This window comes from Tauraco erythrolophus, chromosome Z, assembly GCF_009769465.1.
Source record: "Tauraco erythrolophus isolate bTauEry1 chromosome Z, bTauEry1.pri, whole genome shotgun sequence".
NCBI lineage: Eukaryota > Metazoa > Chordata > Aves > Musophagiformes > Musophagidae > Tauraco > Tauraco erythrolophus.
This window is the reverse complement of record NC_141496.1, coordinates 57,560,593-57,621,540: the sequence shown is the minus strand read 5'-3', so window position 1 is coordinate 57,621,540 and position 60,948 is coordinate 57,560,593. Positions and strand designations below refer to the sequence as shown.

The 60,948-nt window shown below is 40.7% G+C and overlaps 1 protein-coding gene across 1 annotated transcript; it reads left to right on the top strand.

Annotated features, from left to right (window-relative positions):
* Positions 1-603: 603 nt before the first annotated feature.
* YTHDC2 (YTH N6-methyladenosine RNA binding protein C2) lies at positions 604-34,830 on the top strand. Its single transcript, XM_086628762.1, has 30 exons — positions 604-799; positions 1,182-1,272; positions 4,829-5,025; positions 7,672-7,871; positions 8,492-8,658; positions 9,623-9,725; positions 10,928-11,084; positions 15,868-15,975; positions 17,071-17,219; positions 17,624-17,759; positions 18,113-18,239; positions 19,324-19,389; positions 20,337-20,515; positions 20,690-20,786; positions 20,872-20,959; positions 21,051-21,131; positions 22,083-22,165; positions 23,199-23,304; positions 23,437-23,556; positions 23,907-24,179; positions 24,711-24,837; positions 25,352-25,557; positions 26,108-26,303; positions 27,481-27,590; positions 29,092-29,384; positions 29,804-29,978; positions 31,066-31,269; positions 33,121-33,303; positions 34,371-34,474; positions 34,635-34,830. Exons 1-29 carry the CDS (start codon positions 604-606, stop codon positions 34,449-34,451), a joined length of 4,299 nt encoding a protein of 1,432 aa, XP_086484888.1. The 3' UTR covers positions 34,452-34,474; positions 34,635-34,830.
* Positions 34,831-60,948: the final 26,118 nt, after the last annotated feature.

The window sequence follows — 60,948 nt, the reverse complement described above, 5'->3', positions numbered from 1 at the left end:
CCCCACCATTAATTTCACCTCCGACATCAGCAGGGAGCACTTTCGCCATCTCTCCCAGCTGAGGAAGGCAGGTTTCCCTGCTCAGCTTTCACGTTCACCGAAGTACGTCATACAACACGTCACGCCTCCCGCACCATTTTCTTGTGCCAATCGCCCCGGAGGAGTACGTGACTGAAAACAACCCTCCGCCTCCCTGGGCGCGCAAGTCGACGCCTCCCCGGTCCGAAGAAGAAGCACCTCGCGGCCATGTCTGGCCCTTGAGCACGCCGCGGCCATCCGTGGGCCGTGAGCGCCCCGAGGCGGGACCAGGGGAACCGGCTCTCGCCACGCCCCACCGCTGTGGCAGCGGCGCCTCCGCCGGGCGGGAGCCGGGACGGGGCGGGGCGGGGCGGGGCGGCTCTTCCCGCCCGCCCCGCGCGCTGACGGCGGGACGCTGCGCCGGCCCGGCCCTGCTCGTCGGCCGGGGACGCTGCCGCTGCCACCGCCGCTGGCGCCGGCGCGTTTGGCTTCCCCCGGGTTCCCCGCGCTACCAGGGCTCGCCGCGTCGCGGTTTCCCCCGCGGTCTCCGCGACACCGTGGTCTGTCGCCGCCGGTCGCGGAGCTATGTCGCAGCCCAGTAGCGTCTCCCCGCGGCAGCCCGCTGGCGGCTCGGGGGGTTCGGGTGCCCCCGCCGCCGCCTCCGCCGGCCCCGCGGCGGGCCGCGGCCGAGGCAAGGGGCTGAAGGCTGTCCGCGTCGATGAGGAGGTGGAGATCGCGGTGAACCTTGCCCTGGAGCGGTTCCGGTACGGAGAGGAGAAAGGTGCGTAGCAGCGGCTGGGCCGCGGCGGCGAAAGGTGCGGGGGGAGCCCTGCCTGGCAGGTGCGCCCGGGGCGGCCGTGGGCACCTGGCCTGGGCCGGCGCGGGAAGGCGACCCGGAGAGGCGGTGACAGACCTCTGAGCCCGGAGGCTCTCCATCAGCTCTCCGTTAGAAGCCTCTCCGCAGCTCCTTTCCGCCCCGGTACGGTGGCTTGCCTGTGGACCCTGCTTACGCGTACGAAGATGCAGCAGTGCCCGTAGTGCCGTTGTTCACGGGAGGACGGGGTGGCTTTGGGGATTGGAAAACTCGTGTAACATCGAGATAACGCATACAGAATACTGCGTGTTGCGTTGTTACGGTTTTGCTTTTTTAATTATCTTTCTAGAAATGGAGTTTCCTTCTTCTTTCACTAGTACTGAAAGAGCGTTTGTTCACCGGCTCTGTCAGTCTCTTGGGCTGATATCTAAAAGTAAAGGGTAAGTTGGAGTCTTATTTTTATTTATTATTTTCCTTTTTTTTTGGTGCAAATGTATGGAATTTCATGACTAGCATTTAAATTATCTGTGTTTCTAGCATATCCTGCGCTGTTGCAATGGAAAAAGAGGAAAAAGTTTAAAAAGTAGGATAAAAATAAGTATTCGTTGTGATTTGCTTTATGTCTACTTAAAAAAAAAAGGCGAACGTGTGACACGCTTCGTTTGAGATAGCTTGCCCTTATGTTTTATGGACTTAGTGGGTCCGTGAAAAGAGTTCTCACCAAGATCTATTCTGTTTTTCAAGTACTGTTGTGTACCCAAGCGTTTTGCATAGAATCTCATACCTTGACAGATAAAGTGTAATCTAGAGTAGCACATCTGAAAGTGTGCCTCTGTTGAGAAGTGCAGGAGAAGAAGGTTCGTATCCAGCTATGATGATGTTGCCTTCTCTTACCCTGCACTGATCTTTTGAAGAGAAAACCCATGATCTTTGACCTGATGAGCTTGTGTGAAAGCTGAGAATCTGGTTCCCTTGGGAGTTCAGGTGGCAAAGCAACAGGAAAGGGAAAGTCACAGGAAAAACTCAAATAGATGGAGTGTCACATATAACTTGTGTGCGGACTGTTGTAAAACTGTAGCAGCATTTGCTGTTAGTAATTTTTGGTGATACGTCATGATTCTTGAAAAAGTGGTGTAGAATGTTAGTTCTCTGATCTGTACTTAATTAGGCAGTAAGTGCTATTCAGCACTGGTTGTGTTGAACGTACAGCTTGGTTTCAGAAGATCTTACTCAAGCATACTACTATTGAAGTGAAGTTATGCTTCCAGTGTTATTTCGGTCTCAGGAGTGATGTAGCTGATTTTTGCCGCAGATGCCTGGGACAATAAGTTTGGCTGAACTTGCATGTCTTTACACCATACGTTGGGAACATGGAGTGTTAGAAAGCCTTGTCAGATGCACACAGCTGCTTGGCAGGAAGATGTTTGGGTTGTACAATGCCTGTGCTTAACTGTAACTGGTAAACCCTGCTGGAATACTTGTTGGTTCTTTGTAGAGCTTTCTCGGTGTCTAAGAGTGGCTCCCTAGTGGATTCGGTGATGGTTTAGGTGGTTGTTTTCATAGACTATCTCAAGTTGGAAGGGACCCACAAAGATCGAGTCCAACTCCATGCTCCTCGCTGTGCTACATAAAACTAAACCATATGACTAAGAGCATCATTCGGATGCTCCTTGAACTCTCACAGTGACCACTTCCCTGGAAAGCCTGTTCCAGTGACAGAAGACCCTCTCAGTGAAGAACCTTTTCTTAATGTGCAGTCTGAACTTCCCCTGATGCAGCTTCATTCCATTTCCTTGTGTCCTATTACTGGTCACCAGAGAGAAGAGATCAGCACCCCCTCCTCTGCTGCCCCCTCCCTTCCCTGCCCCCCCCCCCCCCAGCCTTGAGGAAGCTGTAGACTGATGGGATCACCCCTCAGCCTTCTCTTGTCCAGGCTGAAGAAGCCAGGTGACCTCAGCTGCTCCACAAAAGTCTTGCCCTACAGGCCTTTCACCATCTTGGTTGCCTCCTCTGCACACACTCTAATAATTAGTTTGATTGTCCTCCTTATAATGAGGTGCCCAAAACTGCACACAGTACTGGAGGTGAGGCCGCACCAGTGCAGCGTAGAGTGGGACGATCACCTCCCTTTTTTCTTTTGGGGTTGTTTTTAATTTTTTTTTTTAAATGTGCAGTGTTCAGAATGGCAGGAAGCTTGGAGAATAGTTGAACTGCAATTTAAACAGCTGAGAAAAAAGGAATATTCACCTGGGAAGACATAAGCTGTATCTTTTTTTTTACTATAATAATGCATTGCACATTTAAGAAACATAAATGTCCTTTTAAAATAAATTCAAATGTTCTACTTGTGTTTAGTGTCCCCAGATTTCTTCAGTATTTGTGCTTGTAATAACTTTTGAAATGATCAGTCTTTAAAATCTTGATCATGATTGGCTTTCATCATTGAATTTCTAGATAGAGTATAATTTTAATGTTAATATTGGTTACTATATCCATACTTGTTGCACAGATTGATTAAATAAGGGAAGCTGTTGCTTGGGAACCATAGGACACTCTTTTGTGTCCTTAGTTTTTTTCCTTTGAGTTAAGCAAGCAAGCGTACTTACAGGAAACTTTATAAACTCTTCATAGCTAGTATGTTTTCCTTTAGACGTTGTTAGCAGTGTGCTATGTTGAGTCTGTCTGGGATGGAGTTAACATTCCCCAAAGCAGCCTCCCTAGTGCTGTGCCGTGTATTGGTAGCTAGAAAGGTGTTGATGACACACCCGTGTTTTGGCTACTGCTGAACGGTGCTCGCACAGCATCAGAGCTCTGTCTCCAGCTTCTCCGTCCCCTCAGTTAGGAGGAGTGTTGCCAGCGGGTCAAGGGAGGCGATCCTTCCCCATTACTCGGCACTGATGAGGCTACAGCTGGAGTGCTGGGTCCAGTGCTGGGATCACCAGTAGGAGAGAGACATGGACATACTGGAGAGAGGTCAGTGAAGGGCCAACAAGATGATAAAGGGCCTGAAAAAGCTTTTCTATGAAGAAGATCTGGGACTTTCTATGAAGAAGATCTCTCAGCCCGGAGAAGAGAAGGCTCAGGGGAATCTCATCAAAGTACATAAATAAATACCTGCAGGGAGGGTGCAAGGAGCCAGGCTTTTTCCAGTGGTGCCCGGTGACAGGACCAGAGGCAGTGGGCACAGACTGAAACACAGGAGGTTCCCTCTGAACATCAGGAAACACTTTTTCGCTGTGAGTGTGACTGGTCTCCCAGAGAGGTGGTAGAGTCTCCCTCCTTAGAGATACTCAACAGCTGTCTGGACGTGGTCCTGGGCAACTTGCTTTGGGTGACCCCGCTTGAGCAGGTGTTTGAACTAGATGACCTCCAAAGGTCCCTTCAAGTCTCAATGGTTCTGTGGTTCTAAGTTGCTGAGACACAAACTACTGAAGACTGGCAGCATAGTCATGGGAAACATTGCAGGGTTTTTTCCCAGTTCTGCCAACCTTTCCCTATACGTGCACCTTCACGTACTGTTCCAGTTTCGGTATTTTTGCTGTTCTGGAATGTTATATGGATTGACCAGGAGCTGAACTCCAGCCTTAGAAGGCAGTGTTGTGGTCGGGCGACCTTGACTGACTGCCAGGAGCCCAGCCAGCTTGGTCTGTTGCTCTCCCCTGCTCAACAGGACGTGGGGAGAAAATAGCATGGGGTTTCTCCTGCAAGCTGAAGTTCCTTCAGGATGAACCTGCTCCACTGAGGTCTCTTCCATGGGCTTTAGGGGAATCTCTCCTCCATAATAGAGGGTGGTTTTGATGGTGGGTATTGTGAATGTGTCTGTTATTTTGATGTGTGTTATGCTACATAGGACATTATTTGGAAGTTTCTAGTTATTACATTATATTTGAAAATAATCTGACAGCCATCTTGAACGACTTATGATCATAGATCATTACATAGAGGTAAATAGGTTACTTCTTCCTAAAATACGTTTGTTTTTTTTTTTCCTCCCAGAAAAGGAGCAAATCGATACCTGACTGTAAGGAAGAAGGATGGATCAGAACTAACACGTGCAATAATGACTTGTTGCTTGGCTCCCAGTACGAAACGTGCTATTCGGAGCTTAATTCAGAGATTTCCTGTCACAAATAAAGAACAAACAGATCTTCTGCCAAAGACAGAGCGAGGAAATGCATATGCTGTTGAATCTGGTATGCTCAGTGTGTCTTCTGATACAGACTTGTGAATCAACACTGCTTAAAAAAAACCCCAACCAACCCACAACCCAACTGCAAAACAAAAACCTTTCTTTCCTCTCTCCCCTCCCATCCCAACTGATACCCCCCACCCCAAACAAACCCATTAATTTTCTTGACTTTCAGTTGTTGATATAGTGTCTTTTAAAACTGGTGTCATGAGGAACTTAGTCATGTCACCCAGTGACATTCCAGTGTCTCCTTTGCGCTAAGTTACTTTTGAATCTTTGAGCCAGTTCCAGCCAAATTTATTTGGAAGTACATTTCTGAAATGTGAGTTCCTACAAGTTCTGCGAGATGAGACTGAGTAGAAAATCGTTACCATGACTGCCATATAAAAACACCCTTGTGTGAAAATGGGGCTGGCTGTTCTGCTTATAGGAATTCGTGATCTTGATAAAATAAGAAGTTTATTTTTTTGTTTTGTCATCTTCTAAAGTAGATTTGGTCCGTAAGAGACTACTGTCCAGACTTCTTGATTTCTGGAATATGAAACAGTTCACTGAAAGACAAACTTCTGATATATTGTGGGTTTTTTAAAACGATGCTTTCCACAAGATTATTGCTTTAACTGTTATAAAGAGTTATGTTCTGTTTCTGTGCACAAAGCTGGGTGTACTGCACAGAAAACGCTGGTACCAGTATGCCTTATTTCATTGGATATTTCCGATTTATGATGTTTCATACTTTAAATGCTTCCTTTACTAGTATTCAGTTGTTTCAGTTGTTTATTAGGGCTGTTTAATGAACAGAGATGAAGCTATAATAAAAGTACGGAAAAGCAATTCCTTAGGAATGTAAGGCCTAAACTAGTGAATAACATGAAATTTATCTTTCTTTACTTCTCCAGAATGTTTTTTGGCTCTTCTAGGCTCTTAGCCTATGTCTATCTTCATAAGACAGTGCTTATAATTTAATATATTAATCTGTTAATCACATGAAATGTGTATAATTGAATTTACAGGAGGCTTTCCATTCTTCTGGAAAATAAGGAATTACAGAATAGTAGTTACCATTAAAGGAGAGGGCACTGCCTGAACCTTCACACACCATTCAAGGAGTGGCACGCATGCTACCTGAGACTTTAACTGCTAGGACCCGAGTCCCTTTGCAGCAGGAAGCTCCAGTGAGCCCGATTGATGGGTGCCCCTTTGGACCTCTCTCTTACACACACACTCACTCTTGGGTGCTTTATCTTCCTTCAGGTTTGACCTTAGGTTTCCTACTGTAGACTCTCAGGCATCAAATTTTATAAAAATAAATAATTTAATAGAGTGGTACAGCAGCAGGGCCAGCTTGAGCCAAGTGCCTCCAGTGGGGGACCCCAAACAAAGGAATCCCTGGACAGTTATACCCTCACGCCTGTGCATCTACCCCTCACGTGTTCTTCACGTGCCTTTTTGGTCCAATGGTGATTTCTGGTCTGGGGTCTTCTAACGCTTTGTTGGATTCTTTCTCTGTCTCTCAGGCAAGTAGGCCGTTAACTGTTCTTATCTTGCTGAATGGCAGCTGCTGCTGATGGCTACCTTCCTCATCTTCTGGTATGTGCTTCTTACGCACCTGGTGCCAGCAGTGTACGGGAAACACTGGAAAAAGTCCTAGACTTAGGATAAACGCTGTTTAGCAACCGCCAAAACATCCATGTGCATCAACATTACTGTCATACAAAATCCAAAACACAGCGCTGTAGCAGCTACAAAGAAGAAAATTAAAGGTAGCCCAGCTACAAGCACATCTAAGTAAAATTTCACAGCTTGCGGCCTAAGGCTCTAACAGTTCTGGCCACTCATGCCAAGTTAGTAATGCCAAACACACAGTGTATACTATAACCCCTGTGTCCTAATGCTAAATGATTGACTCTGAGTGAATCATTATATTGAAAACTTGATAATTTAGGCTAAACGACTAGTATTTTGTAATGATTACAATACTGCATTTGAAGTAGTCACTCTCGAAGACGTGCAGGTTCTTTGGCTACTAATGCGTTGCTTTCTAACACATCGCACTCTGCTGTGTGCATCCAGGGGTCTAGATACAGCATGGTTCAATTGGTGTGGTTTAAGACAAATCTTACAGACTAGAGCATTAGTTTGTGTAAGACTGACTGAAAGGAGGTCGTAAAAGACCAGGGAGGATGTGAAAGAAGGCATACGAAGCACAGTGAAGTTATCTTTTTCTCAGGAGACATGCTTGTCAGTTTTGAGTAACTTAAAGGTTTAACTATGCAGCGAATATTGCTAGGCAAACTGTGGAGGTGTGAATGTAGGCCAAGAAAATATGCCAGGCTGCTTTTCTTGGGTTTAGTTTCTGTTTCTTTTTTTTGTGCTTTATGACCTTTTTTGGCTTTGAGAAATGCATGGGGATAGTCTGGTTTTGTGCGAAATATCTGTGAAACTGCTGTCTCCTTTGAACAGTATTTATTTCAAGCACCATAACAGGATGTGTTACTGTGGATATGGCGTTTAAATGTGGGATGAGTGTGTTACTTTATCTATAGGGATGCATGTAAATTCAGGAATGTTAACTTTTATGTGCGATTTTTAAGTAGTGTTTTAGTGACTTTTTTCTGTGTCTAAGTAAATTGTTTGCTTCTCTTCACAGAAAACAGAGAAGTGAACAAGACAAGTGGACGACTTAACAGCGGTATCCCTCAGGTTCCAATGAAAAGAGGGGAATCAGAGTTTGATTCCTTCAGGCAGTCACTACCAGTTTTTGAAAAACAGGAAGAAATTGTCAGAATAATAAAGGACAATCAGGTTGTTTTGATTGTAGGAGATACTGGATCAGGAAAAACTACTCAAGTATGTTTCCTTAATGAAATAAAAATATAGCAGTATTTATACAAAACTAATGCAAATTTTGTAATATTTATGTAATAAGGGATTTCTTTATGCTACTTTGAAGGCTTTTGGTTTCCTATATAATCAAAAGTCTTTTGTTCTAATTCACTTTATTGCTTTTGAAATACTAAGGAAGCAGATGCTTACTAAAAGCGTAAATGGTTCTGAATGGTTTTCTGATGGATACTGTTTTTTCATTAAAATAATATAAAATACTGAAGGGAAAGTAGCTGTGATTTTGTATAGCCCTTCTCTCTCTAAAGCTGGTTCTGTTCTTAGTATTTAGACTAGAATATTACTGTGTTAGAATTAAAGGGTTACCTACAGGTATGTTTTTTTTACAGTTTTCTCTGAAGCAGGAGAGAGAAGCTTCAACTTTTTTTTTTTAAATAGATTAAAGTTCAAATCAGAAATTTATTTTTGCTGCCTTTCTGCTTCTTTAAGTACATTTGCAGTGATAATTCTATTCTGAATCCGTTTTCAACCTGTGTAGTACTGAGACACAGTTAAGTTGTTTCACGATGGTAAAAAAGCCGTGGCTTTATCAAATTAAAAAGTAAATTTAAACCACTTCTTTACAGATCCCTCAGTTCCTTCTTGATGACTGTTACAAAAATGGAACTCCCTGTCGTATATTTTGCACTCAGCCAAGACGTTTGGCAGCTGTTGCTGTGGCTGAAAGAGTGGCAGCAGAAAGAAAAGAAAAGATTGGCCAGACAGTTGGTTATCAGATCCGATTAGAAAGCAGGTACTAATGATATTTCCTAAAGTCAGTTGATGTTGTTTTGGTATCTTTAGTCTTGTGTGCATTTAAACTACAGTATATTTGGGATACAGCTTAGTAAAAGCTCAGTATATAGAGTATAGGTAGGATATTTAAGAGTGAAAATAACAGTTTTCCTCCTGTATTTTGCAGTTCCATGTAGTGAGTTGTGTTACGTAAGTGAATTGCAAGTGCTTTCTCTTGATTTCATCTTGGGGGTGTGTGTGGAATTCCTTGTGTTATTTCAAGTCAAGTCTATGCAGATTTTGAAAGTGAATGATGAGTCTAGTTTGGGTTAAATTTAATTTCAGCTTTTATGTTTAAAGCATGAAGTGATAGAAAAGTAGAGTTTTCTAGGTCACCTGAGGAATTTGTTCCTAAAGCAGAGCAGGAATGGGTGAAAGTCTGAAGGCTGTGTGCGATTTCTAGATTATTTTATTATTATTATTATTTTTTGTATTTTCTCTCCCCTGTCCAGCTGAGGAGGGGAGTGATAGAGCGGCTTTGGTGGGCACCAGGTGTCCAGCCCAGGTCAGCCATCACATGTAGGCAAATACAAAGACTATATCCAAGCATATGCTGAAGAATTGAAATCTGGTTTTCCAAAGCAGTATACACGGAATTTTCCAGTAAATTAAACAACATGGAGAGGTTCTCAAGGTTCTGTTTCACTAGCTTTTTTATTTATATAAATTTGAATCTCGCTCTGTTAATTAATCCATTGTCTGAAGCTTTGGAGCATAAACGCTAAGATTCCTTCAGAACTCTCTGGCAACAGGCATAGTTTAAAAACTAGTAGTATGCATGAATTCTGTGGTGAGAGAACGATAATCTAATTCCACTTCTGGTGAGCAGCTGTTCAAGCCTTTAATTTTCAGTAATTAGTGGAAAACTAGCAGCATTTAAGTGGTGCAAAAAACCTGAAGTATCTTTATGAACTTTTCAATAGGGTTTCTCCAAAGACACTTCTAACATTTTGCACTAATGGCATACTACTTCGCACGCTAATGGCGGGAGACAGCGCTCTATCAACTGTGACACATGTTATCGTGGTAAGAATCCTGTTATGTTTCGTGTGAGGTGGAGCAGTATGTATTACTTGTTAATTAGAAGATGAGATCCTAATTTTCTTTATTAATTTGCTTTTAAGGTGGTTTTGGTTAGAATCTAAATTAATGTTGAAGACTTGCTGAGTCTTTACTGTAGCATGTACATTTTTTAGTGTTTTTTTTTGTGAAAGTATCTTATTTTAGGTACATGTCAATAATTAATTTTGGAATCATGATGCAGTTGTGGAGGACAGAGCTCTAAATTTTTCAGATCTTCCTCTGTCAGAAAGCAAAAAAGCTTTAGAGAGGCTTATGTAGATATGATTCTATGTGAGTGTGTCAGAATTTCTTGTATCATGTACTTGTTTTAGCAGTACTACATTTGCAGTCCATTTGTTTGCCCAAATGTTTTCAAGTTAATGAGTAGTCTAATTTTCAGCAAATTAAGTGTATTCATTTATGATTATGTGAATATTCCTATTGTGGAGTTTGGTAAATTAGTGGAACCAGAATGTTTACCGTAACATTAAGTTATGGTAACACTGCTGAAGAGAGAAAAATTAATTTTAGATGCCTGCCTGTTTATCAAAATGGAAAAGTGTGAGAGAATTATTGATATGTTCTTGACTTCAGCTTAAAAATGTTATATTTGGGTCCCTGCTTCATAACTTCATAATACAGAACAAAACAGAAGAACACACCAACAAAGACGATTAACCAATCATGCGCCTTAATTGATGATAAGCTTTGTGCATGACTTAATGGAGCTAAACAATCTAACTTTTTTCCGATTGTGTGGTATCATACATTTCTTTAAAAGTTCATCAATTGTGAAGTGAGAATTTGTTAAAATAAAATTTGTAGGATTTGTGGTTTGTGCCATTATCTTGAAAATGAGATTCAAACATAGAAATTAGAAAAGTTTCAGAAGTTCACTTTAACTTCTGAAATCAAGGTGTATGTGGCTTGTGCATTACCAGGGCAGTCTGTTCTGGTATCTTTGTATACTTTCTTGAAATATTTTTTGACTTTTGGGTAGTTTTTAAAAAAACCCTTACTTAAACTAGACTTACACATTGTAATGCATCTGTAATGTACCACAAATTATATGTTTTAGTTTCTAAAAAAGTTCATATTTGTGAAAAGTTATAATCTTGGATCTATAATGTTTATATGTTGATTTTTTTTTTTCCTTTTTGTTATAGGATGAAGTACATGAGAGGGATAGGTTCAGTGACTTCTTGTTAATAAAGCTGAGAGACGTGATGCAAAAACAGACTAATTTAAAACTAATTATTTCCAGTGCTGTTGTAGATGCAGATCTCTTTATTAGGTATTTTGGAAGTTGCCCTGTAATACACAGTAAGTATTTATGTAAGCTCTTAAATCTGAGTATACCTGCCCTAGGTACTTACAGATCTTATGAAACTGTAGCAAACGATTCTGAGTAAGGGAACATGATAAATACAGAGAGTTACAGTAATGCTTGTTCTTTCTTTGTTCATTTTTGTCTTTTTTTAACTATTTGCACCTACTTAAGAATGAAGTGTTTGTATGTCAGGGAGTTCTGAGTTCACCTGACCAGGAGGACTGGGTGGATGAGGCCCTCTACAGACAGATAGGAGCTGCCTCACGTTCACGAGCCCTGGTCCTCATGGGGGACTTCAGCCACCCTGATATCTATTGGAAGGACAACACAGCAGGGCATAAGCAGTTCAGGAGGTTCCTGGAATGCATGGATGATAACTTCCTTCTCCAAGTGGTAGAGGAGCCAACGAGGAGAGGTGCTTTGCTGGACCTTGTTCTCACCAGCGAAGAAGGGCTGGTGGGGAACGTGACGCTCAAGGAGAGCCTTGGCTGCCGTGATCATGAAATGGTAGAATTCAAGATAATTAGGGAAGCAAGGAGAGTGCACAGCAGGCTCACTACCCTGGATTTCAGGAGAGCAGACTTTGGCCTCTTCAGGGATCTCCTTGGTAGAGTACAATGGATGAAGCCCTGAAGGGAAGAGGGGCACAAGAAAGCTGGTTAATATTTAAGGATCACCTCCTCCAAGCTCAGGAGCAGTGCATCCCAACAAAGAGAAAGTCTGGTAGGAACACCAGGAGGCCTGCATGGATGAACAAGGAGCTCCTGGACAAACTCGGGTACAAAAAGAAGGCCTACAGAGGATGGAAGCAAGGACAGGTAGCCTGGGAAAAATAAAAAGAAATTGTCTGAGCAACCAGAGATCAGGTTAGGAAAGCTAAAGCCCTGATAGAGTTAAATCTGGCCAGGGACATCAAGGGCAACAAGAAAAACTTCTATAGATATGTCAGTGATAAAAAGAGATCTAGGGAAAATGTAGGCCCTCTCCAGAAGGAAACGGGGGACCTGGCTACCCGGGATATGGAGAAGACTGAGGTTCTCAATGACTTCTTTTCCTCAATCTTCACTGGCAAGGGCTCCAGCTCAAGCCACAGAAGGCAAAGGCAGGGACTGGGAGAATGTAGAACTGCCCACCGTAGGAGAAGATCAGGTTCGAGACCATCTAAAGAACCTGAAGGAGGACAAGTCCATGGGACCTGATGAGGTGCATCCATGGGTCCTGAGGGAACTGGCAGATGAAGTTGCTAAGCCACTGTCCATCACATTTGAGAAGTCGTGGCAATCTGGTGAAGTTCCCAATGACTGGAAGAGGGGAAACATAGCCCCCATTTTTAAAAAGGGAAAAAAAGAAGACCCAGGGAACTACAGGCGAGTCAGTCTCACCTCTGTGCCTGGCAAGATCATGGAGCAGATCCTCCTGGTGACTATGCTAAGGCACATAGAAAATAAAGAGGTGATTGGTGCCAGCCAACATGGCTTCTCTAAGGGCAAATCCTGCCTAACTAATTTGGTGGCCTTCTATGATGAGGTTACAGCATTGATGGATAGGGGAAGAGCAACTGACATCATCTACCTGGATTTATCCAAAGCACTTGATACTGTCCCACACGACATCCTTGTCTCTAAACTGGAGAGACATGGTTTTGATGGATGGACCACTCAATGGATAAGGAATTGACTGGATGGTCACACTCAAAGAGTTGTGGTCAACAGTTCAATGTCCATGTGGAGGCCATTGACGAGTGACATGGACAATGGGATCGAGTGCACCCTCAGCAAGTTTGCAGATGACACCAAGTTGTGTGGTGTTGTGGACACGCTGCAGGGAAGGGATGCCAGTCAGAGGGACCTTGATAGGCTGGAGAGGTGGGCCTGTGAGAACCTCATGAAGTTCAACAAGGCCAAGTCCAAGGTCCTGCACGTGGGTCAGGGTAATCTCAAGCACAAGTACAGGCTGGGCGGAGAATGGATGGAGAGCAGCCCTGAGGAAAAGCACTTGGGAGTGCTGGTGGATGAGAAGCTCAACATGAGCCAGCAATGTACACTGGCAGCCCAGAAAGCCAATCGTATCCTGGACTGCATCAAAAGAAGCATGGCCAGCAGGTCAAGGGACGTGATTCTGCCCCTCTACTCTGCTCTCGTGAGACCCCACCTGGAATACTGTGTTCAGCTCTGGAGTCCCCAACACAAGGACATGAAGCTGCTGGAGTGGGTCCAGAGGAGGGCCACGAAGATGATCCGAGGGCTGGAACACCTCTGCTATGAAGACAGGCTGAGAGAGTTGGGGCTGTTCAGCCTGGAGAAGAGAAGGCTCCAGGGTGATCTTATAGCAGCCTTCCAGTACTTAAAGGGGGCCTACAGGAAAGCTGGCGAGGGACTTTTTACAAGGGCGTGTAGTGATAGGACAAGGGACAATGGCTTTAAATTGAAAGAGGGGAGATTTCGATTAGATATAAGGAAGAAATTTTTCTCTGTGAGGGTGGTGAGGTACTGGAACAGGTTGCCCAGAGAAGTTGTGGCTGCCCCATCCCTGGAAGTGTTCAAGGCCAGGTTGGATGAGGCTTTGGGCAACCTGGTGTAGTGGAGGATTTCCCTGCCCGTGGCAGGAGGGTTGGAACTAGATGATGTTTAAGGTCCCTTCCAACTCTAACCATTCTATGATTCTATGATTCTGTAAGTGCAGGGATGTCCTGGCCCCTTCCATGTTCAGTTCAGGAAGCAGGAAAAGGTTCTTTAAAGTGCTGATCTCCATGGTGATACAGACCCTACAGTCTGCAAGAATGTGATATATATTAATTCATAGATTCATAGATTCATAGATTTCTAGGTTGGAAAAGACCTTTCTACCTTCCAGTAGATTCTATTTTTTCAGAGATTGCTACTGGTTACTGGATGAAACACCGATAACTGCACCTAGTCACTTCAGAAATACAGTCCTAGGCAAATTGGATTTTCTTATTTTAATCACATGATTCCTTATTTTAAAGGAAACTATTAGCTGTTAATCTAGGTAAACATTGAGAAAAGACATGGCAGTTAATTTATGTTCAGACTCAGTAATCTGCAGTTAGAGTTCACGTGCAAAGGAAAGTTATAATTATTGCGGTTTTAATTTAATCTGACTCATCTTTAGCAGAGATAAAACGGATGTGTGGGAGATGCTTTTTTTTTTTTAATTTTTTTATTTTTCTCCCGTCACCACCTGGCTTGCAAATTTTCTGTGTGGGTGACCTCTGGCACTTTGCAGTCCTCTTCCTTTTTCAACAATGATGTTCAAGTATAATGTGTTTTGATAAGAGGTGTTTATGAGAAATGCTTTCTTTTCAGACCAATCAAGTAAACTGACGGCATGTCAGCCTGTTTTTAAGAAGTGCAGCAGTCCCATGACATCTTTTCTACAAATTATTGGTTTATTTCGGTGAATGTTCCTGAAAAAGAAATCTTTTTTCTTTTTAACAGATAGAAGTATTTAGTTCCCAGTTTTTAACTTCTACCTAAAAAAATAAGTCTTGCAGCTTGTTGGAGGTAGGAATCTAGAAATTATACGTGGTTTCAATGTTCTCCAAATTTGTTTTTTTTGAGAGGGGAAACCTCAGTTACAATTGTTGCAGGTCTTTCCAGTTTACTCTTCTTGTAGCTTCCTATTCATTTAGTTCAGGATGTTTCTTCAGAAATTCTGATGACAGTCTCTTTCTCCACTTTGCCTCAGTGGTTATACCGTTGCCTGCTTGTCTTCACAGGCTAATCGCAATTGAAAAGACACTTTGCTTTTGCCATTTGAGAATTTAAGAATTAAAAGAAGAGGGTTTAGATACTTTGTTAATGTTATGAAAAATACTTGATCCTTCTTCAACAATATAGCTGGCACAGTCAGCTAAGTCCTGAACACAGAAACTAATATTTTGTAGTTGTGTGTTTCTGTGGCACACAGAGTTTGTGGTAAGTGTTGGAAGACTTCCTCCATGACAGCTTCTAAAAGTATGTGAATTTTAGTTTGTTCTTCCTCAAGTAAAGTCCTAGGTGATAGATATTAAACTCAACTATGGTAAGCATCTGCTAAGGGACCGGAAATTAAAATCTAGATATTTGAAATCTTCCTGTGAAAAAAAATCCTTTAATGTCCAAAAGTAAGGTCTACAAAACAGTGATATGGAAAAAGAAATCAAGGTAAGTTATTAGGAAATAAAGATAATTGGAATGTCTCATTTATCAGAAAGTATTCGGTAAAGAGAGCTAAATTTGTCAGAAGTGGTTAAGGAAATTGAGAGAAGTTTATCTCCTCATGTCCTTCTCATGAAAAAAATAGTTTAATACAAAGGTGGCAATCTACTTGTGGGATCTTGCACTAAAGCTGTATTAATTGCTCTTATATTTTGTAATCCAGGTGGCAGTTTTACACAGTGAATTCTTTTTTTTTTGTAACCCTAAAGAAAAATTACTGTTTTCTTATTTTGATAAAATTGCATTTAATAACTATCAGTCTTATGAACACCTCTTGCTATAACACTTAATAGAATTGAAGAGGTTAATGAGAAACAAGGTACCCAGCTGGCATTTCCATTTTGAAATATTGTTTTAGTTTGTGGCCTAGTAATCTTAGGAAAATAAACCCTGTGAAGATACTCTTACAAGACTTTTCAAGGAAAGTAATAATTCTCTAAGTCGGGCCATCATAATGTTTAAATCACTTTTTGTCTACAAAACTGCGTTTTTAAAATGAAGATTATAAATGAAGCTAGGAAGTATCTAACGTATCGTGATTTATGTATACTTGCAGTACACGGAAGACCTTTTGAAGTTAAAGAGATGTTTTTGGAGGACATTTTACGAAGCACTGGGTATACAAACAAAGAGATGGTAAAGTACAAAAAAGAGAAGCAGCAAGGTTGGTGGAATTCTTAATTATTCGTGTTGGCAATGAGTCTCATTGATTGATTGAACAACTAAACAGGATGATTCTCTGTTAAAATTCCAAAGTCAGAATATTAAATGAGACATGATTAGATGACAACAAGTATCTTTAAGCTCTCAGTGTTTATGTTATTGAAGTTGATTATGTAACTTAAAAAAAAAAAATTCACTTTTTTTCACAGTTTATATTCTTTTTGCTTTCAGTTGATGTATGTTATGTTCTTCCTAATTACTATGGAGTAAAATTGCATATAGCTGGGGACTTTGCCCACATGAAAACTATAGAAGCAGAAGATGCTATGTGCTGACTTGGATGCCAATTAAAGTGCACTCATTAAAGAGGGCAGGATTTGTACATCTTGCACAGAAGTGGTTCCTATTAGTAACTTTTTTCACTGCGTTCTTCAGACATGGATGTATTTAATATATACAGCCCAGAAGCATTAACACACTGGAACTTTATCAATTGATAAAGTCGATATATTATTTGAGAAGTTTTCCTGACAACTGAAAGTAATGATCCTAGTACGTATTTAAAAACAAAACCAACCAACCAAATGAGGCAAAGCTGTAACATACAGTCCTAACTGTGTATTTATCGTGGTGCTCAGCTCTGGTCACCGTGGATAGAAAAGTTCAGTTGAGGCACTGGTGTCTTGTAATGCTTTATCTATTGGTACACAAAAATTAATTGTTGCATGCAGAAGCTGTATCACTTCTCTTTGGTATTTCACTTCTGGGGAAAGACCTGGACTGAGAATTGTGTAGAAAGTACTTACTTAGGAAGCTCGTTTGAATGTGGTAAATTGGAATACTAGAGATTTAGGGGGCTAAGCACCCAAATGGTGTTTTTTACCTTGTTCTTATATCAGATGTTTGCAATGGTGCACTTTGAGTGCCCTTAATCATAGGATTTATATTGGACTTGTAACTGCATTCTAGATTAAATAAAAGAGATGGAATAGGTAGAACTTTGTGGCTTGATATAACTATTTTTTTTGTAACTGAAAACAATGGATAATTTAAGATGACTGTAAAACTGATTTTGGAAATATTTTATGCATTCTAGAAGAAAAACAGCAAAGCAGTCTTACTGAGTGGTGTTCTGCTCAAGAAAATAATAGCAAACTGGAGTCTCAGAGACAAAGATCTGTCCCAAGTGCAACTGAAGAGTATAATCTGTTGGATGATGGTGGTGACACAGTATTTAATCAACTGGTAAGTTTTTCCTTGTGTTGGAAGAGACGTTTAAATCTGCATTATATTATTATTACTCATTTAAAAACAAAGTTCTAAAGATATTACTCCTGTAGAGTTTCTAGAAGAATACTAACGTGTTTTAAAACATGTTTTTTTTTAATGAGCATGAAGTATTCTAGCTAAAGTGTGCTTTTCAATTATAGTGGTGGTAGTTAACTTTTGTTTAGATCAAATGACTAGGCTACCATTGTTTAAAATACTTGCATATGATACAATGTATGCTTTAACTGATATGAGTGCTGCGTTTATGGTTGCTAGTTTGAAAACTAACTGTTCAAATTCTTCACGTCTAATATATATATATGAGAATAAAGACAACTCTGACAAGATTCATCTTTCAATACTGTTTTTTTTATCTTCAGACTGAAAAAGATACGAATTGCCTTGAACCGTGGCTAATAAAAGAAATGGATTCTTGCCTTTCTGACATCTGGTTGCACAAAGATGTTGATTCCTTCGCTCAGGTTTTCCATCTCATTTTAACTGAAAATGTCAGTGGTAAGGTTCTCATATTATTAATAAGAAAAAAACAATCACAAAATGACTTGAATTTTTGTGTCTACTTTATCTATAATTTCATTCAAATGTTATTACCATTGAATTCTGATGCTTATTGAAAAAATGAATTAGTTAGCAGAATTAATGAGTTTTGCAGTTGTTTGTTGTACTTGTTTTGAAGTATTGACAGATGTTGTAATATGTTTCTAAAATACTATTAAATTCACATGAACTGACTGGTGGGGTGAAGTGATGAAACAAATTCTCTTTGGGCTGGTCATACCACATTCAGACTAAAAAAATGATGTTTGTATTGGTTTTGCTGATTTATTTAGGTTTTTTTTACTTCTCAGTTGATTACAGGCACAGTGAAACCAGTGTAACTGCACTGATGATTGCTTCAGGGAGAGGCTTTCTGAGTCAAGTAGAACAACTTATCAGTTTGGGAGCAAGTATCCACTGCAAATCATCCAATGGCTGGTAAAAACAAACAGATAAACTGAAAGATAGATTTATTTGTCAATATACAAATGAGAGAGAATTTTCTATAACATCTGAACTAATTTGCTAACATGCCAGGCTACTGTAAGCACTAATAGGTTTTGACAGTCTAAACAATTTATAACTTTTGTTTATGATGTTTTCTGTAAATTCTAAATTGAATTCTTACCTAAACAGTCTCAAATACGGGATACACACTCTTGGTTTCAACGAGTCTGTTTAACACACTAGTTAGAAGAAAAATTGAAATCTTTCTCACTGGGTTGATTTAGACCCAAGATTTTTGGCAACTCTTAATTCAAGAGAGTAACACTAAATGTCAAAAAAAAGTATATTACAAAAGGATTTAAAAATAGTGTATTACAGGTGCAAAGATCTTTGCTGTTACATCTGTAAACATGTTGTATCATGAAAAAATATTTGTGAATCTGTAAAAATTTAAATTTCTGTGACCGTGAATTGTGTCTTCATATAAGCGGACGACTATAGTGAATAATTGTAATATGGAAAGATAAGAACTAGAATTCTAGAGGTCTGATATTTGGTACTACCACGTGAAAAACTTGGAAAGGAATGCAGTTTAAAAGGAAAAAAGTGAACTGCATTGTGAGGAGGACAGTTTCTGCAAGACATCAAAAGCCCAGTGTTTTCACACATTTTGGAGAGAAATGTCTGGAGTGCCACTTCTTGGGATGAGTTAAAGGAGCTAGTAAAGGGTACTGCAAAAAAGCATGGCTTATCTCTGCACATTGGTGTGTGGTTTTTGAAGGAATGGTACGTTCTTTCTCTTCATTTTCTTCTGCATGTTTGCATGCGCTTATATGTAAAAACTGGGATTCTTTCTTGGTAAAGAGTGGCCGTTATCTAAAAATCATACAGCTGTTACAGCTGTTTATATACTTCAAAATGGGAAGTTGCAGATGCAGCAGTAACAACACCGATTAAATGATAATGCAGAAATTGACAGAAAAGTGTGGTGTCAGTTGGCTCCTAATGTAATGTGCTATTCATAAGTGTGTTTTAAAGTGGGAAATTAATAAAGATTTTTTTGCAACTCTTTCAGGACGGCTTTGGACTGGGCTAAGCGCTTTGGACAGACGGAAGTTGTTGACCTGTTGGAGTCCTACAGGTAAGCTATAACTACTTTGCAGAAACAGTTGTATAACATGGGGAAGGGAAATTTCTGTTTTGTCTTCCTTCAGTCATAACAGTTTTTAGGTTTTAGTTTTTTATGCTTTAAAGTCTGACTTAAATAATAAGATCTATTTGAGAATAGGAGTGTTTTGAAAACTTATTTTAAAAAAGTTTATGTGTATTCAGTATCATAGTGATCATGTTTGCACAACTCCTAGGATAAACACAGTTCCAGTGGTGTAGGGCTTCTTTTACATTATTAGCGTTTATCATCGTGATATGGACCTTCCCATCATGGTTATGTATCTAGGCAGGATGTGATTATAGTAACTTAAATATGCAGAGGAGGTGATGTACCATTTTGATTTCAGATTATTATTTTGGAAACAAATCTATTGCATGTTTTTATCTGTATGTAGTTGATACACGATAGCCGTGTTAAAGAAAATTTATATGCGTAACATGTACACTAGGCTGTTGAAGAATTGTTTTTTTGATTAACTCACAGTTATCATAGTTTAGTTACAGTTTTGTGGAGACCTGTATTATTATAGTTTCTCTTAATGTAGTTTCTGTTAGTGTAGTACCTGCTTAACTGTTATGGTAGGAAAGGTTTCAGAAAATACATTTCTTTAAAATATTTTTCCTTAACAGATAAACAAATAGTGTCCTTATACTTTGAGTTCTGTCACATTTGCTTATGGTTGTGTTTCAAGGAAGTATGGTAAAGTTAATGCTAAAAATTGAAGTTGCATGCTTTGCTGGGTTAACGCTTAAATCAGTGAACAGCGATAGTATTGTGGAGATGCTGTTCTGCTACACTTCAGAATGAAAGTTCTAGATTAATAGTCTTGTTGGTCTTGATGGAAATTTGAATTGATGGCTGAATGCAAACCCGAAGGAAACAACCTTGACTCTGGCCTGTGTATTTGTATATTTTAGTGCTTCAGTGGAATTTGGAAATCTGGATGAAAGTTCCCTGGTCCAGACAAGTGGTAGTGACCTTAGTGCAGAGGACAGAGAACTGTTGAAAGCTTATCATCACAGTTTTGATGATGAAAAAGTGGATCTGGACCTGATTATGCACTTACTTTATAACATCTGTCATAGTTATGATACCGGTAGGTATATGCACAAGCTTCCAATAAATTGCTGTGGATTCGTCTTCTGATGAATTGTGCCCTTTTTTCAGTAATACCAAATAGGTAAAACCTTCCACGTGCTAGTATACGCAATATTGACATATATTTAAAGTGAATTTTCTAGTTGACACTGCAAACCAACTTCTTTTTCAGGAGCGATTTTAATATTTCTTCCTGGATATGATGAGATAGTTAGCTTGAGGGACCGTATTCTTTTTGATGACAAGAGATTTGCTGAAAATGCGCACAGGTGAACCCTCTAGTTTCTATGGTTGTCTTGAGTTTTTATTGTTTCTTTTAAAGATCTTTAAAATGTACTCTTTGTCTTGCATTAGATACCGGGTTTTCATGCTTCATTCAAATATGCAGACTTTGGATCAGAAGAAGGTGCTTAAAAGTCCGCCTTCTGGCATCCGCAAAATAGCAAGTATCAGAGGACTTTGTCAGATATTGTATTGATCTATTTTGTCTTTGCCTTTACAGTTATAATCATTTTTTTTTAATTTAATTGCAGATTCTTTCTACTAATATTGCAGAAACCAGCATAACAGTCAATGATGTTGTATTTGTTATTGACTCAGGCAAGATGAAAGAGGTATGATTGGCTTAAACTTTCTTTGGAAAGTAAAACTTCCTAGTGTTATTTTGAAATACATAAGACATAAATTTTGGAGAACTGTTGTGGTTTTTTTTTTGTAGTAGCCTGAAAGCTAGTGCATGTCAATCAACAAAACTCACTGGAAAGCTTTGACATCCATTTGTTCTTTGACAAATACTGTCAATAGCTTGCTGTTTAAAAACCCTGTAAAAGCTATCACAGGTTAATATATTGATATGACTGTATCTTTTTTTTTTAAATTTACTGGTTTTGTTTGATTTTTGGACAAGTTCATCAATTTAGATCGTCATCTTCCTGAGACTTAGAGAACACTGGGAGTTCCCCCTTTGCCCTACTATTGTATCTATCCCAATTCTAATCCATTAAGTTTTTAAGCCTTGTTTTTGATATGTTGAATGCCCATTTCCTAATTACCTGTTCAAGAAAAGTGAGATAGCATAATGAGGCAGTTTAAGATCTAGTGTATGGCTGAGGAAAAAAAATTAGATTTCGTAGGAGATATGCACACCAAATTTCTGAAGTTCTCGTGGTAATACATTTTTTTTCTCTAATTTTGCATCAAATGTAGGAAAATAAGGACATAATTTCCAAGTGAGACGAAGAGGAAAACTTTATTTAATATAGTAACATATTTTTACTTGATTTGTGATACCACAAAACACAATCCATGTCTCTTATTGGCTTACCTATTGATTAGAAAACTTCAATTTAGAGAACTGCATAGTGCAAAGATACTGTGAAGGCGGTGGCGTAAATTCGTTTGAAACTAAGTGCTTTAGAACATACCTTTGTGCTAGAAGCTGCTGATGCTGGTTTTTATTAATTTTTTTTTTAGAGAACTTCTATTGATGATATAAATTATTAGTAACTTTTATTTCATGTACTCAATTCAATCTTGTTTTTATATTCCTTGCTTTGCTTTTATAGAAGTCTTTTGATGCACTGAGTTGTGTTACAATGCTAAAAATGGTGTGGATTTCAAAAGCCAGTGCTATCCAGAGAAAAGGCAGGTAATAAGTGCTTCATACTGAGTTTCATTTTGCAGATATCCGCCATCCTGTATGTTAAGGATAAAGTAAACAGTGTAATAGCAGCCACGCTGGGTAATGTTACTAGCATAGTCCAGTATTGTGTTGAAGAATGGCCACTGCTAATTCTCTGCAGAAGAGTAAGGATCAGCATGTATTTCCTTGGAGTAGTTTCCCAAGTCGTAGAAAAGTGACACGCAGGACTTTCCCAAAGCTTACGTTAAGTCTAGGTTGTGTTCATAAACTTGTTCTCCTTCCTCTTTCTCCCATGTAGCAACAGCAGCCACAGTGTCCGATAAGGTGTTTCGCAAATTACCTGTGGGCAAAAGGCTGCCTATTGCTAGTTTTTAATTGATGCCCCTTCATCCCTGTATTAGAAGAGACATTGAGCAGTGATTCCTTATTCACCTTCTCCAAACTATTCATGGCTTAATAGACCTTTATCATACTCAACACTGGATGACAGCTAAGAGGATATATAGCAACAAATGCCTGTGTTTGGTGATATGATGTTGGCATTAACCTGCATGAATTTGAGTGTGAATGTGAGCGTTTGCTGTCTCTTGTCTCCTCACTCACAAGTTGTTTGGTCTTCATTCTACCTTTTACTCCCAGAGTAACATCCAACTGTTTGGGGGATGTGAAGAGGAAGAAGTGAAGTTTAAGACTTACATTCCTTACAGCAAGGGACAGTTGAGATTTGGATTGATCTTTGGTTAGCAAAAAACTCAAATCACTTTATTTTTAAATGGGCCTTACTTTTGTTTCTCCAAATGTTTCAGTGTTGGGGTAAAATTATAACAACCAATTTCCATACTATCAAAAATAATCCATTTACTGGAAAACTCTCACCTCGTGTGTGGGACTTACACTTAAAGACAAAATTATCTTTTTCTTAGGCCTGCTTCTATATTTCCATTCTAAGTGTGTGTGTGTTTGATTTTATTTTTATTTTTATTTTTATTTTTTTTAAGAAATTCTAATTTTCACTAACTTCCCATATTTTATTTTCAAGGGCTGGGCGCTGTCAGCCTGGAGTCTGTTTTCGTCTCTTCAGCAGGCTCCGATTTCAGAATATGTTGGAATTTCAGACTCCAGAACTTCTACGAATGCCACTTCAGGTGCATGTTCAATTAGAAATCATAACTTTTAAAACATGTATTATCATCAAAGCATATTAGTAACTCTAAAAAAGTGTTTGGGTTCCCCTACCCCCCAATCTTAACAATCTTTTTTTGCTTTTTAACTTGCAGGAGCTTTGTTTACACACAAAACTTCTGGCTCCAATCAATTGTTCAATTGTCGACTTTCTTACAAAAGCTCCTGATCCTCCACCAGCTTTAATTGTGAGAAATGCTGTGCAAATGCTTAAGGTCAGCAGAGGAATAGATATAGATGGGAATTGTATTTGTGGTGTGACAACATATCTTGCTGAGTTTTGTTTGTATTGAGGCTTTTGTTTAGTTACTTAATGATGCTTTAAGGTTTTGTGTGTTGTCTGTTTTCATTTTCTGTGTGTGGATGTCTTTTTCCATGTTAAGGGAATAGAGCGCTTAAAAATCCCGTCTCAAAATATTAAAAGTTTGACTTACTTTCTTAGTGTTCAGGAACAAGTCTAGTTAATGTCCAGTATTCACATCCTTTCTGCTTTTCTTGTAAAATAATTTTGTCCACTTTCCCTCTCCCTTCACCTTTTTCTTTTTTTTTTTTCTTTTTTAAATAGACAATAGATGCCATGGACCGTTGGGAAGATCTCACTGAACTTGGTTATCATCTCACTGAGTTACCTCTAGAGCCACACCTTGGTAAAATGGTGGTGTGTGCTGTTGTTTTGAAGTGCCTGGATCCTATTCTTACTATTGCTTGCAGTCTTGCGTATCGAGACCCTTTTGTGCTACCAACAGTGGCCTCTCAAAAGCGTGCAGCCATGCTGTGTAGAAAACGTTTTACTGCAGGAACATTTAGTGACCATATGGCGCTTCTCAGGGCTTTCCAGGTATTGTTTCATCTTCAGAAAGAGTACTGATCACAATAGATCATGTATCAAAGTAAATGATGTACCAGGCAAGTTGGATGTAGAATGATAGGCTATGATTAAATCTGTAGGAAAGAAACTGTATTTTTGCCTAGTGGCTTTGCTATGTGTTGGACTCATGAATTTGTCAGATTTTTTATCTTTTCAAACCTGGTTAAATTCTGAATGTTCCAACAAGGTGCCGTTTTATATCCTGCTGCACTGATAACTTAAAATAACAATCTTAACATAAGGATCTTTATAATAACTTAATATAATGATCTTATACTAACTTAAATTAACATAATGATAATTATGTCAATTTAGAGAACGGGTAAAGAGAATCTAGTACTTAACCAGAAAAAGAATCCTGGTTTGATACATTTCGTTTCTTTCAGAATGGTCTTTGCCATTTTATTGACATAAATGTAATTTTTTTAGGAAAGTGCATTTTTTAATTTTAATTAATCAGATTAATAGGCAAATGTAAAAAAAAAAAAATATTCTTTACAGGCATGGCAGAAGGCACGCAGTGATGGCTGGGAGAGAGCCTTCTGTGAAAAGAACTTCCTGTCTCAAGCCACAATGGAAATCATCGTAGGAATGAGAACACAGTTGCTTGGCCAACTTAGAGCCTCAGGTAAATAGCTTGGCAAAAATTTTTACATAGTTTTGGAGTCAACTGTATACCTAGTACAAGTGTTAAAAATTGTAGGAAAAATAGTGTTCGCTGGTGCCATTTTCTTTCTGTAATTTGAAACAGACCAATACACATTCATGCTGGGCATGGTGCAGATGCTAGATGAGGAAGTGTGGCTGGTAAACAGCTGATCTAACTGATAGCGCCTCGATTGTTCCACATGCCACGGGCTTTTGGTGTGAAATATGTTTCCTTGGATTTTTACGTTCTAATAAATTACTTCCATAGGAAATGTCTTTCTTTGTGTTGTAGAAAGTAATTCTATTCTATGTTAGTATAAAACCCCTTATCAGGAAGGATTTCAGTATAATGTTTTATTTCTGGTGCTGTTAAGGCTGGCAGTGGTGAAAAATGCAACAAGTTTTTAGGTGTGGTGTTTTTTTTGTCCTTTTGAGAAGCAAAAGGTAGATCTTAAATACGAGCAAATAACATTTTTGTCCTCTTCTTTCTTCAGGTTTTGTTAGAGCCAGAGGAGGAACTGATATTAGAGATGTTAATACTAACTCTGAAAACTGGGCTGTAGTTAAAGCTGCCTTAGTGGCTGGAATGTATCCCAATCTAGTGCACGTAGACAGAGAAAGCCTGGTTTTAACTGGATCAAAGGAGAAGAAAGTGCGATTTCATCCTACATCTGTTCTTAGTCAACCTCAGTATAAAAAGGTAAAATCATTTTGAATTTATAGTTCACAAAAAAGAGAACTATATAAAATGTTTTAGAAATGTCTCTTCATAGTTGTCAGTACTTTAAAAATAGCATGTGATTTAAACACTACGTTTTTAGAAAATGTTTTTCCTGGCAGTTGATAAAATAGAGAAGTGAAGTTCGTTTGTTTTTCCAATATTGTTTCATCAACGCTTATTTCAGTTAGTCCTCCTTCTAGATGGAACAAAACAAAATGCTAAAAAAAAACTAGTTATGAAGCTGTTTTAAAGATGTAACAATCTTGTCTCATAATGGCAGGCAGAAGTTCTACTCTGAAATGGATTTTTTTTTTTTTGATCCTTTTGTGAAGCAAAATGTTTTGTTTCAAGGTAGTAGGATAATTTGTGAGTCTGGTTGAATTCTCACTTTTTTATTTGTGTGTATAAATTTATGTGTATATAAATATTTATGTATTTATTTCTACATATATGAAAAAAGAAATATGTTAAAATTGATTTTAATTACAAATGGAAGGTAAGCAGTTTAGTCTTATTTTCTCTTGCACAGATTCCCCCAGCAAATGGGCAAGCTGCAGCCATTCAGGCACTCCCTACAGACTGGCTTATATATGATGAAATGACGAGAGCTCACAGGATAGCAAATATCAGATGCTGTTCTGTTGTAACACCTGTGACTGTGTCACTCTTCTGTGGACCAGCTAGGTTACCAAGTAATGCTTTGCAGGAACCTTCATCCTTTCGAGGTATATTGGGGCTTGGATTTGGAATGTTTCCATTGGTATATACTAGTATGTGATATTGGAAGGCTTATTTTTCCATAATATTTAGTAAGTATGTGGGCTAATTCTTCAAACTACAAGAGCTATGGTTCCTGTAGCTGTTCAAGAGTAGTTTATAGGCTCTGTAATAAATGTCTCAGTTTTGTGAATCCCTACAGATTCATATCTATACATTACACTTACATAGTTGTGAAGTCTCAGAAATTACAGTATAGTTTGTAATGAAATAAAAAATGCAAACAAAATGTTAAATGACAACACTAATGCTGGAAAGTGTAGTGTGTATGTTTTTTCAGCAGACTAGTTTATTTGATACTTTGAACCAGATTGTTCAAACTGAATAATAATTTAGAAACTATCAATATGGTAAATATTTATACAGCTTCCAGCTGAAACATGCGTTTTAAAGATAATTTTCTACAGGTAAGTTTTAATGACAATTAGCTATACTAGTAACTAGAAGTAATAAAGAATATATAGAAATACCCTTTTAAAAAAAAATAAATAAATGGAATGCTGTAGGAATAGAAGGAAAATATTCTATGCCGCTGCCAGTTCTCTAGAAATACTAGTTTGAATCGAAGTAAGAGTCCCAGTTATTTTTGAAGCTTTCCTGTCTTGCTCTTAAACTGTTACCCTTAAAACAGTGTTTGTCCTGGAATTGCACTTCAAAAAAAAAAAACAAAAAAAAAAGAAAAAAAAGAAAAAAAGAATCCTACTTAATAGCCATATGTATATATGTAATTTATTTTTTTCTTAATGAGTCTTCAAATCTGCTGTCTTACTAGGAAATAAAGCATAGAGCAATGTGTGGTTTTACAAACTGCTTCAGGCAAAAGTTTGATAATGACTTGCTGATATTCATGAAGATACATGCATGAGTCAGATCACATTGATACAGGTGCTTACATAGCAGGGCCCTTAGCAGGTCTGGATACTTCAGTTCTGCTAGCTGAAGCAAAGACTTGCCACTGAAGTGTATTTGCAGAAAATAAAAAGCAGGTTTACAAATGTTTACGCTTTAAAATAAAATTTAGAAGGAAAAATGGGTTTATTGCTGGTAATACAGTAGTGTTCATTTTTTTTGTGCCTAAGTGGAAATAATGTAGAAATGTTAATGCACCTTTTATGTTTAATTCAGGAGATGGAGTATCTAATGATAATAGTGATAGTGAGATGGAGGACGAAACAACTTCTAATTTGGCACTACTGAAGCTAGATGAATGGCTCCATCTCAAACTGGACCCTGAAGTAAGTAATGTATCACTTCAGTGTGTGTTTCTTGCAGAAGGATGTTTGTGTCATATCTTCCTAAAAAGATTTTTGAAACATTTAGGTAACCAAGAATTTTCTGTAGGAATGGCTGTCACCATCCGTTTGGATTTTACAGATTTACAGAACAGCATAGTCTGTGATTTTAACTTTTATTTCATGAGCTCATTAAGAAATACAGGAAACAAACAGGGGCTCAGTCCCTTTTTGCCCAGACTAGTCTATCACGTGAATTCACATACTCACCGTTCAAGTCATAAGGTTTCACAACTTATAACCCATAACTCTCAATTTGTGCGCCTATGAACAAAGAGAAAAAAGGAATTAGTTACCTGCTGACAGTGAGAGTGCTCATCCTTCTTCCTCTATCACAGTGCAGGCGTCCCCTATATCACCCTGGGAAACAGGAAAGCCTTAGCAGTCCAGCTGCTGTTGGATCCACTTCAAAAGCTTTGTGCATAAGCTGATGTCTTGTACCTTCCAGCTTGGAGGTTTGGTCCATTTCCATAAGTTAGCAGATTCTGACAAAACTGCCAGACAAAAGGTAATGGCTGCAGGAGACAGCAAGCTGCAGGTGCTAGTGGCTTTGGCTCTTTCTGGCCACCTGTCCTGCCTACATGGTCCTCTCACTTTGACCTAAGGGCACTGCTGTTAGCACACATCAAGCCTTAGCACGAACTCGGTTAGCCAAAATCTGAGCAGGAATGGAGTGTGCAGTCACAGAGGCATATTGTGTATTTCCTTCTCTGAGACGATGACTAAAGATGGATCAAAATGGAACACTTGAAGTTGGAGTTGCTGAAAGAAAGTTGCTGTCAGATTTTTAGAAAAAGAAAAAAAAGCCTTTTGGAGATAGATAGAAGTCTTCAGGTCATTGTGAAGCTCTGGCTGTGGTAGGAGGTGTAGTAGTTTATGGGTTATGAAACACTTGGACTTACCAGATCTAATAATAGTACTGTCTCCTAGAGATGTTCAAAAGTATGTTTTTTTTTAAAAAATTGAAGGATTTGTGATAACACGGGAATTAGACTATAGTCTTCTAAATTCAGTCATCTCATTTAAGAAGTCTGCATAAGAAAAACGTCACTTAGAGCTCTTTTCCCTCAGATACGAATGAAGAATGCATGAATACAGACTGAGTGGAGAGTCAGGGCATAAAGCATGATGATTTTTTTTTTTTTAATTTTTAAAGTGAAAAATAAAAAATGCTGTGGGTTTACAATGTAATTAAATTTGATGCAGAGCTAAATGAAATAAAATGGTTTAAAAATTATATTGTGCCCAAGGAAGGAAAAAATAATCAACAGCTTAGTTTAGATGTGCAGTTTTCTCTCCCTTCCCAACACTTCAGTCTTGCCTTTCAGTTTGGACCTTGCTGATCTTAGAATGCCAGATGCTACCTCATAGGAAAGACGTAGGGTACCCTTACCTGTCTGATCTCATTTTTATTAGTCTTTAACAGAATTAAAATTCATTACAGGCCGCTGTTTTGCTGTTGCAACTCAGACAGAAGTGGCATAGCTTATTTCTGCGTCGTATGCAAGCTCCTTCTAAACCATGGTCTCAAGTTGATGAAATGACTGTAAGAGCGATTGTAGCTGTTTTAAGTACTGAAGAACAGTCTGCAGGTTTGCAGCAGCCTTCAGGAATTGGTCAGAGACCGAGACCTATGACTTCTGAAGAACTTTCTCTAGCATCTGCATGGAGATCAACCAACAGTAGAAAAAGCTCAGCAGAAACCGAATTCTCTGATGACTCCTCTAATGCTGAAAAGTAAGCTTTTGAGATCTTCTAGAGACTGTAGATTGTAATTTATTTAGCTATAAAAGCATTACTTGAATTTCTACCAGTAATAGGAAGGAAGAAACAATAGAAATATAGTTGAAAGAATTGATACTGTCCTGGGCTGCATTGTAGTTGTGATTTCATTGAAAAGTATTTCATGTGTGCCTGCTGTTTGGGAAGGCAGTCAGGAATGTTGTCCATGAATTATGATCTCTGGGAAGAAGTAGCAGAAGAGGTTTAACCTTAGCATTCAAAAACAATGCATGATCAGTATTTTTTAGTTAGTGTTTCACGTTTTGGAATTACTGCTATGGATATGTGGTCATGCAATAGATACGTAGATACAAATTGTTCTGTCACTGCTTATGACACTGCTCGTATGTCTTGAGTCTACTTTTACTTTTTAGAGTTTTAGTGAAATCTACGCCTCTCGCACTTCACAAGCCAAAGAAGAACAAAGAAAGAAACATTCTGCACCCCAAACGAACTTCAGATGACAGGTCAGATCAATCATCAGTCAAGTCTACAGACAGCAGTACTTATCCCAGCCCCTGTGCTAGTCCTTCTTCAATATCTGGGAAGGTAGAGTTCTGTTAAATAAACTACTCCACTCTTCAAAATTAATAGAATTTCAGAAATAAATTTGTTGATATCTTTCAGCAACTATCTGATGATGATGATGATAATAATAATAAATAATTATATATAATAATTTATATTGATAAATTAAGACACTAACTTAGATTTTCATTTTTAACAGCTGCATAATACTTATTTCTTTCTGAAACTTAAAATCTAGACTAAATATCCTTGTTATGCTAGTTTAATACAGTAAAAATAGATTATTCTTCACAGAGTGCTGAGGTAAAGCTATCCAAGGTAGAAAAAATCAGATTTGGTTTTTAAACTACACATCATAACCAGGGAAGGTGTATTAATTTTCTTTTCTAAATTAGTATGCAGTACATTCACTGCTGAATTATGTGAGTTCAGCCTTCCTCTGTTTCTGTAATAGCGTACATTGATCCTGATTCTCTTTCAGTTTTGTGTTTTCTGCCTTATTATGACTGCTTGCTTTTCTTGTGATGGTTATTTTAACAAAGCACACATTTTTAATGAGGTTATTGGCATAATTCTCCCTATGTACTTGAATAGTAAACTGCAGTAATATTAAACAGACCACTGAGAGGAAAACCCATTTTGATTCTAGGCACAGTCCCGTTGGAGGATTTAATAATTCCTCTTAAGTCTTTTAGTTTTTAAATTTATTCAGTGTAAAAGGGAGAAAACTTGCGTTTCCTGAAGATGGAAATATGAGTAGTGTGCTTCAGGTTGCAGTCTAAAATGATTAATTTTGTGTCATCTGAAGGTGTATCAGACTTCAAATAATTGTAATTACTCACTAGACTATGTAGGCCTGTTGTGCTACACTTTTTCCTGCCCCTCATGAATGAATTACTATTTTGGAAAGTGCTTAAAAAATGTAAAATAGAGGTGAAATACATTTTAAAACCAAGTCAGACAGTACCAGCTGATAGATGCTGTGTTTCTTGTAGAATCTGGGGGAGGGAGGGTAGGAGCACGGTCAAGGGATTTCTGTCCTCATGTGTGTAAAACTTGAGAACTAAAGCCTGGTTTATTTTAGTGTAGCTTAATTTAATTTTTCCAGGGTTCCAAATCTCCTTCACCAAGACCGAATATGCCAGTTCGGTACTTTATAATGAAAAGTAGCAACATGCAAAACATTGATATTTCTCAAGAGAAGAATATATGGTCTACTACACCAAGTAATGAACGAAAACTAAACAAAGCCTTTTTGGAGAGCAGCACGGTTTACTTAATATTTTCTGTTCAAGGGTCTGGACACTTTCAGGTGAGTCCTTAGTTAATACTAAAGATTAGCTTTTGTTGATGATTTAGGAGAGCACAGCAAATGACTATGTGTAGTATGGAGGTCTTTGCTTATGACTTCTGACCGCCTATTAAGTAGAGTAGCAACCAAATGTATCTGGTTACTGAAGAAAGAGTACTGCTTCTCTAAAATACACCCTTTTAGCTAACTCAGTTTGTCACTTAAAGGCTAGGACTGAATTGCCTCCAGACATCTTGAGTCAGAATAATGTTTATACTCTACATTAATCCTTTAAAACAACAACAACAGAACAAACAAATCTGAACAAAGCAGAGGATTACTACTCTTTGCCCTGCATGCCAGAATAAATATTGTAAGTGAACAAGCAGTTACAATCAAGTCACGGCTTTCTAAAGCCAGGAAACTCATAGACATCTTTATGACAAATTTTAATAAAATCTATTTTGTTTGAACTGTAGCTTCTAAAAGTTAGGAAGCTGAGAAGTCATGGTTATGATTCTTCCAGAGCTGTGTCTTGACTTCAGGTTTAGCAAGGTATTCGTCAAGAATTTGTTGACTAATTTGTAGCAAATTTGAAGTTATAGTGCAAAATTGCAGGTTAGGTGTGTTGTAACAGAGGCTAAACTCAGTTGTTCCAGCTAAAGAAAGTTCAACTTACCGCTTTATATATAAGCTATTCATAAAAGTCAGTGAAACTTAAAATCTAAGGAACTAGCCTAAATACAGCTGTCTTGGTGATAACACTGAAGAATTATGGTTAGATATACATACAATGATTTGGCAAGTGCAGATGTGTTATTGGAGAGTAATTTTCAGCGTGCCAGTTGATACTCAAAATGGGTTGTTGTATTGGTGCTCTTAGATAAGGAAGCTGGGAGGGGAAGACATGCTGAAGTCAGGAGTGTAGGTGGTTGATGTTGTCTTGCTCTTCCAGTTTTGACAATGCACTGGACACTCATGGGAATGTGAGGATAACGTTCTTGTTAATACTCCTTTGTACCGAGTGACTCTTTACTTTCCATCTTTATTTTTCCTCTGTTCCTTGTATTAATTTCTCTTTAAGTCTGGGTTGAGCTATCTAGAACTGCATGTCTTACAACAGCAGTGTGTGCTGGTAACTTACGTAGAGCACTGCATCTCTTGGACTCCTAAGTCATAACTGGCGTAAATTTGCCTGAATAGTTGATAAGTTGGGTGTGTGGTGTTTTTTTTTGTTGTGTTTTGTTTGTGTGGGCAAGTAGGGCTGTCCTTAATTAAATAGGTTAGAAACAATCTTGGCTTTGGGGTTTCTGTCATTTTCTTTCTGTATACTCGTCTTTCTGGAATTTCTTCCTGCTTTGTTGAAGAAGGAAATACAAACTTTGACTTCTCTCTTTGAAGAACAGCTGCACTCCCTTAATTCTATGTGAAAGTTTGTTAATATAGAGGGAACATGGGAAGGAAGGAATGGATTTCTGCACAAAATATGTACAATAAGGAATAGCTAATGGACTGTTACATCGTAGAATGTTCATATTGTTCCTTACGCTTCAAATGTTTTTACAACACCTTTTCAACCTCTATTACAAAGCTTAAAAAAACCTTCTAGTGGTGATTGTGAGAGATTGATTAAAAAACATTCTCTGTGGTCGTACTCTAGAAGGCATATTTGAAGTGGAAAATCAAATGGTACTTCTTTTAGCTTTCTAGATGTAAACATTTTAAAACGTTCAGCTTCATGGGGAAAAGTGTGTGAATCGCCTTGAAACTAATTTGAAAGTTTCATATGAAGTCCAGTCATTTATTTAATTCCAACATAAGCAGATATTCTGTAACTATTTCTTTCCTTTCATATTTCAATTTTTGCTCTAGGGATTTGCTAGAATGGCTTCAGAGATAGGGTGTGAGAAAAGTCAAGACTGGGGGTCTGCTGGTTTTGGAGGTGTATTTAAGGTGGAGTGGATCCAAAAAGAAAGCATTCCTTTTCAGTTTGCACGCCATTTGCTTAACCCTTGGAATGACAACAAGAAAGTACAAATAAGCAGAGATGGCCAGGTAATGTTAGTCTCTTCTAAAGTTGTCTTTACTTGATAGAACTGCGTATTATTTGTTAGCTTGTTCTAGCCTTAACATTTGTCTCCAGCTGTCCTCATGTATCTGTTAACCTGAATCACAGTTGCTTCCTAAAATAAAAGATTTCTTGGAATTTTTAACTTTAGTTTTGGAGATTTGTTCTCGGTTTGGTTCAGATTTGATCCCTGTGATACTCTACTGCACCCAAATAACTGTTTGTAACTGTAGCTTTTGAGTTTCCTGTAAAAGCTAAAGAGAATCTTGATATTTGAGGTAAAATAAAGCTTAGGATGGTTCTCAAATCTGTTAAAGCTGAATGCAACTACAAAAAGCTGAAAGAGAATCGGCACAAGATTTCTCTGTGGCAGCTGCTGCATTCTCCCCCATCCCTTCCCAAAATGTCTTCTTGATAGGAGATTCTAGAGTTAAACTTTTTGAATCATCTTATCACTACTTCCTCAAAACCTCTCCAGTGACAAGAATGAGGAGAGGAACATACTGTAAGTATAAGGAAAGGAACGTAGCACGTGATGGAGTTAACAGTGCTTCTGTTGTAAGTGGGTCTTAAGAACTAAAGAGTCTTAATGATCGTAAAAACAACTAGTGTAGGTTAATGTCTGTAATTCTACCAAGAGCCACTGTATTACCTGTGACCTGCTTTCCCACATTCTCCACCACTTTTCATGGAATTAAGCTTAAAAGATGCAGAGAATAATGATCTTTAGTTAATAAGTGAAGTGACCTGCGGAAGGTACAAAGTATGTGGTGCATATGTTCTTGTATGTGGTGGTGGTGTGAATGAAAAAACTCCAACCAATCTGTAGGCCGGTGTTGCTTACGAACGTTTTTATCTCCTCTTGAGACCTAGTAAAATAACTTTCCTGTGTGGGTAGTTCTAATGCATGTCTCAATATCAAAAGGAATGAACTCTTTCAGAAGGATTGAAAGCTATTACCAGTAACTTCATCTAACAATTTTGTTATAAACAGTTTCTTTATGTTCAATAGTAGCAGTGCAAATAACTTCTCTATTTTCCTGCTTATTTCTAGGAGCTGGAACCACAAGTTGGAGAGCAGCTGCTACAATTTTGGGACCGTGTTCCTTTGGCAGGAAAAAACTCAACGGATTGAGCATGTCAAGTAATGTGATACAGGTAGTTATTTCATGCATTACTTGCTGTTTTTATGATAAAGTTATCTATATACAATGTATCAATACAGTACTGTCTTTCCTTTGCAGTTTGTGGAAGAACAGCTACACTGAATACTCTGTTCCCTTTGATTTTTTTTTTCTGTTTGTTTTTTTTTTTTTAGCTGTGGTGGTTGAAGCATCAGCTATAACTACTAGAACCAGCAGCCCACCTACAATTTAAAAATGAGGAAGAAGAAGGCGGTGCAGCAAGCTTCTGAAGTTGTTAGTTGTGCTGTGCAACTAGCAGTGGAAAAATAAGAGGGAATTATGTTGGTTTCAGTATTTCCTTGTCTTAAAATGTCATAACATTGTTCACCAGCCTGTTTTTGACAATTATTTTTTTACAGTAGTGTGCAATTGATACTTAAAAACATATTAGAGTTCAAAACTAAGTTTGAAACAATGGACCATGCGTAAGTTATTGGTGGGTTTAAAATAGCACAGCAGACAGTTTAAATATACAGTTTACACCTAAGCTTTCTCAACACAGTAAAATGTGTGAGAGAAACCAGTGTAATATTAATCAATCAATCTTACATTTTACATAAAATAAATAAATTGAGAATAGATGTCTCCAAATATATTGGAAGATTTCATAAGCGTTTGTTCACAACTTCTATATGCACGATGCGAGAGAGCAGGATATATTCATATGAACAACTGAGCAGCTGCAGAACATAAAATTTTATTTTGGATACATAAGTGAAAGGAGCATGAGACTTTTGAGAGTAGATTGGTCCAGTAGTGTTTCCAGTTTCACTTATTTTTCACTGAAAAATACTTTAAAAGTACTTTAAAAAGTACTCACACTTTGGCAAGCTGAAACAATATTTCAGAGGCCTGCTACCAAATGGCGTTCTGAGAGTTCACTAAGTTGAGCATTATTAGAAAATTTTTATTTCTTTAAAAAAAAAAAAAGAATGACTAGTACAGTTTTCTTCATCTTTTAATGTAGTCTTCATGCTTGCTTTCTATACGTCTTCTTTCAATTTCTTTCTACACTACTGTTGTTTTCTTGGGCTGGTGTAAATTCAGACTACTTAGCACTATGTTTGTGGTTGTTCTTAGATTAAACTGAGAGCTTTTTCTGCTTCTGAGCCTGTACTTAGATTTTTCATGTCTGCTAAGAATATTTGCGCAGTTCAGGGTACCCTGTGTGTTCATTCTTGTAAGGCTAGTATTGCCTAGTATGGTATTTTTGGAGATAGTGCATACAGCAGAGCCGAGAGGCTCGTATTGCCTTGTGTGATACTTTCAGACCCGTGCCCACAAGGGAGCGTTGGGCGGTATTGCCTTGTACAGAGTTCCTGGGCCCCATGCACACCATGGACAGAGTGGCACAGAGCAGGGAGCAGAGGCGAAGTGTAATGTTTGCTTAACAAGCCCAAATAGTGGTTCTGCACCGCAATAATAAAAAGGACAGTCCAGCCAAGGAATTGGCATTCCCCACGGTTGTAGGCCGGTCCGGGTCACTTGTATGGAGAAGAGGTTGTGCCCTGCTGCCTGCCTGACATCCCAGGTGTCGTGGTTTAAGCCGCTCCAGCAACTAAACTCCACACAGCTGCTCTCTCACCCTCCCTCATCCCTGGGGATGAGAAAGGGAATTAAGGGGGAAAAGGGAAAGGGACCCGTGGGTTGAGATAAGAACAATTTAATAATACTACTGCTACTAATACATGAATATATATATATGTACGATGATAAATATATACAAATGAGTGATGTACGGTGTAATTGCGCACCACTCCTCGTCCCGAACTAACGATCCTGAAAACAGGTAAATCCCGATACCGCAATCCTGGACGAGCAAAAGGCCCGAAAATAGAGAGCAAGACAGAGAGAGCACTCTGAGAGTCTGAAAGTGAGAGTCCCGGAAGAGCAAAGGCCCTTCTTTCCGTCTGACCCTCATTTTTATACTGGACATGACACTGCATGATATGGAATACTAATTAGCCAATTTGGCCCTCAATCCTAAGTCTAAGTACAAATCATAAGGAGAGTCGTGGACCCCCCGTCCCGGCTGTGCTCCAACCTCTCCTGTTGTGCTCCTGCACACGACGAGAACGCGGCGGCTGAAAAGTCCTGGAGAACTCAGTGCCAACAAACATCAGTGCACTGTCAGCGTTCTTCTCGGAGCAAGTCTCAGACTAAAACCAAAACACAGAGCTCTTCTAGCTGCTAAAAAGAAGAGCTAACTCTGTCCCAGCTGAAACCAGGACAGTACCCACCCCTTATTCCATACCATGCATGTCACGTTCAAACCTCACATATATATATTGATGGATGGACCAGCTGGTGGATAAGGAATTGGCTGGATGGTCGCACTCAAAGAGTTGTGGTCAACGGTTCAATGTCCAAGTGGAGGCCAGTGATGAGTGGTGTTCCTCAGGGGTCAGTATTGGGGCCGGTGCTATTTAACATCTTTGTTGGTGACATGGACAGTGGGATTGAGTGCACCCTCAGCAAGTTTGCAGATGACACCAAGTTGTGTGGTGTTGTGGACACGCTGGAGGGAAGGGATGCCATCCAGAGGGACCTTGACAGGCTGGAGAGGTGGGCTTGTAAGAACCTCATGAAGTTCAACAAGGCCAAGTCCAAGGTCCTGCACGTGGGTTGGGGCAATGCCAAGCACAAGTACAGGCTGCGCAGAGAATGGATTGAGAGCAGCCCTGAGGAAAAGGACTTGGGAGTGCTGGTGGACAAGAAGCTCAACATGAGCCGGCAATGTGCACTGGCAGCCGAGAAAGCCAACCATATCCTGGACTGCATCAAAAGGAGCTTGGCCAGCAGGTCAAGGGACGTGATTCTGCCCCTCTAAACTGCTGTTGTGAGATCCCACCTGGAATACTGTGTTCAGCTCTGGAGTCCCCAACACAAGAAGGACATGGAGGTGCTGAAACGGGTCCAGAGGAGGGCCACAAAGATGATCCGAGGGCTGGAACACCTCTGCTTTGAAGACAGGCTGAGAGAGTTGGGGCTATTCAGCCTGGAGAAGAGAAGGCTCCAGGTTGATCTTATAGCAGCCTTCTAGTACTTAAAGGGGGCCTACAGGAAAGCTGGAGAGGGACTTTTTACAAGGGCATGTAGTGATAGGACAAGAGGCAATGGCTTTAAACTGAAAGAGAGAAGATTTAGATTAGATCTAAGGAAGAAATTTTTCGTGGTGAGGCACTGGAACAGGTTGCCCAGAGAAGTTGTGACTGCCCCACCCCTGGAAATGTTCAAGGCCAGGTTGGATGAGGCTTTGGGCAACCTGGTGTAGTGGAGGGTTTTCCTGCCCATGACAGGGGGGTTGGAACTAGATGATGTTTAAGGTCCCTTCCAACCGTAACCATTCTATGATTCTGTACATGGATGCTACTCCCTTAGTCCATGGGTCGTCCCTCTAAAATGTGTGTTGAGTTCATTTAGTCCGTCACTCCAGGCTTCATCTGTTACGGCCGTTTCTCAGGGCAGAAAAGATGATGTGGAATTTGCTCAGTTGCTAGAATGAATGACGTAGTCTTTGCTGCATGTGACATCTGGAGCTTTTAGTTGATATATCCGGCAACAGTTCATGTCTACAGTCTGTAAGTTGAAGATGTTGATCTCCAGGAAGTTTCTGGGTGTCTGGAATCAGTTCTGGTTCTGTTGAAGTTCATTCTTCATCAACCTGGATGATTCTTAATATAATGGCATTAGTATAATGCGACAGCCACAGCAATGATGGTACGCAGTGGCAGGTTATTCAGCAATTAATATCACACAATTCAGTTCATTTTATCATCTATTTTCACCCAACATCTAATCCCCTTGAGATACACATCGGACTTCCCCGTCCTTCTGCATCACCCACCCAGGTCCTTGGGCAAAAGCAATCCCATGAATGGGTTTCTCTTTACCCGAGGCAGGACTAACCCAGACTGTCTTCCCCAGCAATATTCCTAATGTGCATTACAAGGATACCCTTCTACAGTACGTAAAAGTTCTGATTGGGCAGGGCCAGCTGGATTGGTAGATCCTCTAGTGTTGACTAACCATGTGGCTTTTGCTAAATGTGTATCCCTATGTTTGAAAGTTCCACCACCCATTGCTTTCAGTGTGGTTTTTAGTAGTCCATTGTATCTCCATCATGAGCCCATCTGTATGCTGCATCTCTTCCTTGTTGACTAATCAGGTGGCTTCTGCTCGATGCCATGCTCTTTGGCCCAAGTATCTACAAGGTTGTTACGGAAATTAGTTCCATTATCTGACTCAATTCTCTCTGGGGTGCCATGCTGTCACAAGACCTGCTTTTCAAGGCCTGAGATGGTGTTTCGGGCAGTGGCATGGAGCACAGCATAGGTTTCCAGCCATCCAGTGGTTGCTTCCACCATCGTGCGCACGTAATGCTTACCATTGCGGGTTTGTGGAAGCGTGATACAATCGATCTGCCAGGCCTCCCATACTTACATTTTAACCAATGTCCTCCATCCCAAAGAGGTTTTAACCGCTTGGCTTGCTTGATCGCAGCACATGTTTCACATTCATGGATAACCTGTGCAATAGTGTCCATAGTTAAGCCCATCCCTCGATCACGAGCCCATCTGTGTGTTGCATCTCTTCCTTGATGGCCTGAGACATCATGGGCCCAAGGAACTGAAAATTTTTCACCTTTGTGTTGCCAGTCCAGATCCACCTGAGCCACTTTAATCTTAGCAGCCTGATCCACCTGTTGATTGTTTTGATGTTCTTCAGTGGCCCGACTCTTGGGTACATGAGCATCTACATGACATACTTTTACAGTCAGCTTCTCTACTCGAGCAGCAATGTCTTTTCACAACGGGGCAGCCCAGATGGGTTTACCTGCGTTGCCGGTTGCTCTGCTTCCATTGCCGTAGCCATCCCCACAGGGCATTTGCTACCATCCACGAGTCGGTACAGAGACAGAGCATTGGCCACTTTTCTTGTTCAGCAATGTATAAAGCCAGTTGGACGGCTTTCACCTCTGCAAACTGACTCGATTCACCTTCTCCTTCAGTAGCCTCTGCGATTCATCAAGTAGGAATCCAAACCGCACCTTTCCACCTTCAATGTTTTCCTACAAGACAACAGGATCCATCAGTAAACAGTGTATTTCTTCTTATTTTCTGGTAGTTTATTATATGGTGGAGCCTCTTCAGCACGTGTCACCTCCTCCTCCTCTGGTGACATTCCAAAGTCCTTACCTTCAGGCCGGTTACTAATCACTTCCAAAATTCCTGGACGATTGGTGTTTCCTATCTGAGCCCCCTTTGTGTGATCAGTGCGATCCACTTACTCCATGTAGCATCAGCTGTGTGATATTTATAGGGGACATTCCCTTTGAACGTCCAGCCAAGCACTGGCAGTTGGGGTGCCAGGAGCAACTGTGCTTCAGTACCAACCACTTCTGAAGCAGCTCGGACTCCTTCATATGCTGCTAATACCTCTTTTTCAGTTAGAGTATAGCGGGCTTTGGATCCTCTGTATCCCCAACTCGAAAACCCAAGTGGTGAACCTTGCATCTCCCCTGGTGCTTTTTGCCAGAGACTCCAGGTAGGACCGTTCTCCCCAGCTGCAGCATAGAGCACGTTTTTAACATCTTGTCTTATCCGGACTGGTCCAAGGGCTACTGCATGAACTATTGCTTGTTTAGTTTCTTCAAAGGCTTGTCATTGCTCAGGGCCCCACATAAAATTCGTTTTCCGAGTCACTTGATAGAGAGGGCTTACAATTTGTCTGTAATCCGGAATACACATTCTCCAGAAACCCACAATGCCTAAGAAAGCTTGTGCTTCCTTTTTGTTGGTTGGTGGAGGCATAGCTGTTATTTTATTAATCACATCCATTGGAATCTGACGACACCCGTCTTGCCATTTTATTCCTAAAAACTGAATCTCCTGTTTAGGTCCTTTGACCTTATTCTGTTTTATGGCAAACCCAGCTTTCAGAAGGATTTGGATTATTTTTTCGCCTTTCTCAAAATCGTCTTCTGCTGTGTTGCCCCATACAATGATGTCATCAATGTATTGCAGGTGTTCTGGAGCTTCACCCTGTTCCAGTGTAGTCTGGATCAGTCCATGGCAAATAGTGGGGCTGTGTTTCCACCCCTGGGGCAGCCAATTCCAGGTATACTGGGCACCCCTCCAAGTGAAAGCAAACTGTGGCCTGCATTCTGCTGCCAAAGGGATTGAGAAAAATGCATTAGCAATATCAATTGTAGCGTACCACCTGGCTGCCTTTGACTCCAGTTCATACGGAAGTTCCAGCATATCTGGCACGGCAGCACTCAATGGTGGCGTAACTTCATTCAAGCCATGGTAGTGTACTGTCAGTCTGCACTCTCCATTGGACTTAAGCACAGGCCATCTGGGGCTATTAAAAGGTGAGCGGGTCTTCATGATGACTCCTTGACTCTCCAGTTGACAAATCGACTTATGGATGGGAATCACAGAGTCTCGGTTGGTACAATATTGCCGTCGGTGCACTGTTGTAGTAGCAATTGGCACCTGTTGTTCTTCAACCCTCAGCAATCCCACAACAGAAGAGTCTGTTGAGAGACCAGGCAAAGTAGACAACTGCTTGACTTCCTCTGTCTCTACTGCAGCTATGCCAAAAGCCCACCAATACCCTTTTGGGTCCTTGAAATACCCTCTATTAAGATAATCTATGCCCAGGATGCATAGCGCTTCTGGGCCAGTCACAATGGGGTGTTTTTGCCACTGCTTACCAGTTAGGCTCACTTCAGCCTCTGTCAGCTGTTGGGACTCCTGTCACTCCGGAAATGTAGATGGGTTCTGCCCCTCTAAAGTTCGATGGCATCAAAGTGCATTGGGCACCAGTGTCCACTAAAGCCTTATGCTTTTGGGAGTATGATGTGCCAGGCCAACAAATCCACACAGTCCATTAAACTCAGTTGTCCCTTTCCTCCACCTGGCTGGAGGCAGGGCCCCTCTAATACCTGTTATCATGTCCATAAGTCTACCCTCAGTAAATTTGCGGACGACACCAAGCTGGGAGGCTGTGTCGATCTGCTCGAGGGTAGGGAGGCCCTTCAGAGGGATTTGAACAGACTGGATCGTTGGGCTGAGGCCAATGGCATGAGCTTTAATAAGGCCAAGTGCAGAGTCCTCCACTTGGGGTATAAAAACCCCAAGCATCGCTATAGGCTCGGGGAGGAGTGGCTGGAGAGCTGCCTGGCGGAAAAGGACCTGGGGGTGTTGGTTGACTACCGGCTTGATATGAGCCAGCAGTGTGCCCAGGTGGCCAAAAAGGCCAATGGGATACTGGCGTGTATCAAGAATAGTGTGACCAGCAGGAGCAGGGAAGTGATCCTGCCCCTGTACTCGGCACTGGTGAGGCCGCACCTGGAATATTGTGTCCAGTTTTGGGCCCCTCGCTTTAAGAGAGATATTGAGCTCCTGGAGCGAGTCCAGAGAAGGGCGACTAAACTGGTCAAGGGGCTGGAAAATAAAACTTATGAGGAGCGGCTGAGGGAGTTGGGGCTGTTTAGCCTGGAGAAGAGGAGGCTGAGGGGAGACCTGATTACGGCCTATAAATACTTGAGAAAAGATGGTGGGGAGTTAGGGGAAGGGCTCTTTACATTAGTGATGGGAGATAGAACAAGAGGAAATGGGCATAAGCTTAGTCAGGGGAGATTCAGGTTGGATGTTAGGAAGTATTTCTTCTCTGAAAGGGTTGTCAGCCACTGGAATAAGCTGCCCAGGGAAGTGGTTGAGTCCCCATCCCTGGATGTGTTTAAGAATAGGGTGGATGAGCTACTTGAGGATATGGTTTAATGGGGATTAGGGATGGTTGGACTCGATGATCTCTAAGGTCTTTTCCAACCTAGAAATCTATGAATCTATGAATCTATGAATAATTCACTCCTTGTGCAGGAGGATCAGCAGGATTAGGATCCAGGAAAGGATTATTATGAGGATTAGCCATCTCATTTTGTCTAGGGAAGTGCTTACTGTAGACTGGAGCAACAGCTTTCCTGGAGGAATTGGAAAAATTCCTATTTTGGAGGAATCGAAAAAGTTCCTATTCGTATTGGTTCTTCCTTGCAACTGGCATACCCTTGCCTCTAGGGCTGAGGTAAGTTTTCCATCCCACCTTCTCATGTCTTCTCCGTGATCACTCAGGTAAAACCATGGCTCGCCCCATGATCTATACTGTCTCTCTCAAGGTAATGCCTGGTTCTAACAGCTGAAATTCTGGAATGTGCAGGTGGAGAGTAGGATATTTTTTTATTTTAATTGTCAGACCTTCTCGGACAGCTTCTCCACAGCCGCGATGCAGGTCTGTATAGAAGTATTACCATAATATTGTTGGAGTCAAGTGACCACATCGCCCACGGGTGGTGCGTTGTCTCCGAGGTCCATTACTGCTAGTGAGGTAGAATATGCTGGTGGTGCGCTTAGTAGAATCTTCCGCAATATGGGTCATACGCACTGACTTCATCCAGAGCTTCGGATAACTGCGTTTGTCGCATCACAATAAATCACCTCTCGCACGACTAGTTCCCTCAGGTACTGAACAGCTCTCTATGTTGACCCACTTGCCTAAATTACGTGGAACCTCGTCCTTGTAGGGATACCTTTCCCTTACAGCTGCCAGGAGCCATCTCCAGAGGCTGCAGACTTGTGTCTCTTCTCCAATCTCTTTATCGATGCCTCCATCCATATAAAGGGCTCCTAGCTGCCTGGCTTCTCTACCATCTAACTCCAGACTACTGGCCCCCAAGTCCCAGCATCTGAGCAACCAACTGACAATGCGCCCACCTTTATGATGGCTGTAATCTCTTTGAATGTCTCACAGTTCACTCATGTTTAGAGACCGGGTGGTTATTGTCTCATCTATGAGGTCGTCATCTTTCTTCCACCGACTTCTTCCTTGGGGAGAAACGGAACGGTCCCTCTTTCTCTTTTGTTGTTGTGACAGCCCTGCTTGAGAGTCGCCTGCTGCCTCTTCCGCTTCTGAGTCGTGTGATGGCCCTGGTTGCTCTTCATCATCATCCTCTCCTCTATGTTCTGACTTGCGTACACATTTCCTCTTACTTACGGGATCAACTGTTAACATTGTAGTCTGAGTAGGTGCAGCGCTTGTTGTAGTGGCTTGAGCAGGGTGTTTGCTTTTGTGCTGGGTACCAGAAGCCAGGGTTTGGGTAGCTGCAGTGCTTGTCACAGGGGTTGAGACAGCAAGCACAATAACACGAGTAATGAATTGGTACAAATTTCTAAATGGTCAAGTAACTCTAAATATATATGTATAATTAAACATATATTTTATGCAGGAGACCTTGCAACAGATTCAAACTGTTTAGATTATTCCAATGATATTCAGTATTCTCAAAATATGCATAAGCTTTTGTAAATGATTTGGCGGGGGAGGGGAAAATGAAGGGAGCCATCTGCTTTATGAATTGGCTCTCCAACATTTGTCTCGAAGCAAGTCTCAGACTAAAACCAAAACACAGAGCTCTTCTAGCTGTTAAAAAGAAGAGCTGATTTTGTCCCAGCTGAAACCAGGACACCAGGTCATGTAAGTCTGCATGCCTGGCTGTTAGATCTGGCTCAGTCTTGGTGAATTTCTTGACCTGCTATTTTTATGACCCAGATAATTGTACTACTGATCTGTATTTTTTCCTATGCTGTTGTTTAGAGATAAACTGTTTATTCCCGAAGCTGTTGGCCTGGTGTCTGTTATCATATCCTGAACCTCTAACTTGGCAGGACTCTACTCTGATGCCAGAGGTGGGATGTAGCACACTGCCTCATGACCAGTCCTGACCCTTTAGTGGGTGACTTAGTTGATTATTTTGGGACCTTGCCCTGCTTGCAGCAGTAAGATTCTACTTTGATTAGAGAAAGTTAGAAAGACAGAAACACGAAGGGTTAGAAAGACAGAAACACAAAGGGAGAGTTACCCTGCTTACATCTCTTAGCTCATTGCCTTAGAGATACTGAGCAGCATTTGAAAGCAGCCCAAGGCCAAGTTGACTACCTATGAAGAACTAGCCCACACCCAGCAGGACACTGAGGCTGCAATAGAGGAGCACACTCTAGCTCCTGCCTGTGTTAAAAGCTATCACGTTAATGTGAAGAAACTAGAACATCGCGTGCTCCCCTATGTGGCAGTATCTGTCTGGGAAAAACTTGACCATCATCTGGAAGCTATGGAAAAGGAAATTTCTTTATACAGAGACCCAGAAGACAGGAATGATACTTGCTCTGATTCACGTTCAGACAATGCTGTGACAAGTTCCTCCCTAAAGCCTTACTAATGCGACCAGTTGTTTAAAACAGAGTATGATGGTGCTGGAAGTACGACAGGTGCCTCTACATGCTCTTTCGTGAGCACAGACCTAGCCAAACTAAGCGAGTGCTATCACAAACTGTTACTGTGGATTATTTAACGTGGCTTGCCGATATGTTACGTGATGGGGGGAGGGAAGGGTTTCACCATTTGAATTTCAGACTGGAAAGCCTGGGGACTGGGATCCAACCACAGCTTCCAGTGGGAAGTGTAGTCAGTGTCTTCGGGCAGCATTAGCATCTATTCAGAGACGTACTTTGAGATGACTGAGGACCTCTGGCTATTGCCAGTCGCACATATTTGGAATTGAGCATTGCTAGGCTGGTTATCACTCATGCTTTAGAAGTAGCCCCTGTGGCAGAGGAAGACCCACGTGGATATTGACCCATGTGGCCCACTGGTGCCCACTAAAAGGGTCTGCTCGAAGCTCATTTAAAGTCAAGAGGCACTGCCCTTCCAGGCACAGCACCCAGCCCCACGTGGGCCTAGCTCTTAAAAAAGATAGTTTCTGCTGTGCCCATTTATACCTCGTGTCCACGTAGTTAAAAACGTCTCTAAGCACGTGCAAAGAAAAGGTGTGCGCAGAAGCTAATTCTATATTGAGATGCTTTTAGTTACACTTGAAACTACTTTTCTCTTTTTCTGTGATTTGTCAATGTTTTCACAGCGATCAGACTTCATCCAGTTGGTTTCATTTTAGCAGATGAGCAAGTATTTTAAAACGAGTCGCATGATTTTACTTGTTTCATGTGTCTTTGCTTTAATGATTTTAATGCTGACAAAACTAGGATAAATCCCTGCTGACAATGTGGAAAGTTACTTAATGTGATCTTTATGATTCTAATAAGCTGAAAATTTTCAGTCGTACTCTGTCTTTCCTGTTTGTATCTTCTGCCTCCTCTCCTTTTCACAGGAGAAGTTGCACATAACTTCATGGATATGCATTCAGGATTGCTGTTAGCATCTGAACTCAGGAAAGACCCTATTAGAGATGGGTTGTGTCTAGAGAACAGATCTAGGGGACTTTTCTTGAAGCTACTGAAGCTTTGAAAGTTCAACTGTGAGGAGATAATTACACTGGTTTTTAAATAATGATTTTTTTTTTAAAAAAAAAGCAAACAAGCTTACCTCTGATGTCTCTAATTGTACGCTTCCTAGTGACTTCTGAGACCACCTTTACAAGGCAGAGTCAACCAGTAGTTGCTGCTGCTCATCCTTTGCACTTCTGTAGTTGAGCAACAGTAACAGATGGTCTGTAAAACTTAAGGTAAATGCTTTTTCCGTAAACAGCAATACTGCAACTTGTCTAGTTCACAGTCTGCAAGGAACATCATATAGTATGTTTTATATCTATAGTAGATTTAAGTGTTTTCATAATTGAACTAAAGTACTAGGAAAGGTTATTTTGAATGAAGGAGCACTGAACAATGTAATGCATAGTAATCTTGTTTTGCTGTGCGAAGTAATTTGCAGAAATATTATATTTCTAAATAAAAATACATGTGCTGTCATTCCCTTTTTTGCCTGAAATGAACAACTGTTTCTTGGTAATACCATAGTAATACACATTTCTGAATTGTAACTTTCAATAAATCAGCATAAATTATTTTAAGTGAGTATTGCTGAATGTCTACAGTAAAATATTCTACTCTTGAAACTCATGGGAAAGTGACCTTGTTTTCTCAGGTAACCTCCTTTTATTTTCTGCATTGTCATTGTCGTGGGTTAGGTTGAACACCCCCCCCCCCCGCCCCAGCTGGTCACTCCCCCTCCCCCACCCCCAGGAATGAGGGAGAGAATTAAAGGATAAATGGGAAACCCGTGGGTTGAGATAAGAACAATTTAATACAGATGATTTAATACACAGTGTAGGTGCTCACCACCCCCTTGTATGCGAAGCCCGTCTTGTACCGAAGCTGCAATCCCGGATGAACGCGAGGCCTCGAAATAGAGAGGGGCAGAGAGAGAGAGAGAAAAAAAAAAAGAAAGAAAAACAACAGAGCAACAGCGCAGCAAGCGCAAAAGAGCCAAAGCGCAAAAGCCCTTCTGTCCGGCTGTCCCTCACTTTTATACTGGGCATGACGCTGCATGATATGGAATACTAATTGGCCAGTTTGGCCCTCAATCTTAAGTTCCACCACAAATCACAAGGAGAATCGTGGCCCCCTTGTCCCAGCTATGCTCCCCCCTTATCCCGCCGTGTTTCTGCACTCCGGCACACTGAAAAGTCCTTGGCAGCTTGCTATCAGCGTTCTTCTCAGAGTGAGCCTCTGAGTAAAACCAAAACATGGAGCTCTTCTAGCTGTTAAAAAACTCTGTCCCAGCTAAAACTAGGACAGTCATCCATACAAATTTTGCGAGGTTTCATCCAGTGGAAACAATGGTGTCTTCATGGCCACATGTTACTTCAGTAAAATCCATCCAAAATGTCTGTATGTTTATTTCACTGTGTGTGCTGGCTTTGGCTGGGATAGAGTAAATTTTCTTCATAGTAGCTAATAGGGGGTTAAGTTTTGGATTTGTGCTGGAAGCAGTGCTGATAGCACAGGGATGTTTTTGTTACTGCTGAGCAGTGCTTACACAGAGTCAAGGTCTTTTCTGCTCCTCACTCCACCCTACCAGTGCGCAGGCTGGAGGCGCACAAGAAGTTAGGAGGGAACACAGCTGGGACAGCTGACCTCAGCTGACCAAAGGGGTATTCCACACCGTATGATGTCATGCTCAGCATACAAATCTGGGGGAAGAAGGATGGGAGGGACGTTTGGAGTGATAGTGTTTTGTGTTCCCGAGTAACCGTTCTGTGTGATGGAGCCCTGCTTTCCTGGAGATAGCTGAACACCTGTGTGGCAATGGGAAAGGGTGAATGGATTCCTCATTTTGCTTAGCTTGCGTGCACGGCTTTTCTTTTACCTGTTAAACTCTCTTTATCTTAACCCACAAGTTTTCTTGCTTTTCCAATTCTCAACCCTATCCCACTGTGGGGGGACGGAGCGAGCGACTGAGTGGGGCTTAGTTGCTGGCAGGGGTGAAACCATGACACTGTGCGGCGATTAGTTTTTTGGTAGTTCTTTCTGCAGAATCCTCTGCTCTGGTTTCATGTCATGTCTGTAAAAGCATCACTTGCAATGTTACGGAAAAGTGCTCTTCTGAGCCATGAAGTGCATCCCAGTTTCCTAACCCTGAGTATTGACATTTGTTTTCACTCTGCTCTTTGTATCACTCTGGTCTCCAAAGAGAGGGTTATCTTGGTAGCCATGCATATGATGATACCAGCAGTATCATCAGTCCATGGAAGAGCTCCAGCACTGCGGCTCTGTAACAGGACTATTAAGAGACACCCAATCTGCCTGGTAATGACTGAATGTGATTATACCTGAAGTGAAAACTAGAGCATCATGAAGGGCACGGAGGTGAATCTGTCTGAAAAATACCAGGACAGCAAGAGCATGCAGCTCACAGAATCTCTGTGCCTGTGATGACAAATGGGACAAATGGCTCCCGGCTTTGAGGCTGTCAGCCAGAAGTTCGTTTACTCTGTGTTAAGAGTAAATGCAGTTCTTGCAAGCTAGACAGTTGTCCATAAACACTAGAGTGAGGAGGAAGGGAACAGAAATAGGGTTATGGATGACAGCCACAGGTTTGCAAAGTTTGTTCATACATGAGCAAAGCTTATCTGAGGAGTCCTGATTCAGGACAACTCCAGCCATGTTCCCCAAGTCAGTAGGTAAGAGCTTTGCCAGTGGCTTGTGAGAAAGTGTTGAGGTGTGTTGCTGCCTCAGGAAGATATTTCTGAAAATAAGATAAAGATGCCAAGCTGTTGCGCTACAGACAGAATTTAGTTCCTTTCTGTAAGAACTAAGGAAAGTTTGTTAACTTTTTGTTGTCGTTATTGAATGTTTCATTTGTTAAATATTTTGTACCCTAAAATTGCTTGTTTATTGCAACTATTTCTTTCAATATCTGCTTTTTTGCTTTTTTTTTTTTGCCACTATTGAATTGGCATAATTTCTGCTCCATCGTCACAATATCTGTAAAGACATTCCTTCAGTGCTTGTGGGTAAAATTTCTGCTGCAGAATTTTTTGCAACTTCTGTTTTAAATGCCTGATACTGGCTGTTGTCAAAATGAAATCATAGCTCACACCTGACAGGCCGATTTCTCTGGGTTGTGGTTGGATCAGTTCATAGTTACCTCTAGGTGCTTTCTCTATAAAGTGGTGGGGTTTTTTTTCCACATAGGGGCCTGAAGTGATTGTTTCAGAGCAGTCTCTTTCTATGCATATTCAGGCACAGCTTTTACTGTCTGAATAATATAGCAGTTTTTCTCCTGTTGCTCTACATCTTTCTACTCATACTTAACTGCACTGTCTCCTTTCCTGTGGACTATGCAGTGTTGCTTTCAGCCACCATTGCTGCTATCTTGCTGCTGTCTTTGTTGCATCTTCTAACAGTGTTATCCAACAATGAAAGGGTTAAAATTTTGTGAAAGAATTTCATGAAAGGTTTAGTAGACTGTTTGCACATACCTGAATATTGTGTCCAATTTTGGGCCCCTCGCTTTAAGAGAGATATTGAGCTCCTGGAGCGAGTCCAGAGAAGGGCGACTAAATTGGTCAAGGGGCTGGAAAATAAAACTTATGAGGAGCAGCTGAGGGAGTTGGGGCTGTTTAGCCTGGAGAAGAGGAGGCTGAGGGGAGACCTGGTTACAGCCTACAAATACTTGAGAAGGGATGGTGGGGAGGTAGGGGAAGGGCTCTTTACATTAGTGATGGGTGACAGAACAAGAGGAAATGGGTACAAGCTTAGTCAGGGGAGATTCAGGTTGGATGATAGGAAGTATTTCTTCTCTGAAAGGGTTGTCAGCCACTGGAATAGGCTGCCCAGGGAGGTGGTTGAGTCCCCATCGCTGGATGTGTTTAAGAATAGGGTGGATGATCTACTTAGGGATATGGTTTAATGGGGATTAGGGACGGTTGGACTCGATGATCTCTGAGGTCTTTTCCAACCTAGAAATCTATGAATGAATCTGTGAATGAATGAAGAGCGTAACAAGATGACCATCCTTGAAGCTGCCAGAAGTGATTAGTTGGGAGACTCCTTATCAAGAACTGTCTGCCCTCAAAGGGAACATCCCAGAAACTGCAAAAACTTCGTTACGTTTTTCTGAACTGTGAACATGCGCAGCAGTGACTTGGGGAAAGGTAATTCCAGCAGGGGGAGATCATGACCACTGACTCAGGGACCACCTACCCTAAACATACCCCAGACCCAAAAGAAATGGGTGGCGGAAGAGAACTGAGCATGTGAAGTAATTTACATGTAAAGCGAGAGAAAATTAACCAATTGTTTAAGAGAATGACAATGAATACTTAAAAATGTTATGAAAATGCACAATCACAGTGTATAACTAAGTTTCTGTCCAGGGGCCATGTGTGCGTGCCAGGAGGAGATATCCCCGGTGCACTCAGTGCCAAATGAAGTAATGCCGTTTTCTAACACTAGAAATTGCATTAGAGAGTTTCTGTCTGGATTTTCGGTGACAACAGCCCAGAAAGCAGATGCTGCTGCTCTGGGTTAAAACCTTTATTTGTTGCTATGATTGTTTTGGCAGATGTTGAAAGGGTGTCACCTAAAATGGAAGTATAAATCTGGGTTTAAAGACAAATGAATTCTCAGGAAATCAGACTGAGGGAATAGCTAGCATTATGTTAGAGAATAAAAGGTTAGAGTCCTGGAAATACTGAAAAGCATGGCACATAATTGAATCAGACAATTTGGAAGGGCGGCTGTGTTTTAATTCATGTCAAGCCCAGAAGGAGTTTTAAAGGTAATTCCATAACGTGCGTGTGAAATTATTATTTTTTGCCTTGTGTTGTATAATGCACAGCTCTGAGATTCACAGCCTGATCTTGTAACTTTGCCTGTATGAGTGGGCATACTGCATTTGGTCCTGTTGATGTATGAGCAAAGGTTGTAGCCCGAGGCTCTTCAATAATATACCATTTGTTCTAGCTATAGGGAACAGCTGGTGAAGGCTAGCAGCAATCAAATAAGATGAAGGAACAAAACACAATTGTCGAAATTGCTCTTGTATGAGGATGTTCTGGATGCTGGCAGAAGCTGAGAGGGAAATTGTGTGACACATGTAAAATAGATTTAATATCTTCTGGTCTTGTAAAACATCTTAATAATCTTTTTAAAAGCAAGCTGTGCAGAAAAGGATACCGACTCTCTATGGGCTGACAAGCTGACTGCGACTTTTAGCTTATAGTGTTGTCCTGCCAAAATAAGAACACAAACCTGATTTTTTGATTGTTTCCATGGCAGTTTTCAGATTAAAGAACTCTTTTTGTACTCATGATTTTTGTATTAGTTTAAGTGCAGTTAGTAATGAAGAAATCTGTCTTGCAACTCGACAAGGGTAGCATTTCAGTGTCTGCTGCTTTCAAGCTTAGCCACTGCTAAGTTTTAGCGTGCCCTAAAACCATTTTAAATGAGGTGTCATCTCTGTAAGAGAATTACTGTGCTCTCCACAGCTTTTTTTACAAAAGAAGGATATACCTTTTGTTCTAGGACAAGCCTAGGAACTCGATAAGAAGTACCCATCTACAAGGGAGAGAATGGGCTGTGAAGGTTCCAAGACATTTGTGAACTGATGCTCTAGCTTATTTTCCTTGTTATCCACTTTGGTTGAATTAAACTGACTAAAGCAACATATATGTGGTGTAGATTTCATGTGTGAGTTTCTCTAGGTCTTCTGTCTTCTGAGGCACTGAGCAAATGTGTTGCAAAGGACTGTGGCCCAGCTTGGACCTTAGAGGACCGTGGTAGCCGTATTTATATTGCTCTTCAGTCTGACATTGAGGTGTAGCAGCTACTTGATCTGGTTTCATTCCTCTTTTGAGCATTGACGCTGGATGAGGTCAGAAAGTAATTAAAAATTGTGCCATGGTGCATTTACCCAGGGGAGGTACACAGAGTCTGCTATTTTGTTTCCCAGTACTCAAGTTCAAAAACTGCACAAAACATGCGTTTGTGATAATTGAACTTAGTGGGAACACACTCATTTTTATTAAAAGCCAGGACAATTTTGATGAAGTCAGGGATCACAGGCACCCTGTTTTAACACTCCTAGAAAAGGAAACATTGCTGGAAATGGGACCAAGGGAGCCTTTAACTTCCCAGACACAGAATCAGTAAGTGGTGGAGCTCGTATGTGCTGAGGTTTGTTTTAATCAATGGCATTCCACTCAGTAATGAATCAAACCAACCACAGATGCTGTCAGGCTGTGGTAGATGTGGGCACACGAGTTATAGGAGGTATCTGTGGGCTGAAAGGTTATACCAATCTGTGACAGGTAGAATAATGGAAGGGTAAATAAAGTAGCTCTGTTACATTCCTGTGAGCACCAATACTACATTTTATTTTAAGGTGAGGGATTTCTTGAACTCTGAACATGTCAAAGCTGTTGAATTGTTTGTAATAGCAGTAATACCAGTAGTGAGATACCAGATGAGTAGGGGTGATACTGGAATAAGCATTCATCTTGACAGAATATAATAAACACTGATGTAACGAAAAATAAGACTCTGAAGATCCTTCAGAGTGAAGCTAGGTGGTGCAGTTGGCTAGCAAATGATGTCTTGTCTGCTGACAACTGTTTTAAAACAAAGCCTAGTTTCATTAACAGGTGCAACTGAAATGGCCTCTCCTCAGGAAAAGCAGTGAATTATGGTAAGGAATTTGTATAGTAGCCTGTTGCTTTATATCTGACATACTCATCTGTGAGTTTTCACTTCTCCAAAGAGGAGAACAAGAGGTACTAGGCTGCAGATAGATACTAAAAGATATGTCTTAAAAGTTGGGTTTTAAGTGCTTTTTCTTTTTTTTTTTTCCTCTTGTGGAAAGCACACTGTATGAGACCACAGCAATAACAATATGTTAGTTGTTTAAGGTTTTAAATAATATTTTTCTTGTGTCAACATTACTTCTGTCGAGCAATACTTACCTGCAAGAAATGATGAACATGAGAATGGTTTTTCTAAGTAAAAAGGTCAGCTGAGGACAGGGTTCAGGATCCCAACGCTGGTGTGGTTTGTCTCCATGACCGTGTGTAATTTGATAAAGTGTATAACTTGCTCATAACTTCCCAACCTCTTAGTGAGGTATTTATCTGCATTGCTTGTCAGAAGCTTGCTAGAGAATGCTTGTGAAGTGCCTCTTACTGAAATACTGTGTATAAAAATGGTTTAAGATTTGTTTATTAGCTCTTGGTCCCTCAGCACATGGAAAAATGTGACTCTTCACCCAGCTGAAGTGCAGACATCAGTAGGCTTCTCCATAACACTCTGAGCTCTTCTCCATGCTATTTCTGTTGTCCTAGGCTGCTAGCAAGAGAATTTTTCTAAAGCAATTTTGTTTTACTATGCTTAAGCTGTAAGATTAAGAGCGCAGAAGCAGGCAATTCCAAAGTGTTGGAAGTCAAGCAAGTGGGGCAGAAAGCTAGCTGGGCTGACCAGGGATCTTCTGGAACTTAGGTTGAAAAGGAAAACATATCGTTATTGGAAGCAAGGACAGGAGACATGAGAGAACTAGAGAGATGCTGTTCACCACTGTAAGGAGACAATTTGCAGCCAAAGCTTGATTGCAGTTTGAGCTGGCCAGCACTGTGAAGGACAACAAAAAGGACTTTTTAAAATGTGTTAACAGCAAAAGGAGGATCAGGGAAAACATTGATCCGTTGCTTGATGGGATTGGTAAGGATGTAGACAAAGCATAGGTGTTTAATGACTTTGCCTCTGTCTTTAACACAGATGATGGGCCCTGTGAGCCCTGTGTTGGAAGACTGTGACTGGGAGAATGATAAATTCCCAGATAACCCTGATCTTGTTCAAGGCCTGCTGCTGCAGCTGGATGTTCATAAATAAATGGAGCCTGATGGAATTCATCCCAGGGTACTGAAAGAGCTGGCTGATGCTATCATGGGACCTTTCTCGATTGTTTTTCAACAATCTTGAAAGTCCAGAGAGGTTCCAGTCGAACAGAAGCTGGCAAATGTTGTCCCAATTTTCAAGAAGGCTAAGAAGGAAAACCCTGGTAATTACAGACCTTTCAGTCTCACTGCAGTGCCTGGTAAAATTCTGGAGAAGTTTATTCCAGGAGACATTGGAAAACACTTAAGAGACAATGTGGTCATTGGTCGTAACCAGCATGGGTTCATGAGCAGAAAGTCCTGCTTAACCAACTTAATTTCCTTTTATGATAAGACTGCCCATTCAGTAGATGTGTTTTTTTTCTTTTATTTTAGCAAAGCTTTTGGTACTGTCTCTCACAATATCACTCTGAACAAAACGTCCAGCATACAGCTAGACAAGTCCCTTATACAATGGGTGAGCAATTGGCTGGTGCATTGGACTCAGAGGGTTATAGCAAATGGGGTGACATCAGGCTGGCAGCCAGTCACCAGTGGAGTTCTGCAGGGCTCAATTTTAGGGCCAATGCTCTTTAATGTTTTTATAAATGATCTAGATGCAGGAGTCAAATGTACATTAAGTTTGCTGATGATACTAAACTAGAAGGAGCTGTGGAATCCCTCAAGAGCAGAGAAGCCTTATAAGGAGATCAGGGTAGAGTAGAGAGCTGGGCAACCACAAACTGTGTGAAATTTAGCAAAAGCAAGTGCCAGGTTCTCCACCTGGGATAGGGTAATGCTGGTTGCATGTACAAATCAGGGGACGAGAGGCTGGAGAGCAGCGCTATGGAAAAAGGGGTTTTGAGTTTGGATAGATGGCAAGTTGAATACAAGTCAACAGTGTGCCCCAGCAGCGAAAAGATCCAACAGTGTCCTGGGGTGCATCAAGCACAGCACAGCCAGTCAGTCAAGGGAGGTGATTGTCCCACTCTGCTCTGCAGTGCACGGATGCAGCCCCACCTTGAGTACTGCGTAGTTTTGGGCACCTCAATATAAGGAGGACATCAAACTGCGGGAGTGCGTTCAGAGGAGGCAACCAAGATGATGAAAGGCCTTGAGGGCAAGGCTTTTGGGGAGTGACTTTTGAGCTCACTTGGCTGGTTCAGCTTGGAGAAGAAAAGGCTGAGGGGAGACCTCATTGCAGTCTACAGCTTCCTCAAGTTGGGTAGCAGAGGCGGAGCTGCTGATCTCCTCTCTCTGGTAACCAGCAACAGGACACAGCGAAATGAAACAAAGCTGCATCAGGGGGAGTTCAGACTGGACATCAGGGAAAGGTTCTTCACTGAGAGAGTGGTCAGTCACTGGAACAGGTTCCCCAGGAAAGTGGTCAAAGCACCAAGCCTGTCAGAGTTCAATGAGCATCTGAGTGATGCTTTTAGTCATACGGTTTAGTTTTATGTAGCCCTGCGAGGAGCACAGAGTTGGACTCAATGATCTTGGTGGGTCCCTTCCAACTTGAGATATTCTATGATTCTATGATTTCCTCTCTTCCTTTTTTTTGTGCTACTTCTGTAAGGAGATCACAATTAGATTTTCAAGAAGAGATAAGATCAGTTCTATGTGCACTGGAAAGGTATCCGCATTTCTGCTCTGTGACTGCTGTAAACAGGCAGAAGAGAGATGAGAAAATTCAGTAGTCTTGTACTTGCTCGAGACTTTGCAATAGTATGTGCTGGTACTATTTGAAGTAATGTTAAAACAAGTACAACAAATAAAAGTGAAGTGTGCAACTCTAAAAGCTCCAGACCAATGCCACTGGATGTTTCTTTTCAGGCCTCGACTGACACAGCATCATTAGAAAGTTAGGTTAGACCTAAAACAGGCTAATGCAAGACCTCGTGGAGTCACTAAAAAAGCTACCAGGGATTTGAATGGCTCATGGGGTCAGAAAGGAGGAGAAGAAAAAGATACCTAAAGATTTAAAAGAAAAGGAAGCTTTAAGCATTAAAGAAAAAAAAGTTTTGAAAAAAATTCTACATTTTAATCTTGAATCCAGAACTGAATAGTCATTTGCACCAAGTAGTGCTGTTTAAAATCCACCCTTGTCTCCTATTTTTTTTTCCTTGAGATAGATTTATTACTTCTTTAGCACTTTATTTAATTTACATAAAAATGGTGCAGATAGCCTACAAGAACCCTGCACTTGGACGACAATCAAATTCTTGGCACATTACTACTTCTCTCTGCCAATCAAGGCACAATCCTTTCAGAAACAGGCCTTCCCTAGAAGAAGCCGTGCCCTGCATGTTCTGCTCGAATCTGCTGTCTGGTTGAGGCAGCAGACAGCTGGGATGTCAAAGCCAGTTTTTAGCTGCACTGCAATCGTTCTCTCTCAAAATCAGCCGTAGGAAAAGTGGCTCTCTCAGTGAGAATATCTTCTGTCGGTTTTCTTTAACAGAGGGTTTTATGTGAGTTAGTTGTTGAGAATGCTGGAAGTAAAAATTTGGGAGTGAAGGAGAAGTGAACAAAAGATCCCCAAGATCAAGAAGGTAAAAAGAAGGCATTTACTTAGTAGAAAACTCCAACATAGCAGCCTAACAAAACGAAACAAAAGCTTGAATTGGGTACGTACAAGATGTCTGTAGTAAAAAAAAATAAAATTAGCCATTGGTTGACTGAATAGCTGACTTGCTATTCTGCCCCAAAATTTTTCAGTAAGTATGAAGCATATAAATGTGAAAGTGCAAAAGAGAATTTGTGATTAATTTTAAAAAAAATCTTTCAGGAAATCAACTGAACCCATTTTTTAATATGTACCACATGAACTATTTCTGAACTTTGTGCACAAATGAAGATATATGGGTTCTCCACTGCCGTAGTCTTGCGAGGACTGCTCATAACCTCTTCATTACTTTGACTCACACTTGAACTGTATTTTATGTGAGTCACAGAGAACACCTGACGGTGTGCATTTTATGGAATTGTTGGAAGTTCTGTTTTCCAGCTGTAGAATGTTCCCATGAACAGCAAAATCTCAGAAAGATTCAGCCTTTCTCTTTTGCCAGACTTTGAATGTGGATATGTTCATGAAGTAGACAGTTTCTAGTATTCAAGTCTTTCTCTGCAGGTGAAGAAAACAGCTACTATGCGATGAAGTGAAATGACAACTGAACACCTCCATGGAGGACTCGGGATTTGGCTTCTTCCCCAGCTGCTCAGAAGCCTTGACCTCCGTCACTAGTTTTGCTACTTCACTGGAAATGCAATCACTTTTGGCTTTTGATGAATATTCAGAATGACACCATCCGTGACCCTGTCATCTCTGAGGGTAGAAGCAGTCTGGCTCTCCAAAGATTTCCTCTTCTCTTTTTTTAAAGGAAAGTTGAGTAATGATCCTTACCATCAGGGAAAACCACAAAGTGACATCTGCAGAGCAGTAATTAAGAAAAACCATGCTAGTTATTGGGGTGGAAGGGTGACACTGGAGCTGTTTCTGACAAGCATTTCAGAAGCCTTCTCATTCCCTGAAATTGGATGGGAGAGAAACAACAGGTCATTATATGGAGACTGTTTTTTGGCATTTATTTTGAAAAAGGCTGTGCTGTTACTATCATTTGTGCTAATATGCAATATGTCTCCATCACTTCTTTATCTTGGGTAACGTGATTTTTATCTGGATCTGACTGCAGGAATGTGGTGAGGAGAACCTTCCCCCTGAAGTGGGGACCGAGGGTGGTAACTCTTCCCTACAATTTTGCTGAAATGCGCCAGCTCTAATGTTGAACTTGGAGGAAGGAATTGGTATCCTTCTTGCAAACATGAGCTTTACATACACACTGTAAGCCAGGAGACTGAGCTTATGTTGGACATGTAGTGTGGTTGTGAAAATTAAGGTGCTAGTTGTGTTCCCTCTGACTGCAATCCTTTCCCTCTGTGTGATCGAAGTGATACTTCCTGTAAATTAACAAGGAGTCTGGAGGAAGCCTACTTATGAGGATCCCTATGCCTAAGAAATAGATTTCTTTCTTTGCAAGAGTAGAAGGTGAAATGTGCCTTTTTCTTCCTAGGTCTGAAACTGGCTGGTGTATTGAAGGGAGAGAGAAAGTTTGTACTAAGTTTTCAGGCTCTGAGTTTTCCCATGGCACAACGTGCTCTGTGCCTGGTGTAAACCGTGTATTTTGTGGACTAGTGTCTTTGTCTAACCTCCAGCTTTTTTTTTTTCTTTCCTGTGTCTTCGTGCTGTGAAAGTGGAAGCTGTATGAAGCATTGTATAATGAAACAATAGATAAAAGCTTTTGTATCGATCTGGCCTTAACTGGCTCTGCAGCAAATTGTTCTGCAGTGTCCTGGAGCATTGTCTCAGTGGTCTGTGGGGCAACTAGGATGTACCTATTTACTGCTTAAGAAAACCGTGAAAGTTTGGGTTTGGTTTGCATTTACTGGTGGAGAGAAGATGCCGAGTAGCAGTGGTAGAACAAAATGCTATCCCTGAGTTTGGAAGCACCACCAGAAATCTTCCCATCACCTACACTTGCTTTAAGGTCAGGTGAAGGCAAGTAAGGCACGAAGCTAAGTTCCAACTCAACACTGGAGAAGTGGGCAATTTCATAGTGCTTTCTGTTTTGCTGTGTTCATTAAAATAGATGCCTCTGTTTTTCCTTTACTTAGGCATAGTCTGTGGATCCTGCTGCAGCTGGGCTTCTTTCATGCTCTGCAGGGGAATCGTGTTCAGCTGGATTGCAAGTAATTAGTACCAAATACAAGCATGGGTGAATGTGGCCGATGCACTGCTTCTGGAGATGCAAATATCAGAGGAAAAAATCAGCAGCCTGACCTGGCTCTTTGATGGTGATCCTGTGCTTAATTGAAGTGTAATGCAGGAAGAAGCCTATTGTGGCAGGAAAAACAAATAAAACTTCCAAGAGAAGTGTGGTGAAAGCTCAGAGGATATCTGGTTGAAGATCCTCGGGCTTGTGCCGAGGGAAGAAAAGGGTGCATATGCCAAGATACATCTGGGGAGCGATGTCTAGAAGTCAGTCCAAATGATTAGGTCTTGGTTGCTGCTTGCTGGGATTGTTTTGTGTTTTCCACGTTTTATTTGAATGGTTGGTTATAAGACTTGTGCATTATTTTTTCTGTTTGTGATGTGGTGATTTTTTTCTCATTGCCAGAAGCTTCTAGCTTCTGTTTTGTTTGTTCTGACTGTGAGAGGTATTGCCTGCTCTTACCATAATCCAAAGCCTTCAAAAGACAAATAATACTTGATCATGCACAACTTGAACAAGGTGAGTAGGCAGAAATTTTAAGGCTAGCGAAAAAAACGTTGAGGTAGGGAAAAGAAAGGAAGTCATGCATTACTGCCTCTACCTCACCCTGCTCCTTTCTCTGGAGTTCAGCTGAGGTTCAAATAACTCCCGGTTCTTCACAGGGCTGCTTCCTCTCTGTTATTTCCTGTGGGAGACTGCCAGTTTATTCTGTTCAGAATGTTCCAGACTTTACGCAGTCTTTAAAGACAGAAACAGCCATTAAATCATGTAGTTTGACCTCCTGTACAACACAGACCATTAAATCTGACCTAGCACAGAAGATGTACATAAACCTACCTTGTACCCAACAGCTTATCGTGCTGTTAGAGATAGTAGTCATGTTTCCTCCAGACTCCAGTAATAGGCTTTCTCCACAAGGACTGTGATTTGGAAGTTGGAGCCAATTTTCAGATTTTTTTAGTTCCAGACAAACGATGACACAAGAAAAAAAAAAAGCCCCTTTCCCCCCAGCCCCTTCAGCCCATGGTGTGCAGCGGGCAGCACCGAGCACCGCGGGAGTCAGGTCTGCCTTGATGCAGACAGTAATCGCTCAGATAGCTCTGGACCAATCTTGCAGGGGAAAAAGCAGACCTGGTTTCTACAGGGTGTCTCATGCATCTGTCACTTCACTCTCCTCCTGAATTATGGTTTACAGATATTTCAGGACACTTACACAGAGGCTGCTTTCTAACTATGTATTAAAAGTACTGTGTCATTCTTCAGAAGAAAATAACTATTTTAAGGGTTTATTTTAACAATAGATGAGTAAAATGCTCACATCTAAGAGCAAACTTAGTAGTTCTGGAGCAAGAAGTAGTATGGCGAAGTTGGTTTGTATTTAGCAAAACAGAAGTTTTAGGTCAGAAATTTTTGCAAACTAAAGTTTTATTCTTTTAGTTGAAAATGGTGGCTTCGTTTGGAAGTTGATCCTAGAGAACAATCAAGAAAGTTGAGGAGACCTTAGAGAAATCATTGTATTTTGGGTTGATTCTAAACAAAGCTTTTCTTCTTCCTTTCTCTTTCCCTACCAAATATGACTTGTTTATTCCAAGTCTAGTTTCTAGTTTTCCATATTTTCCTGTACTCACATTCTAAGTTTATCTGCCAGCAAACAAGACCCAATATAACCAGGCTAGATCATCATTTTAAGTCTTCATGTGTATAATGTAATAGTGATCATATTGTAATTCACAATGGCCATATACATTGGACTAGAATTGATTTTGTACTATGACAGTGGTATGAAGCCATGGCAGAGCTGTAACAGGCTATTGTAAAGAAGTGTAATAGTGAATGTTGCTGATGGTGTTGTTTTCAGGAAGCTAAAAAGGACCATTTTCATTTCAGATTAACCTGTTATATGTTATTCTGTTCTGGAAACACCTGATAAAAGTTCAGCCTATGTAACTGTGCTCTGTTCTTAGTGTGCTTCCTATTTGATCTCCTGTACCTGTCTTGCTGTTCTCACTTACTGCAGCCTGTTTTCCTTTAAATCACAAACTCCTAGTAGTACATGCATATTAAAATACAATGTCTAGTGCAAAGAATTGTGACTGTTATCCATGTTTTGGCCTGCAGTGTGATATAGTAGCAATATTTGTGTCTGCAACTTGAGTTTCTTGCAACTAGACTTGTGCTTGCATATGCCACAACATACAGCAAGAACTGGGCAAATAGTTGGGAAACAACCAGGAACGTAGTGTGCTGTAAATCAGAAGCATTTCTGTTGTCACACGCCTCCAGGACAGGTTGATACTGTTTTTCTCAAGGCTTGCTTTAAGAACACCAGAATGGAGACCTGCCTCCTGAAGAAATTCCTGACCCTTTGACACTGCATGAAAACTTTTTAAACCTCAAAGGGAATGGCAGCTTGTACTTCTGTCCAGAAGCAGGATTTGTCCCTCTTTTTTTGGGTGTGTG

Excerpts from the sequence above, each read along its gene's own strand:
- YTHDC2 (XM_086628762.1), top strand. The coding sequence starts at position 604 with ATGTCGCAGCCCAGTAGCGTCTCCCCGCGGCAGCCCGCTGGCGGCTCG. Across the intron at positions 23,305-23,436 it reads TTCTACGAATGCCACTTCAG|GAGCTTTGTTTACACACAAA; the intron begins GTGCATGTTCAA and ends TTTAACTTGCAG. Across the intron at positions 33,304-34,370 it reads AAATAAGCAGAGATGGCCAG|GAGCTGGAACCACAAGTTGG; the intron begins GTAATGTTAGTC and ends GCTTATTTCTAG.